At 39.2% G+C, this 72,089-nt stretch overlaps 3 protein-coding genes and 1 non-coding gene across 4 annotated transcripts; 2 read left to right on the top strand and 2 right to left on the bottom strand.

The window, feature by feature from the left end:
• Window positions 1–27,464: 27,464 nt before the first annotated feature.
• On the bottom strand, window positions 27,465–28,204 carry LOC130461644 (uncharacterized). Its single transcript, XM_056829801.1, has 2 exons — window positions 28,018–28,204; window positions 27,465–27,955 (listed from the first exon to the last, which is right to left on the bottom strand). The coding sequence occupies exons 1-2, from the start codon at window positions 28,202–28,204 to the stop codon at window positions 27,465–27,467; spliced, it is 678 nt and encodes a 225-aa protein (XP_056685779.1).
• An 18-nt stretch (window positions 28,205–28,222) lies between these two features.
• LOC130461645 (uncharacterized) lies at window positions 28,223–29,694 on the bottom strand. The gene is made up of 4 exons (XM_056829802.1): window positions 29,635–29,694; window positions 29,326–29,506; window positions 28,958–29,250; window positions 28,223–28,852 (listed from the first exon to the last, which is right to left on the bottom strand). The coding sequence occupies exons 1-4, from the start codon at window positions 29,692–29,694 to the stop codon at window positions 28,223–28,225; spliced, it is 1,164 nt and encodes a 387-aa protein (XP_056685780.1).
• Window positions 29,361–29,466, top strand: LOC130462278 (small nucleolar RNA R71). The gene has a single exon (XR_008922375.1). It is a non-coding gene; the product is annotated as a small nucleolar RNA R71 (small nucleolar RNA).
• Window positions 29,695–61,865: 32,171 nt separating the features above from the next.
• Window positions 61,866–64,900, top strand: LOC110793794 (uncharacterized). The gene is made up of 2 exons (XM_021998695.2): window positions 61,866–62,097; window positions 64,545–64,900. Exons 1-2 carry the CDS (start codon window positions 61,866–61,868, stop codon window positions 64,898–64,900), a joined length of 588 nt encoding a protein of 195 aa, XP_021854387.2.
• Window positions 64,901–72,089: the final 7,189 nt, after the last annotated feature.

A 72,089-nucleotide genomic window follows, 5' to 3' on the forward strand; every position in this document is an offset into this window, starting at 1 on the left:
GGAAATATTATCGGAATCGGAAAATAATTCCGGAAACGGAAATATTAAATATTTGTTCGAAATGGAAATTAATTCCGGAATCGGAAATGTTAAATATTGTTCGTATCGGAAATGAATTCCGGAATCGGAAAATTAATCGGAAGCGCGTCGTACGAATTAGCATCGGACGAGCTTGCTAGACGAAGGCCCAGCACGAAGCCAAGCCCACGTCCAGCAAGGGAAACGCGTGCCACAACACGCCAGCCCAAGGCTGCGCCAGGCCCAACGCGCGCCCAAGGCTGCGGCAGTCGTGGGCTGCGTTGCTCGGGCTGTGCGCTCGCGCGCATGGCGCCCCTCGTGGGCTGCTGTGCGTGCGTGTGTGTTTGTGTTCACATACGAAACCTAAAACGTACAGGATTCGTTTAATGATTAAATTCCTAATCCTAAAAGATAAATTAATTAAATAAGAGTTTCACTAGGATTCTTATTTAATTAATTCGTATCCTAGTAGGATTCCAATTCTCTTTCCATACCCCTATAAATATGTGGCCTGGGTTCACAATTTATAACGAGTTTTCAAGTATTCAAAGTGAGTTTTTGAGAGAAAAATTCAGTCACATATCTTGCCTAAAAGTGCCGAAAATTATTAGTACCTTAAGGGCGATTCTAGTTGGTCAATCTTAAGGCGGATCCGGACGTGCTGTGGACTATCTACGGAGGGACGACACTTGGAGTCCTAAAGACTTGTTCTTGTTCGGTTCGGGCGCAGCTAGGGAAGGCACGCAACAAAGAGTATGCATCTAAACTATGTTATATGATTATGTGTAAATAATATGTATTCCTGGCTAAATGGTTTTTCCGCATGATTTATGAATTGTCATATGTATCATAACTTAACATTTAGTGGAGGTTATAGAACCATATAGCAGCCCAATTTTTTGTAGTATGTGCCACCAACAAAAATCTTGACTTCGAATTGATATTATAGAGAAAAAACGTCATAGGTCAAAATTTTTACTACATAGTAGGATTTTCATATAGTTTAAATACAAAGTGCAAAATAATGGATAAATAAAAATTATTAGTATAATTTTTTCTAACTCCTCCATCCTAAACATTGATGACAAGTCCTTCCTGTCGGGGAAACAAATATTTTCTCTTCAACATTTGATTATTCTGCATAAAACATAACCAAAAAAAAGAAATTTCAGGTCCTTGCAATCAATCAACAACAACTAGTTCTATGCACTTCTTATGAAAGCTGCATAATTCTAGAAATATATGTATAAAAGGACAAAATGAAAAATTAGTATAAAACAAATTGGGAAATTGATGGTTAATCCTTATCCAAACCAAGCACAAGCATGCCAATTAACTTTAGCCATCACTATCTTCAGTTTATTTTGTCTTCTAATATGATTTTGCATTTATCTAGCATACAAATTCATCTCCAAATATTCTTCGTGTTTTAGAGCCATTAGTTTTTGCCTATGTATGAGAAATTTATCCCAACTCAATTGAGAAAACATAGTTCTGGAATTCAAATTAACAATATACTTAACTAATAACATCATTCCCAAAATTCAAAGTAACACATAAGTTAACTAGTATCACCATTTTCCAATCTAATTGGTGAAAAAAAGACAGCGTAATAAAGAAAAACTCACCATTAAGTCTACCAACTTCAAATCTTCATGTAAAGTTAGTGATAATCATGGTTTCTTCAGACCAATTAGAACAACAGATCGACATCAGTGAAATTTTTAAGAGATACGAAGTAGTAAATTAATTAGAAGACAAGATACAAATAAAAAAGGTCATACATATTGATAAACTAAGCTACATACATATCCAGAAAGAAACAACCCCTCAAACTGTGAAAACAATTGTCGCTTCCCTCGTTATAAATCCACCAACTGTGCAAATCTAGGTCATCTAACTATGTTTAGGCTTCTGCAGAATCATCGCCATAGACTTTTATCATACCCAATCTCTTCAAGTAACCTTCTACAATACTCTGTACGGCATGGACCCACTTGTTTTCGATCGGAGCATCATGCCTTTTTATTTTTCCACAACATAAAAGTTTCTGCCCACACAAATATCTGTTGGAAGATTCCAAACCTGAGACACCTACCGAAGGTCACAAAACCATACTTTCCGGTTGACCTATTTAAACAGCCCCCAACCTAGATCTTATTGAGGGTGCATATTTGCATAGTTACCACTTGAAATTCCAAGACAACAACTTAATTCAACTTTTTTCATGTACCCTCGTCAAGCCCACAATACGAACAAAAATTAAAACTTCAATAGATCACATAATTTGAAATGATTAAACTAACTATTTTAATGTGGTTGTAAAAATTAAACTGAAAAATTGCAATTGATAAAAATCAAAATTGTCCACAAGAAAGTAGTTTAGATGATAAATGGAAGTTTACCCGGAACATAAAGAATGTGATTAAACCACATAAATTAAAGATGCGTCCAGGGGGAACATCACGAGGAGTTGTTATTGGCTTCACCACCTATGGTGCTGAAAGAGCAGAGGACAACAACAAACGTGTTGCCACCACCTTCGCTTTCCTTCTTCCATCGCTATTTATGAATCTTGAAATACGAATCGAACAATGTAAACACAAGTTAGAAACACAAATTAAAATAATAAAATCATGTTTAGGAAAACTATCCCAAATAACAAAAGAAGAACAACAAAGAAAATACGAATTAACCAACAAAGCAAATAGGAATTAACCAACAAAGAAAATATGAACTAACTAACAAAGCAAATATGAATTAAAAATTGCAATTAAAACAAAGAAGAACGAACAATGAAAATAAGAAATAATGGAAGAACAACATACTAACCTCCAAAATAAGAATCAAAAGAAAATGAACATAATTAGTGAAAACGGAGACGCAAGATAGAGCACGAAAACGGGCAAAAAAAATGTTATTGTTAATGGCCCAAAAAAGGCAATACTTTAAGAAAAATCTGGGCAAGAACGAACAAAACCTCTAATTTTTATGGACTCAATAATTTCTATTAATTTACATAGATCGGCAAACAAAAAGCACCGAAATTAAAGAAATATGCGATAAGTAAATTGTTATGTGCTAAAACTATTACATAATGATTAGAGAAAAAGAGAGAACAACTTACCCATTTTTGTTGTGGAGATGGTCGCGAATTAGGAATCTAAAACCCTAGATATGAAAGGGTCGTTGAGGACTCTCATATATTGTTGTTTGGTGATTTCTTTCATCGCCAATGTGGTGTTGCTCCATCTCTGCAATGTTTGTGGTGGATTTGTTAAGGGGAGGGAGATGGACGGTAAGGTTCTAGAAGAAGAGAAGTAAGAGAAAAAAGAAAAGGGAAAGGAGGAAGAAAGAAGGAAACTGACATTTTTTTAGACACGCGACATCTTCACAAGACAAGGATAATTTGGTCTTTACACTGTCCTTAAGGAAGAAGAAAAAAAAAACAAAGAAGAAAAATGGGGGTGAAATGGTCTTTCCACTATTATATGAATAGTAAGAAGCAAGTCCTTGCTTTTTAAAGGACTAGTTGTTGGACCGCGCGCTAGCGCGCACGTTCCCCCAAGATATTGGAATCCTTAGCAAAATTAACTGAGTAAATATGTTGAATAATTAGACGAGGAGTAAATTATTTACCAAATGTCAAGTAAATATGTTATGGTTTCTAATAATACATTGCAAATGAAATATTCCTATATTTTATTTGTTATATAAATATATAATCTACTCATACAAAGATAAATAAAGTATTGAAAGAACGTAAGAGGAAAAAGGGACAAAAGGGATAAAGTCATCGGATAGAAGGTGAAAGAAAGAAAAAGAATAAATAAAATGAAATGAAATGTTGATGGTGAGATTTGAACCTTAGATCAAAAGAAACAACCATTTAGAGCTTGCAAGGGGAAGGATTGAAAATTTTGCTCCTTATTAATAGTGAATTTCAAGGAATCCTCACTCATATCACTATTGATAAGCATAGTACTCAAAACACATGCACTTTAATGGTTTGGGATATAGGATCTTCTTTTCCAACTTTTTTTTTTTTTTTTTTACATTGGGGTGTTTTTTTTAATTTATCTTGGGGTGTTTGGTTATCCGAGTTTTGAGAAAAAAGAATTCTCTAAGGTGAATTAGAGGTTTGACTTTTAAAGATTCATAGTAGTGTTTGGTAAAATTACTATTTTGTTCTAATATTGACAAAAATTACAACACTTACCAAACTTAGTTCCCTCCATTATTTACCTCATAAAAACATTGTTCACGCCTCCTTCTTCATTCACCCCTTTTCCTATTTGTTTCATGTTGTAACAAAATTTTATATTAGTATTTTGTAACACCTCAAAACTAATGCAGTCATGCTTGTAATATCATTAAATTAAGAATTTTTTTTATAAAAAAAATGAAGGAAAAATAAATTTGTTTTATTTGTTAACGGTTTATTAAAAAATAAAGAGAAAATCATGAACATAATAAAATAATTGTCTAATGTTAATAAGAAACAAAGTACACAACAATAAAGTATGACATTGTACTTAATGGTCATGTTACAAATTAAACAACTAACAACTAATTACCAAACACTTTTACACAAACAGTTAATTCAACCAGTTAATACAAACTGTTAAGAGCTAATAGCTCCTAACCAAGAAGGGTCATTGTTTAACAAGAGGCAACCCACATCCATCTATAGAAAACATCCCCGACCTTGGGTCTAAGTGAGAAGTGCGACTGCCTAGAACCCAAAATGAAAAGGAGGCCTAAAATTATACTCTTCCGACTATAGTACTAGTGATAAACGAAACATTAAGTTGTACCAAAACATACCCAAGTCTCCGTTCTATTCGACTTATTTTGACTGAACTTATATTATCCGAACTTATCTGAACTTAACTGAACTTATCTTGAACTGAACTGAACTTATCTTGAACCGAACTGAACTTATCTTGAACCGAACTGAACTTATCTGAACTTATTTTATCTAGAAAAATAAACTTATTTTGTCTGAAATAAACTTATATGTGTGTGAAAATTTATGAAAAAAACTTATTTTTTCTGAACTTATATTATCTGAACTTAACTTAACCTAACTTATTTAAACTTAACTGGACTTATCTGAACTTATTCTGTCTGAAATAAGTCAAAACTAGATTAGGTCCCGTGCACGCACGGGTATTCGAAAATTATTATTTGACCATATTTTTTTTATAAAATATTTAACTGAAATATTTATCCCTTAAATATATTGCATAATTACTAAATCTCGAACATACTCATTTTATCATATAGTGTACAATTTTTGCCTAATTACGTACTATGTATTTTATATGTTTAATATGATGATTTGACCAAAATATTTGATATGCTTAATGTGTTAATTTGACAAAAATATTGAGTAAGAATATTTCTTTTATTGATATGATGACTTGACTTATTACCAAAATTGTCTAATAATGTCATATTCCATAATCCTATAATTTCTTCCCTATATAAAAATTTATACAAAGTAGAAAAAAAAAATAGATACATTTTTTAGGAAAGGTTTTTTGGCGGGAAAATTTTGCACCAGGAAATGATATGTGTCATTCCTAGTGTCTGTTTTCATATATTGTAATAGATAAGTCGAACAGAACATAGCCTAAACCCAATGGTAAAGAGGTAAATGAAAGAATTTTTACTTGGATGGAAGATGCGAGATTCAATCCTAATTCCCGCCCTTTATTTATTATGGCTCTTTTTTCTTTCTTTTTTCACGTTCTATTTTAATTTTCTTTCACCTCTATAATAATTTTGTAATTTTGTAATTTGTTATATTCATAAGATCTTTTGTTCTTTGCACTCCTAGCTTCCAAAATCAGTTTAAGAGTTACTTAAGCGTTAAGTGGTTTGCAATAAATATGTGTGGCCATGGGTATTAAAAAATTTAAATAGAACGTGTTACATTACATGGTCCAAAAATAGAAATATTTAATGAGATATAACTAGGGTACCAACATTTTATACTCGTTCCTTTGTTCCTTATAACGTGGTATATACGAAGTAAATCATTAATTAGATGTATAAGTACAACGTACTATTATAATAAATTATTAATTACTTTATTGAAAGGGTCATCATTTCCTACTTCGTATAGGGCCCATCAAAGCACAATCAACCAAATCAATAAACTTCAGGCGAAGTCTAGTATTATGTATTCAGTAAATTCTCTAATCACTCTCCTTTCAAATTTTTCATTCCCTTATTTTCCTCCTACTAATCTCTTCAAACTTATCAATGACTCCTCAATACTAAGCACTTAAATCGATCTGCACCAATAATTCTCGTATTAATATGAATCATGATATAGTTGTTGATAGTTATATTTGAAAAAAATTATGCAAAAAAGGTAAAATTGGAAGAACTTGGTTTCTCTTTTTAGCATTTTAAGTTAATAAATGAAGATTATTACAATCATAATCAATTATCTACGACACTATAAATTATTTTTTCTCTTGGGCTTCTTTATTTAACATTTTGGTTATATTGTGTACGTAATATAGGAGAATGCTATGAAAATTTTGAAACAACAAAGAGAATGTATTAAGAGCTTCATAAAATTTAAAGGAAAATTTGGTAATATTAATCCAATCTTTGGCCGGTTTTCTTTTATTAATCCCACCTACGACATATTTTTTAATAATCCCACCTTTACTACCCAACGACTTTTATTGGACTTAAGTGATTGAATTGATGATGATGACTGAATATATCGAGAGAGAGTACTTCCACATAGGGACATATTACCGCCTACAATAAGTTTATGACGTGTTGGGCCCAATAAAAGTCATTGGGTGGTAAAGGTGGGATTATTAAAAAATATGTCGTAAGTGGGATTAATAAAAGAAAATCAGCCAAAGGTTGGATTAATATTACCAAATTTTCCAAATTTAAATTGGAAAGTGAAATAAATAATTAATTTTTTGAGAAAATTTATATAAAACTAGTGGATGGTCGGCGCGCGATGCATGTCGTCCCTCCATGCTAGAGAAACTAGTTTAGATAATAAAATTTGAGTAGTTTCGCTAAGAGATGTAGTGCGAACGAACTTATGACGTCTCTTTGTGTTGGTACATTAACTTGGTAGAAAATATTATATTTAAAGTGAAGTGGAGTGTAAAATAACGAGATAGAAGCTAAATATGTACTCCAAGTGACATAGTATATAAATTGTCATAACAAATCACAGTCCCCAATAGTTGTTCTCAATAATCCATGACAAATAAAAGTCAGGTTTGTTGTAAACATATTACACATAAAATCCATGAATTCCAAACGACGAGATGCTAAATTACACTCACGTACTTAGAATCCTAGCTACGCTATGCTTCAATCACAACTATCTCCACAGGCGATAGAACATGAAATTCACTTTAAATAGGAACACCTAGACAGCTGACAAAATCTAGGCGTTCATATATTAAGACAACCCTCTGCGGAGACGGTGAGAAGAAACACACTACTATCCTAATGAGGCAAAAGATGAGGCATACTAGTTATCTCAAAGGAGCTAGTATAGTGAGACACTTTTCAGGACCCATTACACGATAATGCTGGTGGACAACCTGGTCGATGGACCAACTTGGAGATATATCTCTGTCTCTTTCAACTCTTCGGAAACTGTGGTGAAATGCTTCACCTCATCCTAGAATGGAATAAAAGGGTAATAGTTTGATCTTGTTGACCATAAATGACCCCAAAGTAAGATGCCCAACCTTCGGTGACGAACACAACAAGTGATAAAAAAACACCATTAAAAGAAGCGACAGTATGAATCCTTACCGAATGTCATATTGCAGTCAAGTGTATGGAGTACAAAGTGTGGCCAAGAATTATTTGTGTTTGATTTACTTAAAGACTGACACTTATGATATTGCACAAGGTAATTCATGATTCACTAATACTATAACAGTCATGTTAAAATCTGTGTTTATCTTATGTATTCATATTGCTTACTACCTTTTTCGTGTCGTAGAGATCTTCAAAAGTGATCCTTATAATCTTCTATGCTTCGTCATAGAAGGTTGTTATAGTTCGGAAGCCAATGCCATCCGTGAAGGAAATAATGCCCTTGGTCCAAGTATGCATTCAATGTTAAGCCTAATAAATGCGGTTCAGTATTAATTAACAAGTTAATAATTCAGTGAGATCAAGTGAGCTGAATGCCTAGCTAGAGGCCGCTTCAGTTCAAGTGGAATTAATGATATTAATCCACAGCTTACTCTTGACTAAACCCGTAGGGTCACACAAATAGTACGTAAACGGATCAAGTATTTAATGGCATTAAATACTCTATCTATGGATATTCGGAATCGACGGATCTTGGTTTCAGTGGGAGCTGAGATCGTCACAAGCAAGAAATGAATACTCCGGAAACGATGATATTGCCGGAAACGGAAATATGGATCGCATCGGAAATATAAATATTATCCAAGTCGTAGATGTTGCCGGAAACGGAAACATGGTACGTATCGGAAAATATTATCGGAAATGGAAATATTGCCGGAATCGGAAATATTGCCGGAAACGGAAATATTGTCAGAATCGGAAATATTATCGGAATCGGAAAATAGTTCCGGAAACGGAAATATTAAATATTTGTTCGAAACGGAAATTAATTCCGGAATCGGAAATATTAAATATTGTTCGTATCGGAAATGAATTCCGGAACCGGGAATTTAATCCGAAGCGTATCGTACGAATAAGCATCGGACGAGGTCTGCCGGACGAAGGCCCAGCACGAAGCCAGGCCATCGCCCAACAAGCAAAGACGCGTGCCAACGCCCAGCCCAAGGCAGCGCCAGGACCATCGCAAGGCAGGCCCAGCGCGCCAAGGCAAGGCTGCCCAGCGTGGGCTGCGTGGGCCGAGCGCACGCGTGCGGGCGCCCTCGTGGCTCCGTGCGTGTGTGTTTGTGTCCATGCACAATTCCTAAATCTATTAGGATTTGGTGTATGATTAAATTCCTATTCCTATTAGGATTATTTAATTAATTAGAGTCCTTGTAGGATTCTAAGTTTAATTAAATCGTATCCTACTAGGATTCCAATTCCCTTTCCAAACCTCTATAAATAAGGGCCTAGGGTCATAATTTATAAACACGATTGAAGTATTCAAAGGGTAAGTTTTTGAAAGAAAATTCAGCCACTCTCTTGCACTAATAGCCGAAAACTCCTAAGCACCTTAAGGGCGATTCTAGTTGGTAAATCTTGAGGCGGATCCGGACGTACTGTGGACTATCTACGGAGGGACGACACTTGGAGTCCTAAAGACTTGTTCTTGTTTGGTTCGGGCGCAGCTAGGGAAGGCACGCTACAGAGTGTATGCATCTATACTATGCTAAATGATTATGTGTAAATAATATGCTTTCCTGGCTTTATGGTTTTTCCGCATGATTTATGTATTGTCATATGTATCATAACCTAACAATCCGAGGTGGTGAACCCATAGTATTTGTGTAGAGACCTTGTGTTAGAGGATAATCTTTAATGAAGGGGAGTGGAAAGTATAAGTATGTGTGTAGAGACCTTGCAATAGAAGCGCATTCCTTGTGGCATTTGGTGCAAGTTTACTTCTTTGCAAGCGACATATCCCTTCACCTGTTACACTTGTCGCAACCAGTGTAAACATTCCACTTCTTGTACTCAACATTACGAATCACAACTTTTAAGAGAATGTTTCTCCTCTTGTAGAGTGTTATGAGCCTGTGTGAGATATAACGTTAATCTTCGTGTTAGATGAAAATTTCTACGACTTTCGCCCCCGCCCTCAAGGCTACTTTGAAGCTAATAAATAAATGAGATCACCTTCTTCAGCTTCAAGTCCCAGATGGTGATGAAGTTCCTAACAGTTTGTGGGAACCTCACCTCCATGATACTCGCCACACGCTCATGCATGGTGCGATAATTTTCCCTCGCCATGTATAGGTGTGAGGGGCCCCGAAAAGACATGTTTAGAATCTCTTCATTCTTTCCCTCGTGGACATGGAAATCAATATTAAGTAAACATGGACTAACTGGGTGGTCGTAGCCTCCTGCTTACTAGACCATGGAGTCACAGTTTAGTTCTCAACAACAATGAGGAAAACTGACAAAACTCGGTTATTGTGATACGAGAGTAACAACCGAAACTCAGGTTCACGTATTTGACCACAACGGCCTTAGGTTCCCTTGTGATCCTTGGTGTGGAGATCGCTCAATGTGAAGGAAATAACGCCCTTGGTCCAAGTATGCATTTAATGATAAGTCTAATAAATGCGGTTCAGTATTAATTGACAAGTTAATAATTCAGTGAGATCAAGTGAGCTGAATGCCTAGCTAGAGGCCACTTCAGTTCAAGTGGAATTAATGATATTAATCCACAGCTTACTCTTGACTGAACCCGTAGGGTCACACAAATAGTACGTAAACGGATCAAGTATTTAATGGCATTAAATACTCCATCTATGGATATTCGGAATCGACGGATCTTGGTTTCAGTGGGAGCTAAGATCGTCAAAGGCAAGTAAATGAATACTCCGGAAACGATGATATTGCCGGAAACGGAAATATGGATCGTATCGGAAATATAAATATTATCCAAGTCGTAGATGTTGCAGGAAACGAAAACATGGTACGTATCGGAAAATATTATCGGAAATGGAAATATTGCCGGAATCGGAAATATTACCGGAAACGGAAAAATTGCCAGAATCGGAAATATTATCGGAATTGGAAAATAATTCCGGAAACAGAAATATTAAATATTTGTTCGAAACGGAAATTTATTCCGGAATCGGAAATATTAAATATTGTTCGTATCGGAAATAAGTTCCGGAATCGGGAATTTAATCGGAAGCGTATCGTACGAATTAGCATCGAACGAGGCCTGCCAGACGAAGGCCCAGCACGAAGCCGGGCCATCGCCCAGCAAACCACACGCATCAATTACACACAGCCAAGCCCCTCCAGGCCCAGCGCAAGGCCAGGCCCAGCAAGGCCTTGGCGGGCGCGGAGCAATATGGGCTGCGACATTTGGGCTGCGAGCGAGTGCAGCTCGCGTGGGCCGCAAGGCTTGCGCGGGTGGTGCTCGTGTTCGTGCTCGTGTACGCTTGTGTGCAATACAAATCCTAAAGCTATTAGAATTTGTTCTATGATTAAATTCTAATCCTAGTAGATAGATTTTATTTAATAAGAGTCCTAACAGGATTCTAATTAAACTAAATTGGTATTCTAATAGGATTCTAAGTCCTTTTCCATAACTCTATAAATATGTGCCTAGGGTCACAAATTTATTGACAAAATATTCAAGTATTCAAAGTGATTTTTGAGAGCAAATATTCAGTCACATCATTGCCTACAATAGCCGAAAATTCTAAGTACCTTAAGGGCGATTCGAGTTGGTCAAGCTTAAGGCGGATCCGGACATGCTGTGGACTATCTACGGAGGGACGACACTTGGAGTCCTAAAGACTTGTTCTTGTTCGGTTCGGGCGCAGCTAGGGAGGGCACGCTACAAAGTGTATGCATCTGAATTATGCTAAATGATTATGTGTTAATAATATGTTTCCTGGCATTAAGGTTTTCCGCATGATTTATGTTTTGTCATATGTATCATAACCTAACAGTGGTATCACGAGCCTCTTATTATTTTCATAATCTAAATTGCATGAACATGGTTAAATTTTACAAATTTGCAAAGAATTATAAGGGGTGATTAATTTTCGTAATTGTTAATTAATTGCAAATTGCGTTTATTTAATTATATGTACACAGTTTTTCGGCAGTTTCTTCGTTACTCATCCAAATCGAGTGATTTTTGTGTCAATTTCGCATGTAAAAGGCATTCTAAAATTTTGACAAAATCAGAATTTTTCGGCCGAACCCAGAATTCCCAAATTCGAAGCCTAACTATGACTTTTCGGAGGTTTTAGTTTTTCGAACACAAAAGTTTGTAAATTTAAGATGTTAAATTGAATATTTGCGATTCTTGTTGATAAATCTTGAGTTTTTGATTGACCTACAGTATATGTTTAACAATTATGAATGTCTAGACTTGTTAATTATACAACCTAATTTGTAATTATGATTAATTTGTTGAAATTCAAATAATTTAGAATTGATTTGTTTTTCATAATTAATTAATAATTTAATTAGGTACCCATGATTAAAAACCACCATAAAAATTGTTAATTTATGTTAAATTTTAAATTTTTATGACCTATATTTGAATCCATGTTAATCGGAAATTAATTGATTAATAAATTTTCAATTTTTCGCCCTAAAATTATGAAATTAATATGATTTATTAATTTGTCATTAATTTTAAAATTAAAAATTTTAAATTTTTATGAAAATGCCCATAAATGTTGCACGCACAAAGCAATGGAAGCTACGTGTTACCCTTAAGGGGTGTTGTATAGTGCGAGCACGCGACGACGAGCAAGGGAGCTGAAAATGCGTCCCTGGCTGGTTCTCGTTTTCTGTTTGCGTCTATTTTTTGTTTATGCGACTTTGATTTTGCGTGCTTGCCTAATAACGTCCTTTACGCGTTACAGCGTTTATGGGATTCGTTACAGGCCATCCCGAGCGTCGCTTATTTTTGTGGCGATCGTTCGGGTTTGCGGAACACGCACTTTGGTATAACTCTTTGGCCAATTGGTTTATGAATGTTTGGGCAATTTTTAAGGTCGTTGGTTTTCTAACGTTGTTTGTCACACACAATCACATATTTCGCTACACATAACTAACATTACATCATGAGGCAATAATAATATGTCATGTAGTTTATGATAGGCTTCTATGGGTAGTATTTGCGCCTGACTTGGTACCGCTTCTATCGCAGATCCAACACATGCCCCAGTCGAGGTAGTGCCTTCAACAGACGAATTTCTCCCAAGAGGCCAATCACGATGTAAGCCAAGGGGGCATGCACCAATGAGAGGGACCTAATGGGCGAGCGATTGGGTTTGGGACGGGTGTACTACTAGCGAAAGTGCCGAGTGGACAACATTCGAAGCGTATGCACCCCCCGGTTGGCGATGGGTATCCTTAGTCCTAACTCCCTGAGGGAGCCAAGATTCGTTATGCGGTTCTGTCCGTTCACATTATGTTTGACCACGACGGCCGTAGGTTCCCTTGTGATCCCTGGTGTGGGGATCTCTCAACATACACCCGCAAGGTAGAGATTGAGGGTTCGGGGGACTGTAACTACCGAGAGGAGTACTCGCTCTTCGATAACTCTAGAGGCAAGATATCCTTACTAGCTCAGCATAAATAATTGAAGGGACATGCGTTAACTATTAAACTAATCTGGGTTGATTTTAACAATATGCAACATATAATACTAGATCTATCGCGATTATCTGATTTAGATTGTTTTAAGGGACCTAGCATGATAATCCGATTTCCCAACATATTATCTTCATTAGGCGTGATAGAACAATCAGATTTAATTAGTTTAACAGTTCATAAAAGGGTGAGGAAAGCAATTAAACCATGGAAGAGGGTCACATTACGACGCACCCTTGAGAGGTGCGTCACGGTTCTCAGAAAACTAACCACTTTGACTTTGCTATTTCTCCTTTTATTTAACGAATCTCAAATTATAGGACAGGATACGTTCTGTTCGATTTTTGGATCGATTGCGACAGAACGCGTGATCAGTTTTGCAGCGTGAGGCTTAGGCTTAGGGGTTTAGAGTCAATACTTAGAATACTAATTGTGTGTTGTCTCTTTTTCACGTCGAACTTAAGGCCCTATTTATAGAAAAGAGTTCGTGGAAAGATAGAATTTTAGAACTCTAATCCACGAGGAATTAGGAAAGAACACGTCCCAGGTGATTTCAGCGCCCAGGGCTGGGCGCCGAAGATTTCGGCGCCCAGAGCCAGGCGTTGAAAATAGGGTCTGGGCCGTTTCTTTGTCAGATTAGGATTCTTAGAATCCGGAGTGTATGAGACTTTAATCGAGTCTTTTAGTGCGTATTAATTTTATGATGGAATGCATCTGGTCCCGTTACGAACTCTAGGCTCGTTAGGATTTTAATTAATACGTAACTCTTATTTTCGAATCGTATTAGGAATAGGATTCTCTCGCAATTTCTATCTCATTTAGGATTTATGTTGGAGTGCAACACCTAATTCTGTCAGGTTTCTATCTTTTATGACTTGCCACTTTTTAACAACTACCCATTACGGCAGTTACTATTTTTAGCAGGTTTCCATAAATAGCAGGTTTCTATAAATAGCAGGTTTCGGGTGAAATGAAAAGGGGAATTGAGATTCGTTATTTTATAGGAGATGCGTTGCCAAGTGGAGATTTATGTTCTCATCATCGAACCTTCCCTTTCGGGAATTGGGACAAAAGTAGGTGTCTACAGTTAGCCCCCACTTTGACTGAGTCTTGGAGTAAGACGATGGTCAAAGTATTAGACGGAGTGCGCCACACAAGTCATGGTGACCTGCTTTTGCGAGGGTCTCACGAGCCCCCGAGTGATAACATTTGACTTAAGGGTCATCACTGGAAGTGTCGACATATCCCTCACGTGTCATTGGGATTTGTCAACGGATAGTATAGAAACTCCTTTACTTTGTCATTGGAAGTATCTAAAGAGGCGTAGAAATTCCCTCACTTTGTCATTGGAAGTATCTACAGATGTTTTCGAAATCAAAGCTATAAAGTGTAATTGGGCCTGGCCAAGCCCAACCACGAGGTAAAAATGTTTTTAAAGATTCTCATTTTCAGGGCTAGCTAAACGAGAAAACCCCCTTGTTTTTATGGGACGTAAAACGAAGGAAAATCCAGCACATCGTTCTTTTTTGGAAAAACGGAAAACCAATCCTTTGATTTTTGGAAAAAGGGAAAACCAGTCCTTTAATTTTTGGAAAAAGGGAAAACCAGAAAAAGTTATCGCTGCAGCGACTAAGGACCTGCGCGGTTAGTGGCGCAGACCCCGCCAGCTAAAGATGGCGAGCCTGTCCGCTAAGGGTGGACACCCCATCCGATAGAAGTGGACGAATCTGTTTTTGAAATTTGAAAATAAGGACCTACGCGGTTTGTGACGTAGACCCCGCCGGCTGAAGATGGCGAACCTGTCCGCTAAGGGTGGACACCCCGTCCGATAGAAGTGGACGAATCTATTTTGAAATTTGTTTGTGCTTTTTGAAAATAAGGACCTACGTGGTTTGTGACGTAGACCCCGCCGGCTGAAGATGGCGAGCCTGTTTGTGTTTTGAAGATCTCATTTTTTGAAAACTGAGGACCTGCGCGGTTAGTGACGCAGACCCCGCCGGCTGAAGATGGCAAGCCTGTTTTTGTTTTGAAGATTTTATTTTCTTTTCATTTTCGAAAACTGAGGACCTGCGTGGTTAGTGACGCAGACCCCGCCCGCTGAAGGTGGGCGAGCCCTGTCCGCTAAGGGTGGACGCCCCGCTCGCTGGAGGTGAGCAAACCTGAATTCGTCTTTTTGATTTGGGATTCGCGTGCCGTGGTCTTGCATGATTGAGGTGGACAAGTCCCTATTTCATTTTTTTCTTGTGATTTCTCTTGAGAATTTCTTTCTATTCATTCTTGTAGGAGCGAATTCTTTCGAGGGATGCTCGGATTCAGTTACAACCTGAATGTGGGTTGACAATGTGTTTAGATGGACCATAGTCTCGTGGTCATCACCTTTTCATGGTTTTGAGCTAGTCTTTACGGCTCAACGGCGACCTTTGTCTTGAGGTCGTAATCCGGTTTTTTTTTTGAGACATCCAAACATGAGACTTCGTACAGCGTAGTCTGGGAATACTGTTTTAACTTTGCATAATATATATTTTCCTTCGAGCCCCCAAGCACTCGTGCTTGACGGTCATTTCTTGTCAAAGAGGTTCCTTGGGGATACGCATTATGTAATGTCCTTGATCGTGTTTGGGATTGTGCTCGTAAGTGCGAGCGATCTTTGTAGTGGTGTGCTACTTTTAACAAAGCCGTTAGGTGCGACTTTCAGTAATGAAATCGGCAATTTTCGAGTCGAGTGGACATGGCAGGGCCCTATAGAAGTCAGAGCTGTTTTTTTGGATCTGGGATCATTTTCGGCGCCCAGGCCTGGGCGTTAGAAATAACTCACGCCCAGGTGGGGCGTTGAAAATGTTGTTTGGGCTGGTCTTTTGATGACACAGTTGGCCTCTTGTTCGTTCGTTTTCTTTTTTTCTTTTCTTCTAGAGATTCTATTTTTGGAACGAACCGTTTATTTGAGATCACCGTTGATTGGTGAATAACAAGTATTTCTCGAGAAACCGTAGCCGATTGGTGGACTACGGTGTTTGTCGTTTTTGGGCGATTATTTGAAGGGACTGTCACTCTTAAGGTGTGCAGTTATTCCAATAGTTGGGCGAGTCTATATGGCCCGAGGAACATACCTTGAGGCGTAAGATTTTGATCGCTCTTGTATATATTTTTTCTTTTGAACGCGTTCGTGAATGTTCGATACTTAGAATGATGATATGTATGTGCGAACGAGCGTTCATAGAATGGCCGTTGTGTGCGGTCCATTAATCAGTTTGCTTGAATCATTTTTTTTGAGCAATGACTGATTTTGAATAGTTTGCGTAGAAGCTTGATAGGGTTCAGGCCCATTCATGAAGTGGGCTCAAATATCGTGCCCTTTCGATTGTTCAAACATTTTCTTCGAGATTTTGCTATGGTCGTTTCGTAGCTTGGAGCCCCCAAGTATGCATGTTGGGGTGCTTCCTTTTGGCGTACGATTTTTGTAGGTTCTTTCGAGAAAGATGCCTTGGGGTTCCGCTCGTGTAGGTGCGAGCTACCCCTTCCGTGGTAGGTAATATTTCGCTACCTTTAATCCTTAATGTAGAAGTCGTGTGGCTTGCATTTTGAATTTGGGCGATAAGTAGTCTTTGCCTCTTTTACACATGCTCTTGGTCGTGCCCGTATCAGTGCAATATGCCTTATTCTTTTTTTAGACTTGTACCGTGGGACGGTTGAACTTATGGTGCGACGTAAGCTTGTGTGGCCTAACGGCGTGTCTTAGAACATTCCTCCAGGTGTTGGGATATCATTATTTATTTTTTGCATTGGAGTACTTCATCACGCCTCGTTCAGGTGCTTGAACAAGTGTAGCACCTTCTGCGTGGGTGTGCACGGCTTATTACTTCGTTCGATGCGAGGATTCATAGATGTTTCTTTCTTGTTTTTATATCTGGGCAAAATTTGACAAGCAGAAAGATTCAGCGCCCAGGCTGGGGCGTTAAAGATATCGGAGCCCAGCTCTGGGCGTTGAAAATGATTTCTGGGCAGAATTTTGACATTTTTTTTTGATTTTTTTTCTTTCGCTTTTGCTTTGGAACGATGTAGACTGTGTAACAGGCGCTTTATAGGGCGAGCGTTATGTGCAGTGGTTTGGTCGGAGTTTTGGTGACTCGCGATTTTCAGTTACCCTTGATAGTGGGGTGACTTTATATATTCTAAGTAGTGCTTTAGAATTTGGGAGGGGTTGTAGCCATTCTAAGGTTCGTTTTACACGATTAAAGCTTAGGATTGTGCCCCTATGACGTGTGTATAGCATTAGCGTCGAGAATTTGCGATAAAATCGTCATTTCGACCATATTTAGAGTGTTTTTATCAGGCCCCCAATAATAGCTACGGGATTGGCTTGTGCTATAATGCTTGGCATACGTTTTTATGCATTCATTGTGACATGGATCATGAATAGTTTGAACCAGACTCGTTTAGTGCGAGGTATGTTTGAGTAGTAATTTTGCTACTTCTCTTGTAAATGTCGTATTGTGCGACATTGCCATGGTCAAGGTAGTCACATGTTGAAGTGTGCCTTGTCCAAAAGCTAGGTGCCTTTCTTTACCCATAACCATATTTGAAAATCTTTTGACTCACTTGCAACATTGAGATAAACGCATACTTAGCTTAAACCAACGACACTTTATTATGTTCGAAGAAGTCTTTGAAAATTATTTGAAGTCTGAGTCCTACTGTGTACAATCCGAGGTGTCCTAAGTAAGTTGACTTATAGAAGGGTTCGTACAGGATTACATGAGTGAATCAAAATACTGTTACGATTATTGGAATGCTGTCTAAGGATTTGCTGGAAACCAGGGTGCAGGCGTCAAGATATACTTGTGCCCGTTTGGCATATGCTTTAGGCTTTTAGGGCCATCTTTTCCAGAATTGCGGGAATATAAACCGTTTTCGAATTGACTTAGATTTACTTTGGTGTATGTCTGCACAAAAGGTCGAGGTATACTTAGTTCTTTCCCTAGCTCTTTGATGAGTTAAAAAGTGATACCGCAAGTGCACGGTGTCTGTTGTTAGCAGATACTTAGCAAATACGGGTCGATCCCACAGGGAGACAAGTTCTATTAGTTTTTGCCCAATTATACGAACTATTTCAATAACGAAAGTTGATTTTGAGTATTAACTAGTAAAGCTAAAGCAATAATAAAAATGCGTAAGTTATCAATGAATTAAAGGTCTAGGGCGTCTGTTCGGTTCACCATGCTTATACCAATCCAATAACACAATTCAATTCGACAACGAATAAACTAGGCCGAGTAATTAAAGTACATGCTAATCCTACGGTCGGGTCTTAACACTTTCAATTCAACATATGCAGTACGATCGCTAACATAATCAGAATTGCCAATTGTACAAAGCCTCTAAAAACACGATCTTTCGATTCTAATTCCTATTAGCTAGATAATTAATCCATGAAATTGGCCGATAACATGAATCAACGATTAAGAACAAATCAATTGGAATTACTCAATCATAATCTATAGATTAACGAACTTTAATGCATAACGATTATGGCATAAACATGGCTTCCCTTACTTAGCCCTAGAAAAAGACTACTCGCTCATAATTAATTTAACAATCATGAAACGAATAATAAAAATGGAATTCATAATTAACGAACGAATTAATCTAAGGAACGAAACATAATAAATTTGAATTAAAGAAAGAGAAATTATGAAATTACCTTAGATTGATGAATGAATGAATGAAATCAGAAAAGCGTTCGACAATGAAAAGAGAAAAGTAAAAAATAAACGTTCAAAGAATTCTAAGGAAAAAAAATAACATAAGAGACCTAGGAATATAATTCCCTTCAATATTTATAGGCTTTCTATTTCTGAATTAATAACAAATAAATAAATGAGAAAATAAAAATAGAAATCGTCAACGATTGGTCGATGGCATGAGAGGCATACACAATATGGATTCGTCGGCCTGGACGCACTGTGGGCGCAGCACTTCGCTGTGGGCAAGCCAGCAACTGCTTAGTGAAGCGTGAGTGAGATGTGGGCGCAGCACTTCTTGCTGTGGGCACAGCACTTTGCTGTGGGCGCAGCACTTCGCTGTGAGCATGGCAGACGATGTTTAGTGAAGCGACGGGGTGCTGCGGGCTGGATGCGGTCACAAAGCTCTAGATATGGGCATAAAGCACTTCGATGTGGCCACATTGCACGATTCAAGTACGATGTTGCGACGATGCTTCCCACATTACCAAGATTTTATGGCGAGCATAAGAAACTAGCCTCATGTCATCCAAAATAACGAATTACCTCGATGGCCGAATAACTCAAGCTAAGTGAACCGGAACTTCCGCAAATCATTTCCGAAAACTTCATTTTCCGATCAAACACGACGTTTTCAATACGAACCATCCGATAGCCATTCGACCCACCTCTAAATCTCCAGAAACATCCAAATGATTGTAAAATCACCTGAAATATCAAAGAAAACACAAACGGAGCGTAATAGAGTACGATAACGACGACTTATGCAATAATGACTCTAAATGCAACAAAAATGAAAGAAATGCCTAGAAATGCAACCTAAATGAGCCTAAAATACCCTATATAAATATGATTCATCAAATTCCCCCAAGCTAAACTGTTGCTTGTCCCCAAGCAACACTAGACCGAACACAGAGAAATGAGACGCACATGACTTTCATTGAACCTGGACAAACCTACTCAACTCTCGGGCAAACAATCAAACAAAGTTATTAAGACAAAAATTTAGCTCGGATACAAATAGAACCACAAAGCATCATGATCCACAGTTGAAACAACCAAGCTTAGCCACAAACCGTTCTCAATCAAGCTAGTCATCGCCGCATACCTTGTAGAATATGAATATATGATGCAACGCGGGGTAAGATGACAATAGCAAGAAACAATTTTCGCTCATCCACAAAACAAACATGCCGATCAAGAGGTCTTAATAATAAGCTTGTAATGGGGCTAGGTGAAAAGGAAGGGTAGGATATAATTTGGGAAAAAGTGAGAGTAAGGTCCAACTTGGGGAGCAAATGTGAACTATATGCGTCGGCGTGATAATGCCGAAAATCCAACTCCATCGAACCATGAAACCCGAACAATCAACCAAGTTATATATAACCAAGGGAAAGAAAAAAAACATAATATAATGTCAATGTTCTTTGTTCAATCCCCTTTCCTTGCCTTCAAACTATATACAAAAAAAATGAAAAACATATTTTTGATTTTTCTTTGCTATTTCTATTTTTTTTTTTTCTTTTCTTCTTTTTCCCTTTTTTTCTTTTTTTTTTTCTTTTTTTTTTCTATTTTTTTTGAAAATGAAACTAAAGAATGAAATCGAAAGTACATAAATAAATCTAATGCTAACTATTACAAGCTTGGGTGCCAACAATAATATACATCATTTCCGAACCACAAATCCAAACATAGCCTCGAACCACGAACTATTGGCTTAGTGTGCCAATCAATCAACATCAATGAAACCATTACGAACACCGAAGCTCCCCCAAGCTAGACTCGGGACAAGTAACCAACGGGGCTAATAGGGCTCAATTAGTGGAGTTAAAACAATAAACGGACAAGGCTACAACATGGGTATGAAAGGCAGGAACTGATGTTTCTCAATTCGTCTGAAGGCTTCCTAAGAGAATGGCCTCTGTCATACGCGGCATGCGTGAGTTGCAACTAAAGTACTAATGAATCTCAAGCCAAAATCATACGATAACAAGTCACATAAATCACACAAACACATAGTAAGGTGACCTACAAGATAATTGGCTAGCTATTCTTGATACGAGACCAACATCTTACCGCATACCATTCAATTGGTTCACACAATGCCAAGCAGTTATCAATGTATAGCACAACCGACTGAATTTCAGAATCATAGCTAAGTTCAAGAGAAGCTCCAAAGAGTCGAAAAGAGTCCGAACATGGTTTGAAAGTCAAATTCACTATGCAGGGTATAAGGAAATATGAATGCAATGCAAGTAAAGAAAAACAACTAAACTAATCAATAATACTAGGAAAGCAGTACATTTTTTTCGTTGCACGTAAACTCCCACCCCTAATGGATGGTACAAAGCGTACAACACCTACAATAAAAAAAACAATAAAGCTATACTAGAAAGCAATAAAGATAGATATCCCTCCCACAAGCTAGAATGAACACAGTGTCCCTACTGTGTACACATAAAACAATGGAAAAGGAGAGGGTTAGCTCACTCAGCATGAGCATCATCTACCGAAGCTGGTCCAGTAGTGGTGTTAACAGGTGCAGCGATGGAGCCAGAAGCTGCAACCTGTTGACGAAGAGTGGAGACCTCCTTATCTAGAGTTGTGAATCTCTGCCCAAGGGTATCAAAACAACGAATAACATCAGAGGCAAAAGTATCAAAGGTGGTGAGAAACTTACGAAACTCCCCAAGTGGCACGGGGGTAGAGTCCGATGGCTGAGGATCGGTGGCGACGGACAATGCTGCAACACTCCTAGGGTGTACCAGAGCCAAAGAAATGGAATGATCGATGGGCACAAGTGGAGTAGTCGGCTCGAGCAAGGGAGCAGAAATAGAAGGCCTTGTTATCCGTGGTGCAACACCCTTCCCGAGGTGCGGGTCAGGACCAAACAACCAAGAGTTAGGTTGATCCAAACGAGCTCGGGGGTGTGGCAAAAAGGCATGTTGAATTCTTTCAGATTTTGGTTCAAGTCCCTTCACAAACCATACATATTTAGAATCATCATGAACTTTCAACCAGTCAAATCTTTTCATAGCAACAAGGTCGATGAGGTTAGTAGAGGGAGACTTCCGCTTCCCTTTCAAGTTGATTTTCAGTTTGGTGGCAAGAACCGTCACAAAAGCACCCAAGGTTATGCTGCCACCGGCTTTAAGCCTCTCGGTAAGGAACGCCTGCATTAGGAATTTGCCAAATTTCAATTGACCCATGGTCTCTACATCCCCACGAAGGAACCACCAAAGCAACTTCAAATCTTGATCTGTGGGTTGACCTTTTTCACCTTTCGGGTGAAGCACTTGTAGTAAAAACCCGTGAAAGAGTCGGATGGCAGGATTCACTATAGATAATGCTCGGCTATGCCCCACTCTCCAATCATCCCGACCTGTTAGTTCCTCCCAAAAGGAGCCTTTGTCAAAATAACCATCTTCCCAGTCCGCATCAAACTTGCCAAATTCATCCGGGCCAATATCACCATCCTTTGGCCACCCGAAAACATTGTTGAACTCGCTCCAAGACATAACTCTTTTCACACCACCTAGATAAAAAACGACATCACCTTCACCCGAACCAACAACAAAGGAGGATAGGAACTCATATGTAAATTCCGGATAAGTATCATATTGCATATTCAACACCTTGGTCCATCCATATTTTCTTGCAATCCCTTGAAGGCAATCATCAACACCAATTAATTTTGCATCTTTCGGTGAGTATAAAAGAGTAGGTTTTACCGGCTTCTTTTGCAAATCAATGCAAAAGGCTTGTTGCCTTTCGCTAAGCCAAGGGAATGTGAATTGATGAGACGATGGAGGAGGGGTGGGGTCATTTGTAGGGGGTGACGGTGGGGGTGTAGTGGAAGTGGATGCACGATGCTTGGATTTGTCATGAGATTTGGGTGCGGGTTTAGGTTTTGATGTGGGCTTCTTTTTTTCAATAGATTTCTTAGGCTCAAGGGCGGTGGAATTCGCCTTAGCCTTTGGTATATTTCTTTTGGTAGGGATCATGATGCGAACTCCAATTCACTAAAGACAACAATGTAGAGGCAACCACAATACAAGTTCACCAAATTCAAGCATAAAATTCACCAATTCTAATCCACAATTGTGACAAGAACAATCAAGTATTCAATCAATTATTATCAATGAACAATTGCCACAATAAACTCACAATAATCAACCAATTAATCTCCAACACCAAGAAAGAGGCAACAAGGTCTCCCAAATATGGCAAAGTAGAGGCAAAAGTGAAATTAATTGAAGAAGAATTTTCACTCACACCAATTCCAAGCAATGAATTCAATTAGATGATTGAAAACCAATTGTAGTATGCTCCAATAATGCCCAAATGTCACCCAATTGCATCAATTAACAGGATAGCAAAAACCCCCAAATTGATTTCAAAAGGTAGGGTTTGAAATTCATGAACCAAATATTATTGAAGGTGGGCTAGGTGTGGGGTGAAAGGGGGGCTGGTGGTGCGAAGGTGCGCCGACCACCGTGATGCAGGCGGCCGGCGACGGGTGTTGGGCGTGGTGACGGCTGGTAGGGAGGGTGGAGGGGTCGCGGGTTCGAAGGTGGAGAGAGAGAGTGGATGGGGTGAAGGTTGGTTATATTTGTTATATGAGAGCGGGAGTATGGGATGCGGGCTAGCTGCGGGCACAGGTGAGGAGGGAGTGAGCTGCGGCCACAGCAAGGGGCTGCAACCACGGCAGATTGGTCGAGGGGAGGGACGAGCTGCGGGCGCAGCTAGCTGCTGCGAGCACGACAGTCACGGGCTAAGGAGAGGGGGTGGGCTAGCTGCGGGTTGGCTGCGGGAGCAGGTGAGAGAGAGTATTTGCGAGAGGGAATGTGGCGAGCTGGCTGCGAGCGCAGCGAGGGACGCAGCATTGGATTCATGCGCGCCTTGCGCTGCGGCCACAACAAAGTGCTGCGACCAGGGCAGTCATGGGCGAGCGATGGAGTTAGCTGGCTGCGAGCTAGCTGCGCCCACAGCGAGGAGGGATGCGCGTACAATGCTTGTTGTCACTTGCTCCTTGCGTGGCTTGTCGATGCATCGAAACTCCCGAATTACCTGAATTGAACACTTAAACCTTGATCTCGTGCCTACAAAACCTTCAAAATAGACCCAAACATCACTAGACACAAATGTTAGTTTCGTTAGTAAAGTTAAACAGACAAAACAAAATAAATAAATAAAAACGATGAACGGAAAATTAAACTAAAAATGAAGTAAACTAAAAATAAATTAAATTAACCAAATAAATGAAAAAAAAATAAAAAAATAATAAAAAATAAAAAAAAGATAATAAAATAGAAATAATTGAAACAAAAAAAAAAAAAAATTAAAATGAGAGAGAGTTAGAGATCGGGTTGCCTCCCGATAAGCGCTCGTTTTAAGTCATTAGCTTGACTCCAAACCTCAAAAATCAAGTGTCGATGGGAGGATCGGAGAGATAGATCGTCTCTAATTTTCCGATAAACGCTCCTTCAGTGTATAGCTTCAAACGTTGACCGTTCACTTTGAATTTGGTGCCATTGTCACTAGCGACCTCAATAGCTCCATGTTCCTTGACGTTGGTGACAATAAAGGGTCCGGACCATCTAGACTTAAGCTTTCCTGGGAAAAGCCGTAATCGTGAATTGTAAAGCAAGACCTTATCCCCGATGTTGAACTCTCGTTTCTGGATCATCTTATCATGAAACTTCTTCGTTTGCTCCTTATAGAGCCTATGATTCTCGTAAGCTTTAAACCGAAGTTCATCTAGCTCATTCAATTGAAGAAGTCTCGCTTCACCGGCCGCTTCTAAATCCATATTGATCTCCTTGACGGCCCATTTGGAGAGATATTCCATTTCAACCGGTAAATGACAAGCTTTTCCATACACCAACCGATACGGAGTTGTCCCTAACGGAGTCTTGTAGGCCGTGCGCAACGCCCACAATGTGTCATCCAACTTCAACGACCAATCCTTTCGAGACTTGTTGACCACTTTTTCAAGAATTCTCTTGATCTGTCGATTAGAAACTTCGACTTGGCCACTCGTTTGAGGATGATAAGCCATGCCAACCTTTTGAGTAACTCCGTGCTTCTTCAGAAGAGCCTTAAAAGTCCGTTGATGAAAATGTGAACCCCCATCACTAATCACGACCCTTGGGACTCCGAAGCGCGGAAAGATGATTTTCTTGAAAAGCTTCTTTACGACGTTAGAGTCGTTGGTTGGCGATGCAATAGCTTCCACCCACTTTGTAACATAATCAACGGCAACCAAGATGTACCGATTCCCACATGAAGAAGGGAACGGTCCCATAAAATCGATGCCCCATACATCAAATGGTTCAACCTCAAGAATTCCAGTCTGTAGTAGCTCTTGCCTTTTCGAAACGTTGCCCGTTCGTTGACATTCGTCACATGCATTGCAAAAGAAACGAGCATCCTTGAATATAGAAGGCCAATAGAAACCACTTTGAAGAGTTCGATGGGCGGTCGGAATAGCACCAAGATGACCACTAGAAGGTAAACTGTGGCAATGCTTAAGAACCCCGTGGGTATCCCAATCCTCTACACACCTACGAAACATACCATCGGAACACTTCCGATACAAATGTGGATCATCCCAAAAATACCGCTTAGCATCATGGTAGAATCTCTTACGTTGTTGATATGTCAACTCCGGAGGATGGGAGCCACCAACACAATAGTTTGCGAAGTCTGCATACCATGGGGATTGAGTAGACACAGAGAATAGATGATCGTCAGGAAACGAATCATTGATAGGCCCTTATGTGCTAGATTGAAATTTCAACCGAGAGAGATGATCTGCAACAACATTCTCTGCACCCTTCTTATCCCGAATCTCCAAATCAAATTCCTGGAGAAGAAGAATCCATCGAATAAGTCTCGGTTTGGCCTCTTTCTTGGCCAACAAATACTTCAGGGCGGCATGATCAGTGTGTACAATGACTTTCGAACCAACAAGATACGTCCGAAATTTGTCAAGAGCATAAACAACCGCAAGGAGCTCTTTCTCAGTAGTAGCATAATTCATCTGAGCTCCATCCAAGGTTTTGCTTGCATAATAGATGGCATGCAACACCTTGTTCTTTCTTTGGCCAAGCACTGCTCCAACAACATAATCACTCGCATCACACATAATTTCGAACGGCAAATCCCAATCCGGAGGCTGAATGATTGGAGCAGTTATCAATGCTTTCTTAATCCTGTCGAAAGACTCCAAACAAGCATCAGTGAACTCAAATGTGGCATCCTTGAGCAATAATTGAGTGAGGGGTTTCGCAATTTTAGAAAAATCTTTTATGAAACGGCGATAGAAACCCGCATGACCGAGAAAACTCCTCACTCCCTTGACATTCACAGGAGGGGGAAGTTTCTCAATCACCTCAATCTTTGCTCGGTCAACTTGGATGCCACGCTCAGAAATAAGATGACCAAGTACCACTCCTTATTGACCATAAAGTGGCACTTTTCCCAGTTCAATACCAAATTCACTTCAGAACAACGTTTAAGCACTTTAGAAAGATTATGCAAACATACATCAAAGTCAGAACCATAAACACTAAAATCATCCATAAATACCTCCATGATATCCTCGATGAAGTCAGAAAAAATGGCCATCATACACCTTTGAAATGTAGCAGGGGCGTTGCACAAACCAAACGGCATTCTGCGGTATGCAAAAGTTCCATAAGGACAAGTGAACCTCGTCTTCTCCTGGTCGTCTGGGTGAATGGGAATCTGAAAGAAACCTGAATATCCATCCAAATAACAGAAAAAGTTGTGTTTTGCTAATCTTTCTAGCATCTGATCAATAAAGGGGACGGGAAAGTGATCCTTCAAGGTGGCCGTATTCAACATTCGATAATCTATACACATACGCCAACCTGTAACAACACGAGTGGGGATAAGCTCATCCTTATCATTCTTAAAAACCGTTGTCCCCCCCTTCTTGGGAACGACTTACACCGGACTCACCCATTTAGAATCTGAAATGGGATAGATGATGCCCGCGTCAAGTAGTTTCACTACCTCTTTTCTCACCACATCTTGCATATTAAGATTCAAACGACGATGTGGCTGGATGCGAGGGCGGTGATCTGCTTCCAAATTAATTCTATGTATACAAAAGTCAGGACTAATGCCCTTGAGATCGTCAATGCTATACCCGATTGCCTTTTCGTGCATACGGAGCACGGTCAGAAGCTTAGAAAGCTGGCTATCATCGAGTGCAGCATTAACGATCACAGGAAGATCCTCATTATCATCAAGAAATGCATATTTAAGGTGAGATGGTAATGGTTTTAGTTCTACTTTCGTTACCTGTGGCTCGGAAATAGAGCAAACAGTTTCTAATACCTCAAAACCATCGACCTTCTCACCTTTACTTCCATCTCAATCCGAGATCAAGGAATCAATCTCACAATCTCCTTCTCCTTTTCGGGCCTCCAAGGTGAGTGTCGCCAGCAATAGATCATCATACAACATCCTAGGGATGTTTTCTAGAGAAATCTCTTCTACAATGTCAATCCTGCAACAAGTATTCTCAAGCATAGGAGACTTCACAGCATTGGTTAGATTAAAAGTAACAGTATCATCACCAACACTCAAAGTAAGAGACCCAGACTTGACATCAATGACAACACCTGCAGTACATAAAAATGGCCTACCCAAAATTATGGGGATTTGACTATCCTCCTCCATATCTAGCACTACAAAATCAACAGGAATGTAGAATTTCCCCACCCGGACAGGAACATCCTCCAAAATACCCAAGGGATACTTTATAGAACGATCTGCCATTTGCAACGTGATTTGTGTGCATTTTAGTTTTCCCATATTCAACCTATTACAGACAGAAAGGGGCATGACAGACACACTTGCACCTAAATCACACAATGCTTTATCAATGAACAATGCACCTACATGACAGGGGATGGAAAACTACCCGGATCCTTAAGTTTGGGTGGAGACTTATTTTGCAATATCGCACTACACTCTTCAGTTAGAGCGACTCTCTCCACACCACCATAATCCCTTTTCTTAGTGATCATCTCTTTCAAAAATTTTGCATAAACAGGAACTTGAGATATTAAATCAGTAAAAGGGACCGTTACCTCAAGATTCTTGACCATTGCCAAGAACTTACCAAGCTATTGATCGACCTTAGTTTTCTGCATCCGGTGAGGGAAAGGAAGCTTAGGCACAATAGGGAGAGAATCAGAGATCTTCTCCTTCCCCTTATTTGCGCGAACGTCATCAGCATTTTCGACTTTCGAGACTTGAGGTTCTACATCAATTGCTTTCTCTGGTCCATCTGTGTTCCCCTTAGCAAGAGTTGCATCATCAGTGGGCATCGGGGGTCCATTATATTTAGTGCCACTTCTAAGAGTGATAGCATTGGCACTTTCTCTGTTCTGGGGCGGGGTAGGTTGCCCTGGTAGTGTACCCGGTTGCCTTTGAGATAGAGTGTCAGCAAGTTGAGCAACTTGATTCTCCAACATTCTATTCTGATTCTTCAACTCTTTGATGCTCTCATCATGGTTCTTTTGGGATATCTCTGCGGTCTTCTGCATATTTGCAATGAGCTTATACAGATCACCCATGTTAGGCTCTGGAGTAGCACTGGTCTGAGGGGCTTGTTGTTGATAGCCTTGGTGCGGGGGCCTATTAAACCCCGGGGGAGCATTATGTGAGGCTCCTTGTGGAAATGGAGGCCTAGCAACATGTGCCTGAGGTGGATGGAACTGTGGTTGCGACCATTGTTGTTGGGGCGGAGGATTCTGAACATTGTTGGCCCGATATGAGAAATTTGGATGATTCCTCCAACCCGAATTAAATGAATTGGAATATGGGTCATTGGGTTGTCTCTGTTGAAAAGAATTCACTTGCTCCAATTGCGTAGTATCCTGTAAACTATAAGAGCACTCATGACCAAAGTGACCTTGGATGCCACATACTTCGCAGTAAGAAGTTGTCACTGGAGCTACACTAGACATAGCATTGATACTCATTGGGGGAGTACTAGACTGAGGAGCCTTCAAAGAATCGATCTTCAGGTTCAAGGCTGCCACTTGTGAGGACAATAGAGCATAAGCATCGACATCTAATTTTCCCTTCTTAGATGTGGATCTGGTGGTGCTGTAATGGTTGGCAGCTAAATTGGCAAGAAAATCATAACCTGCAACCACTTCTTTGTCAAGAAAAACACCCCCAGCAGCAGAATCGACCGTGTTCTTTGTTTCATCTTGCAAACCATGATAGAAAATCTGAACCAAGAACCACTTTTCAATGTTGTGATGCGGACACGACCGTTGCAAAGCCTTGAATCTATCCCAGGCTTCTCGAAGTGATTCACCAGGTTCTTGGGTGAATGTAGTCAGCTTATGCCTTATTTCAGCAGTCTTGGTGGGTGGAAAGAATTCTTCTAGAAAGGCCTGTGAAATAGCACTCCACTCTGTCTCCTTGACATCATTCAACCATTTCTGAGCCTTATCACGAAGGCTAAAACCAAACAACATGACTTTCAATTGGTCTTGAGTGACCCCTTGATGCTTGATAGTACCACACAGTTGGTTGAACCTCTGCAAATGGTTGGTGGGTTCCTCAGATGGATGGCCACCATATTGACTCTGTGAAACCATGGAGATTAGAGCGGGCTTGATCTCAAAGTTGACTGCATCAATAGTTGGCATTGTGAGCCCAGTCGGGACACTATTCGAGGAAGGAACCCCATATGATTTCAGGGATTTAGACATCGTGTGACTCGGTGGAGTCTGTGAGTCTTGGGACCCTGACTGCTTCTTCTTTTTATGTTGCTTTTTTAGTTGACGAAGGGTCTTTCCGAGATCGGGATCGGGAGGAACCAAGGTACCCGTTCTGGCAGACCTGGGCATAAACAACAACGAAAGAAAACGCAGTGAGATTTGCCTCAATTGGAACTGAGAGTTCCAATGAGACAATGGAAACAGTTCAAATAATCAAACTAAAACTAATAGAATCTAGCCGTCTCCCCAGCAACGGCGCCAAAAACTTGATGAGTTAAAAAGTGATACCGCAAGTGCACGGTGTCTGTTGTTAGCAGATACTTAGCAAATACGGGTCGATCCCACAGGGAGACAAGTTCTATTAGTTTTTGCCCAATTATACGAACTATTTCAATAACGAAAGTTGATTTTGAGTATTAACTAGTAAAGCTAAAGAAATAATAAAAATGCGTAATTTATCAATGAATTAAAGGTCTAGGGCGTCTGTTCGGTTCACCATGCTTATACCAATCCAATAACACAATTCAATTCGACAACGAATAAACTAGGCCGAGTAATTAAAGTACATGCTAATCCTACGGTCGGGTCTTAACACTTTCAATTCAACATATGCAGTACGATCGCTAACATAATCAGAATTGCCAATTGTACAAAGCCTCTAAAAACACGATCTTTCGATTCTAATTCCTATTAGCTAGATAATTAATCCATGAAATTGGCCGATAACATGAATCAACGATTAAGAACAAATCAATTGGAATTACTCAATCATAATCTATAAATTAACGAACTTTAATGCATAACGATTATGGTATAAACATGGCTTCCCTTACTTAGCCCTAGAAAAAGACTACTCGCTCATAATTAATTTAACAATCATGAAACGAATAATAAAAATGGAATTCATAATCAACGGACGAATTAATCTAAGGAACGAAAAATAATAAATTTGAATTAAAGAAAGAGAAATTATGAAATTACCTTAGATTGATGAATGAATGAAATCAGAAAAGCGTTCGACAATGAAAAGAGAAAAGTAAAAAATAAACGTTCAAAGAATTCTAAGGAAAAAAATAACATAAGAGACCTAGGAATATAATTCCCTTCAATATTTATAGGCTTCCTATTTCTGAAATAATAATAAATAAATAAATGAGAAAATAAAAATAGAAATCGTCAACGATTGGTTGATGGCATGAGAGGCATACACAATATGGATTCGTCGGCCTGGACGCACTGTGGGCGCAACACTTCGCTGTGGGCAAGCCAGCAACTGCTTAGTGAAGCGTGAGTGAGATGTGGGCGCAGCAACCCTTGCTGTGGGCGCAACACTTCTTGCTGTGGGCGCAGCACTTCGCTGTGAGCATGGCAGACGATGTTTAGTGAAGCGACGGGGTGCTGCGGGCTGGGTGCGGCCACAAAGCTCTAGATATGGGCATAAAGCACTTCGATGTGGCCACATTGCACGATTCAAGTACGATGTTGCGACGATGCTTCCCACATTACCAAGATTTTATGGCGAGCATCAGAAACTAGCCTCATGTCATCCAAAATAACGAATTGCCTCGATGGTTGAATAACCCAAGCTAAGTGAACCGGAACTTCCGCAAATCGTTTCCGAAAACTTCATTTTCCGATTAAACACGACGTTTTCAATACGAACCATCCGATAGCCATTCGACCCACCTCTAAATCTCCAGAAACATCCAAATGATTGTAAAATCACCTGAAATATCAAAGAAAACACAAACGGAGCGTAATAGAGTACGATAACGACGACTTATGCAATAATGACTCTAAATGCAACAAAAATGAGAGAAATGCCTAGAAATGCAACCTAAATGAGCCTAAAATACCCTATATAAATATGATTCATCACTCTTTCATTTCAATTTTTAGCCCCCAGTTGCTGTTATGTCTTCCCATTAATGATGTTTTTAGATTTCGATTTTAGATGCCCGTGTCATATGTCTGAGTAGGGTGAGCCTTGGTTAAGTGCCAAATCCTATTGACAATGTCTGATTTTTTCAAAGGGGATTCGCAAGCATTTGAATTACCATGAATGGGTGCCCTGAGTTCGAAGGAACGATGGGGCGATGCCGTAGAACAATCCTCTTTATTGCAAGCTTACTGCCTTTACTAATTGTTGGCGATTATGACTGTGTCTAGTGGTGAAAGCAGGTCTTTAAGCGAACGACTATGTCTAGTGGTGAAAGAAGGTCTTTAAGTGAGTTAGTTCGCTTTAGGGAGGGTCAAGTCAAGTACTTTAGAGGTCGTGGACGCTTGCGCTAGCCCCCATTCAATTGAGGCGAAGAGATCTTTTGAGTCTTGGCTAAGTGCCTAGGAGTGTGAGTGCTCCTTCTGGGAAGGGTACGTGCCCTTATTATTTTTCGATGTGTGCTCGTTTTGGTATCTTGATGACTTGGATTCTTCTTCGTGCTTTAAATTTTTTCTTTCGACTTGGATTGCAAGTAATTAAATTTCAATAAGGGACTCTATTTCTTATTCTTGTTTGCAAATTGGTTGGACCGAATCATGGATTGCCTACGTATCCGCCTTAAATAGATTTAATTTGGAATCAGGTCTTGCGTAGTTCTTAGCCAGAAAATGGTTTCTTAGAATGCCGAATTCGATAAGTATGTTCTGAGGTGGAAACATATTATTTGAAACGGTAGAATAAGTGAAGTTTATTATTATTTTAATCTGCTGCCTTGCCGTAAGCCAAAAATTTGTTTTATATTTTTTTTGATTGAGTACATGTATTTCTTTGGTGGTACGTATATCTGAATACGTGCTATACCCCCCCCAAGTGTTCGTTATTGTTCCGTGTATGTGCGGATAAAATGACGAGCACTTATGGACAAATTTTAGCAAGCAGAGAGATTCAGCGCCCAAGCTGGGGCGCTAAAGATTTCGGCGCCCAGCTCCAGGCGCTGAAAATGACTTATGGGTGGATCTTTTTTGGTGCGCTAAATGCTTCTTTTTCTTTTTAGACTAACTTTAGAGGCGCTTTGCAAAGTTTCTTTTTTATTATTCACATTTTTTATTTTTTTTTTATTTTTACGTTGAGCGTAGAATGTACTTTTCATTTGTCTCTTTTTTTTTATTTGTGACTCAAGACGGCTTGAAAGATGGGTTGAATGAGATAGGATAACTTGTATAGGTATTAGTCAAGCATGAGGATTACATCTGCTAGGACTCACGATTTGCAGCCTCGTGCTAGTGTCACGAGTTTACATCAACTAAGGCCAATGAGTAGCATGGGGACGGCTCAAGGGTATATCAACAGGATGTATCCACACAAGTTATATGGTCATTATGCTAATGGTGGTGTAAGAATGGGTATGACGCACGTGTCAATGGCCGTACGTGGTCTGCAGTTGATGACAAGTTCAGGACCAAGAGTCGAGGTAATGGTTTCTTGGGTTATGGCAATGAGAACATGGATGGGTTAAATGAGCTGAACAGGGGCCCCAAAGCGAAGGCGTCTAATTAAGAACATAAGGATTGGAAAGGGTAGACATCGTAGAATTTTATGATTTGGATTGGTTGACTCAATTCTTTTCCTTAGTTTACTTGGGCAAACTTCGCACTTTGGGAGGTACGGGCTAAGTATTTCATGGCTCGTTCTTTTCTCTCTCCCTTTTCTCTTTCTATTTTTTTCTTTTTGCTTGGGATTTCTCCCCAACATAAATCCTTCAATCAATTTTTTTATTTGGGCTAAAAGGTAGAGATGGTTGTGGTCTTTGAGTCACGAGGCGAGACTGAGTGAGCCTCGTTTGGTAGGCCTATAGTGGACCTTTAATTTTAGTAGGCCTAGGGTGGACCTTTAATTTTAGTTGGCATAGGGTGGACTTTTAATTTTAGTAGACCTAGGGTGGACCTTTAAATTGTCTTACTTTGCAAGCGTATTTAGTCGTTTCTTAAAATGTGCAAATAGCGTAGATTCAAAATGTTGTTTTTACCTTATTGAAATTTAACGAAAGAATTACATCGAAAATAATTTTTTTGTTTTTTTTTCAGATTCCAGTTTCTGGGCTTTAATTGGAAGTTGTGATTTAGACTCAAACTTTCATTAATCTTTCTGATTATAACCCGTGTATGAATACAAGGAGGTGGCCTAGACTCAAAATAATGACATGGCGTAAGCCTATAATACTTGACCAAGCGACTCTCAGACTTAGGGTAATTGGACCATAACTTTCGTTGGTTGACACTTTAGATTTTAACCCTTGGGTGTTCATTTGTCATGCGCCATTTTGCTTAATGTTGGCAAGGTAGTTAATTGGGGAGATCGAATTTTTATTTTTGCAAGACTAGAATCATTAGTGCGGCTTCTCTCTTAGTGTGTATTGCTTTACCCCAATGGTAGCCTTATGGTATGCCGATTTGGGTATTTTCATGGTTGGTCATGTTGCATTCATGGAAAATCTTTTAGTCCGTACTTAGTAGTATTTCAAGGAGCGAGCGACTCGAGAGGACTATGATAGTCGTGACCCAATGTGATCATAAGCCTTGAGGCCATTAATTTTTTGCCAATGGTATTGATACCTTAGGTTCACTTTGGGGGTTGTGCGACTATGGGGGAATGATTTTCAGAATGTGACTGTTTCCATTTTGCAAATACTATAATATATTCTTTTTGTTGGTGAGAGAGAGTATTGAGGCCGTAGATTCTTAGCAAGGGATGACAATTACATATGGGTGCTTATTGATTTAAATGTTAGGAAGGGAGACTCAATATGGTTTTAACCTTTTAACTTGCAGTACGACACCAAGCATTAGGACCGATTCTATGGATAAGATAACTAAGACTTAGGATTTAGATTGTACTTTGGCATTGCTTAGTCTAGACTCGGATTTATTTATTTTTTATTCGGACATTTATTTTTCCTTGAAAACTTTATTCGAACATCATTTTTTGAATACTTTGCCCATTGCGACATTCAAGGTTTAATTAGCATGCTCGATTTTGGTGCCGAACATCGTCGTCGTAGGAGGCCTAACAACGACACAAAGAGTTATTTATTTTTTTATAAGTCGCTTTTAGAATCGAGTGCTTTTTCATACGCCCTCGTAGCAATTTTTTTTTCACGAAAAGTTTTTTTTTTGCTACGTATTTTCTTCATGCGTGGGCACCGAGGCTGCTGTGCCTGACCAAAAGGCCAGGCAGCAACTTCAGCGCCCAGCGTAGGGCATGAGAAATATAGGCGCCCAGCCAGGGGCGCTGAAAATGCGTCCCTGGCTGGTTCTCGTTTTCTGTTTGCGTCTATTTTTTGTTTATGCGACTTTGATTTTGCGTGCTTGCCTAATAACGTCCTTTACGCGTTACAGCGTTTGTGGGATTCGTTACAGGCCATCCCGAGCGTCGCTTATTTTTGTGGCGATCGTTCGGATTTGCGAAACACGCACTTTGGTATAACTCTTTGGCCAATTGGTTTATGAATGTTTGGGAAATTTTTAAGGTCGTTGGTTTTCTAACGTTGTTTGTCACATACAATCACATATTTCGCTACACATAACTAACATTACATCATGAGGCAATAATAATATGTCATGTAGTTTATGATAGGCTTCTATGGGTAGTATTTGCGCCTGACTTGGTACCGCTTCTATCGCAGATCCAACACATGCCCCGGTCGAGGTAGTGCCTTCAACAGACGAATTTCTCCCAAGAGGCCAATCACGATGTAAGCCAAGGGGGCATGCACCAATGAGAGGGACCTAATGGGCGAGCGATTGGGTTTGGGACGGGTGTACTACTAGCGAAAGTGCCGAGTGGACAACATTCGAAGCTTATGCACCCCCCGGTTGGCGATGGGTATCCTTAGTCCTAACTCCCTGAGGGAGCCAAGATTCGTTATGCGGTTCTGTCCGTTCACATTAATATGCTGATTTTCAGGTCGTCCCAACTTGATGGGGAAATAAACGCGGGGTAGGATCGTTTCACCCTGCGGCTATTTTGATTACCTACAAGCACGAGTATTTTCTTCACTATCCCCAGTGGAGTCGCCACTGTGAGGGGGTCGAAAAAGCACGAGGCTAATGCGTGACCTTGTCCCTCGTGGGTGTGACGTTTCTTTTTGTCAAATCAAGTGTAATTGGATTTCCTGTGAGTTTACACCCAATTGACTAGTAATATAGGAGTCGCCATTCAGTTTTTAACGAAAATGAGAAAAACTGACAAAACCCGGTTATCGTGACATAAAGGGAGTGCAATTATGTTTGACCACGACGGCCGTAGGTTCCCTTGTGATCCCTGGCGTGGGGATCTCTCAACATACACCCGCAAGGTAGAGATTGAGGGTTCGGGGGATTGTAACTACCGAGAGGAGTACTCGCTCTTCGATAACTCCAGAGGCAGGATATCCTTACTAGCTCAGCATAAATAATTGAAGGGACATGCGTTAACTATTAAACTAATCTGGGTTGATTTTAACAATATGCAACATATAATACTAGATCGATCGCGATTATCTGATTTAGATTGTTTTAAGGGACCTAGCATGATAATCCAATTTCCCAACATATTATCTTCATTAGGCGTGATAGAACAATCAGATTTAATTAGTTTAACAGTTCATAAAAGGGTGAGGAAAGCAATTAAACCATGGAAGAGGGACACATTACGACGCACCCTTGAGAGGTGCGTCACGGTTCTCAGAAAACTAACCACTTTGACTTTGCTATTTCTCCTTTTATTTAACGAATCTCAAATTATAGGACAGGATACGTTCTGTTCGATTTTTGGATCGATTGCGACAGAACGCGTGATCAGTTTTGCAGCGTGAGGCTTAGGTTTAGGGGTTTAGAGTCAATACTCAGAATAATAATTGTGTGTTGTCTCTTTTTCACGTCGAACTTAAGGCCCTATTTATAGAAAAGAGTTCGTGGAAAGATAGAATTGTAGAACTCTAATCCACGAGGAATTAGGAAAGAACACGTCCCAGGTGATTTCAGCGCCCAGGGCTGGGCGCCGAAGATTTCGGCGCCTAGAGCCAGGCGTTGAAAATAGGGTCTGGGCCGTTTCTTTGTCAGATTAGGATTCTTAGAATCCGGAGTGTATGAGACTTTAATCGAGTCTTTTAGTGCGTATTAATTTTATGATGGAATGCATCTGGGCCCGTTACGAACTCTAGGCTCGTTAGGATTTTAATTAATACGCAACTCTTATTTTCGAATCGTATTAGGAATAGGATTCTCTCGCAATTTCTATCTCATTTAGGATTTATGTTGGAGTGCAACACCTAATTCTGACAGGTTTCTATCTTTTATGACTTGCCACTTTTTAACAACTACCCATTATGGCAGTTACTATTTTTAGTAGGTTTCCATAAATAGCAGGTTTCTATAAATAGCAGGTTTCGGGTGAAATGAAAAGGGGAATTGAGATTCGTTATTTTATAGGAGATTCGTTGCCAAGTGGAGATTTATGTTCTCATCATCGAACCTTCCCTTTCGGGAATGGGGACAAAAGTAGGTGTCTACAACTAGTATGGCCCAATTAGGATAGAAAATATGGTCTGTGTACCATTAATTTGAATGTAATTGGTCTAAAGCACCAAATTTGTTTTTCAATTCAAATATGGTCTGCGTACCATCAAATAGTTGTAATTAGTTTAATTATAGCTTATCCTATTTGAAGAAAATGGCGCCTCCCACGGTGAAATTCAAGACGGAGTTTCCAATCCATTTTCAAGACGGACTTTGAAGTTGAAGCTTCAAGATGAAGTCGGGCCATACTAGATCACAATTATCTTATGCATGCTTTAAGTTACTTATTGCTTTTAAATATGTCTTAAATATGCATGAGATTGTGGCTTGATTATGTTGCATGATTAAGGATTTTAGTTCACTTAAAATCTAACCAACATAGTAAGAGCCTTAAGTTCCAAACTTAAAAATTGAGTTAAAAGGTGCCATGCCAAAATAACACTTACTTGGATATCCTTTACCTCGATCTTAGTAATAGGTTTCCGCCATAGCGAGGTGTTACTTATCGATACTAAAGGGGTAAGGTACACAAATAATTGTGAGTACATGTTAGTTTTGGTGAAACTCAATGATATAAGTAAGGAGTCCTTTTATGTCGTGGCAAAATCGATAGGTTTACCTAATAAGTTCTTAGACGTACCTATCAACCAAGAGTAGTTTCTAGACTATTAGCGAAAGGCTTTTGCTTACCTAAAAGATTTTAGAATTGAGTCTAAATACATAATGTGCTTAATTCTTCAATGGTTTTTAGGATCTTGGAATCATTTTATTCACACCTGCCGGAACAATAAAATCGAATAAAATGCTAATAACTTGTTTGAATTGCATGATTGCTTTAATTTCAAGTTATTATTCATGATAAATGTTTAGACTTTGCATGCTTCAATGTATGTTTTAATTATTGTTTATAATTAAATATCTTGCACTGCAATAAATCCTTTTAGAAAGGTAACAATAAATTTCCTCGATTGGTAGTGAATCCAAGAACGATTCACGGAAATGAGAGAAAATGAGCAATTTAAAATGTACGTTTCTTTTAGCGACTTTTATGGTTGTTTTCGAATATCAAAGTCAAATGGCAAACCGATTGGTGCTTGTGAATTCAAAATACAATGTAGTTTTGAGATCATAAAGCATTGAGTTTAAACGCTCAGCTTTACCAATGGTTTACAACCTAAAATCTTTTTTCCATTTAATTCTCGAATGAGTCTAGTCCCTAGACATTCGAATAGATCGATGCTTAGAGAACTTTAGAAGCTTCTGGTAAGATCATCTAGTTGAAACAGAATATTCAACATAAATAAAATGGTAAGAACTTTGTTGAAGTGACATTGGACATGTCTAAACAAAGTATAAAAGTCAACATTAGAGAATTCAATTCTTAAGGCTATAAGAAAGGGTACAAGAAATAGGAAGGGAACAAATGAAAGGAATTTACAATTCCGTTTCTACCTATAAGTTAATGTTTAAAGAGCAGTGACCTAGAAATCAAACTTCCTTGGTATCATATACCGCTTGAGGTTCTTACTTCGGTAATAACTCAAACAATGGAAGCTAGGATACACTAATGACCTACAAGTGGGAAATGAAGCATGACAATGCTACATTAGTTGTAGGGTCATGTAGTTTGTTTTAAGTCCTTTCAAAGGCTAGAACTTAATGGCTATTTTGTTCCATAATCAGCATACCAAAATTTCTGCTTCAAACACAGAAAGACTCACATTCAGAAGAACGAAAACAATGTTTGTTTGTTTTTTTGTTTGTTTGTTTGTTTATTTGAATGAAATGGTCATTTACGGTTTGAGTCAATATGCTTGATTAAAACAAACAACTCTTTAACAATAAAAACTTTACTAGGTTCAAATCAACCCCTTGATTTGAGTTCCACTAATCTTTGGCATTGTTGCTTAGACCATATCAACAAGTTAACATTCATAAGCTCTATTTCGATAGACTTTTGAAAGTTGGTTGATTTCTAGGTCAATTCAAGATAAGCTAGTCTTACTTGTTGAAAGTAACAAAAGATATGAACTATTGTTAGAACACCTAGACAATAGAGTTCATAGCTAAAGAAAGATTTTATGACTTTATTATTTCACACAGATTTGAGTGAATATAGGTTTATTTACTCAAAGTGATATAAGTTTGAATCTGTTTGGCTAGTTCAAAGATTCAGAAGTATAAAATCCACTTGGCAAGAATCATAAAGATCTAGGTTAGATCATATTGTTGATTACTTATACCAAGAATGATCATCAATGATTGTGTGTTGTAATTTCACGATCTAGCTCCATAAGATATGGCATATCTAAGTTGGAATGATCGAAGTCAATTAGTACTTGATTCGATCAATGATGAATCATAAAGACTTTTCCTATAATTTCTAAAACAAAATGCTCAACAACCACCAAACTAAACCAAATTCGTCAAAGCTATTGAAAAGTAATTTCAGAATATCTTTTCATAATATATATCTAAAGAGTTCCTAAACTCAGTTGGAGCTTAGCGTTTGTTATTCAAACAAACTAAAGCCCAAGAATAGATATATGTTTCATTGTGATTTATTCAAATGAGACACAAGGGTATTGTGTCTACCACGAATTTTTGAGAACATAATGTTTGTTTGCTCAAAATAATGTCCTTTTGGAGATTCGTTTCCAAAATGACAAGTGGGAGAAAATAGACCTCGAAAGTCTTCGAGGCGAACAACAAACATAAACGGACATTCCGGAGGCTTTTCGAAGTTCTTCAGAAAATCCGAACACTTATTCTTTAAGGACTTTAGAAGTGGCTTTAAAGAATAGACATCTCTTAGAAGACTTTACAAGTGCTTCAACGGGAACAGAATATTCAAAGGACTTTCAAGTGGCTATTGATATTCTATTGTTTGATGTTCTATACCCAAGTAGGCATAGAGTTCAAGTCACTGAAACTATGAGATTCTTCTATTAGATAGTGAAGAAACATATAGTTCAGGTCATTGAAGCTATGAGATTCTTCTATTAGATAGTTAAGAAACCTACAACTTGCAGTCAAACTATTATCAAGATGATATTGAGTTTGTGACTTGTAAGAAAGCTATGACGAAATATAAATTCCCTAAAATGGTTAGAGGCCATATATAGACTCAAATGTTTTAAATGGTTAGAGGCCATAAAACATACTCAATGTTTTGATGACAAAATTGAAATTTTGTTGATTTGCAAGAATAGTTTCACACCTATTGGTTGCAAGTTTGTTTTAAGGATAAAAACCATCAAAGATGAAATTGTGTTCACACACAAAGCTAGATTAGTTGCTAAAGGTTACAAGCGAATTCACGGCGTGGATTGTGTTGAAACCTCATGCATAATCGTAATGCTTAAGTCTATAATTCAAGTAATGATTGCATATTGGTACATATGACAATTGGATGACAAAACGTATTCCTCAATCAAATGTTGGAAGAAAACTATGTACATAGCATGTCATAGGATTTGTGGATCCAAATAATGCTTGAAATGAATGCTAGCTTATGAAATCTAAGTACAAATTTAAGCAAGCAATTGAGAATGGGAATTGTATTTTAGTGAAGCTAATAAGTATTTTAGTTTCATAAAATGTACATGATTCTTATAGATATATAAGAAGTTTAGTGGGAGTACATAAAAACTTAATTGGTCCTATGTGTATCACACACATATCTCTCTATTGTGAAATAACATTCAAATGCTAATGACTTAGATTTGAAATTATTCATCAATGACGGACCATGGCGAAACTTAGTACATACTGGGTATTAAGATCTATTTACAAAGATCTTATTATATTGTTTTGGATTAAGTAATGACATTTACTAAATCAAACACGAAAGACTCCATTGGAGACATTTGACCCATATGAATAAATCTAAGTAAAGGATGTTTGAACTATGTATAAGCATTTACTAAGTTAAACATCAAAGAATCTAAGTAAGATTCTTAACCTATATTATATGTCAAAGAATTTAGCTGGATTCCGTATCTACTGAAATTGAATGAGCTAAAGTTACATGAATATAATTCAATTGGGAATTATTCTGCAAAAGAATTTATCATGTATGATATAATATGAGGATCGCCAAGAATGTATCGTATGGCTTTAGGCATAACGAACATATACCAATCTCTATTGATCTAAGTGAAGATCAACTAGATTGAGATCAAGAAAAAATTATGGTACTTGAAAAGGTACATAAGAGTAGTTATTGATTCAAGGAAATAAAGATATGCTAAATATTGATGCTACACGCATAAACACTGGCAAAGGATCAAGCAAGATCTCTTTGGAGTTAACCATTGGCAAGGACGAGCTATAGAGCATCGTGTTTTGAAATAGCAACATGGATTGGAGACCATGAGTTGTTGCGTGGGAAATTAAATATTAATTTCTATGTTCTAAGATACAGCTGGAAAGTCTTCCACATATCTGTGAACTGCTTGGATAAGTAAATCCAACCAAAGCATCACTAGCAACCTAAATAGTTGAAGTAGAAGTACTTATTGCCTAAGAAGCAATAAAACAGAGTTGTTTGTATTAATGAGTTCTTCATTGAACTTAGGTAGATCACATGTCTGCTGACTTGATGATTCTTCATTGAAAAATGCGTAGAATCACTCTTGTAGCTGGACATACTAGATCACAAAATAAACATACTCAAAAGATCTTATCATCATATCTCGAAGAACATTCGAGAAAAGGATATCAAGATTGGCAAAGCATGATAACTAAACCTATGCAACAAGTGAGAAGCAACACTCACATTGTAGCACTGGAAATCAAGCATAGCTTTGAATTCCATGAATTATTTTAAAGATGGGTTCGAGGCCCATGGTTGTAAAACATTGGGGTTGAACATTTATCATATATGAAATAAATTTTCATATTCCATTTAATCTTGGTTTAGTATTAAATGACGAGTCCCTTCAATTTGACGATATATTCAAGATAGACTGTCAGGACCAGTCCTGTGACTTAGAAATGTCTATCAAGTGAACTTGAATGTCAAAAGTTGAAAAAGGTCCCTGGTCGGAGTTTTCTATAAAGATGGACGCATAGAAAACGTTAGACGACTAGAATGCAAGATGACTAGTAGTTCTGTTTCTTGAACTATGTGGACATGGCAATGTCGTAATCATTTGCATAGATACTTACTTTGGGAAAACTAGTATCGGACAGACCTATGAAACTTTACTGTAAGAGATGAAAATCTGTCATAAGTAAATTTCATTAAAATTATTAGACACTAATACTCAATACCTGAGTGATTTGAGATTACTTGTTTGAGAACTGCTTACTTTGACGTTGACCAACCGTCGCACCGTAAAAGGAGGCTATAAAGGCAACGCTCAGGTAATCACCTATCAAACGAAGTCTAATCTCAAGATCGCTAGATTGAGATTGTCCTCCCATAAATCGGGATGAGATGCTTAAAAGTTGTACAAGGCCACTCGGAGAGCTAGAAACTGTAAAATGCATGGCCGTGCTCAGATGAATCATAGGCTATGATTATCTATTTATTTGATCAGTTGAACTCTGAAACCGAGAAACACCTCTGGACATAATAAGGATGACAACTCTTACCTTATGTTCAAGAGCAAGCATCGAGCGACAAAGGAATTAGGAAATGCACACTTGTCCCTAAGGACAAGTGGGAGACTGAAGGAAATAATGCCCTTGGTCCAAGTATGCATTTAATGATAAGTCTAATAAATGCGGTTCAGTATTAATTGACAAGTTAATAATTCAGTGAGATCAAGTGAGCTGAATGCCTAGCTAGAGGCCGCTTCAGTTCAAGTGGAATTAATGATATTAATCCACAGTTTACTCTTGACTGAACCCGTAGGGTCACACAAATAGTACGTAAACGGATCAAGTATTTAATGGCATTAAATACTCCATCTATGGATATTCGGAATCGACGGATCTTGGTTTCAGTGGGAGCTAAGATCGTCAAAGGCAAGTAAATTAATACTCCGGAAACGATGATATTGCCGGAAACGGAAATATGGATCGTATCGGAAATATAAATATTATCCAAGTCGTAGATGTTGCCGGAAACGGAAACATGGTAGGTATCGGAAAATATTATCGGAAATGGAAATATTGCCGGAATCGGAAATATTACCGGAAACGGAAATATTGTCAGAATCGGAAATATTATCGGAATCGGAAAATAATTCCGGAAACGGAAATATTAAATGTTTGTTCGAAACGGAAATTTATTCCGGGATCGGAAATATTAAATATTGTTCGTATCGGAAATGAATTCCGGAATCGGGAATTTAATCGGAAGCGTATCGTACGAATTAGCATCGGACGAGGCCTGCCAGACGAAGGCCCAGCACGAAGCTGGGCCATCGCCCAGCAAACCACACGCATCAATTACACACAGCCAAGCCCCGCCAGGCCCAGCGCAAGGCCAGGCCCAGCAAGGCCTTGGCGCGAGCGGAGCAATATGGGCTGCGACATTTGGGCTGCGAGCGAGTGCAGCTCGCATGGGCCGCAAGGCTTGCACGGGTGGGGCTCGTGTTCGTGCTCGTGTACGGTTGTGTGCAATACAAATCCTAAAGCTATTAGAATTTGTTCTATGATTAAATTCTAATCCTAGTAGATAGATTTTATTTAATATGAGTCCTAACAGGATTCTAATTAAACTAAATTGGTATTCTAATAGGATTCTAAGTCCTTTTCCATAACTCTATAAATATGTGCCTAGGGTCACAAATTTATTGACAAAAGATTCAAGTATTCAAAGTGATTTTTGAGAGCAAAAATCCAGTCACATCATTGCCTACAATAGCCGAAAATTCTAAGTACCTTAAGGGCGATTCTAGTTGATCAAGCTTAAGGCGGATCCGGACATGCTGTGGACTATCTACGGAGGGACGACACTTGGAGTCTTAAAGACTTGTTCTTGTTCGGTTCGGGCGCAGGTAGGGAGGGCACGCTACAAAGTGTATGCATCTTAATTATGCTAAATGATTATGTGTTAATAATATGTTTCCTGGCATTAAGGTTTTCCGCATGATTTATGTTTTGTCATATGTATCATAACCTAACACAATGAACATCCGCAGGGTAAAGATTGAGGGTTCGGGGGACATTTACTAATACGGGGAGTGCCCAACATTAGTCCATGTGACGGTCCTTACTAGTTCAATGTAACAATGATGAAACATGCGTTAGACTACGTTACTATCTGAATTGATTTTAATTCACACATATTAACTAACAAACATCAATAGGATGTTTTAAATTAATTTAAGGAATCTAGCAATAATGCGGATTGTCCAAAGACTATCTTTGGTCGAACTGTAGGGGAACACAGTTAAACATATAACATGTGCGTACTTACATTCGAAGCGTGTTTTCCCGAGTTTAGTATCAACGAACACGAACAAAGAACTCCAATAGTCGTTCCTCTATTTGGTTCACCGACACGTTCAGATCCGTCTTGATAATCGTAGCTTAGACAATATTCAAGAGTGTTTGCTTTTTCGGGAAGAACAGTTTGAGTAGAGAGCAAAACTGAAAACAACGTAATTTCAGAATTAGGTTTAGGGTTATGGAAAAACTGATTAGTGTGTGGAATATAACCCTAGAGTTATATTTAGTGTAACCGGCCAAGACACAAGGACTTGACCGGCCACAGACACACACACCGCAAGCCTCACATGCACGCAGCCCACTGCAGTCCAAAGCCCATAGCGCAGCCGAGCAGCAGCGATGGGCCGCGGGCCTCGCTTGCTGCTTGCTGTTGTCCTTGTGCGCGCACATTTGTGCCGCGGGCCGGCTTGCTTGCTGCATTTTGAGCTCGCTGGCTCTTTGTGAAGGAAATATATCCTTCACCCAAGGTGCATTAAGTCTAATACCAAGGTTCAGATTAATTGCGAACAATTAATTCAGTAAGATCAAGTGATCGGAACAGCTAGCTGGAGCAATGCTTCCGATCAGTGAGTTCTAATCTATATTAGACTCACAACTTACTCTTGACTGAACCTATGAGGTCACACCAATGACATGTAACAGATCACCGGATTAAATGAATCGGAAATTCATTTAATAGCTTTTCGGGAATTAGTATTGGAAAACATAAATATACGATATGACGTTGGATCCGAATCGTATATCGTATTGCGTATATTCGTAATCTAGGCGAAACGAATAATCGTATAGTTCGACATTGGATCGTTAAGTACTACTCCCTCCGTCCCGGAATACTTGACATGTTTTCCTTATCGGGCTGTCCCTTAATACTTGACCTGTTTCTAAAAATGGAAATATTTTAACAATATTATATTATTTCTCACTCCACCCCTATTAACCCACCTACCCCCTACTCAATACAAAAAATAATTAAAAATTCAACCCCTACTCTCCCCCAACCCCACCTCTTAACCCACCTCCCACTAACTACATTAAAATAATACCCCACTATCAACTACTACCTATTAAATTAAATAAGTCAATTCAAGTCCCTTAAACTCTGTGCCGGTCAAACCGGGTCGAGTATTCCGGGACGGACGGAGTATACGATAAATAATTGCCGCAAGGCATTGAACGCAAATACGAGAAGGCAATGCTGCCGGTCCAATGAGCCAAGGCGCGCAAGCGCGCAAGGCCCACTAGGCGCAGCAGCGAGCCAGCCCGCACAAGGTCCATGCCTTGGCTGGGCGCGCGCGCATGCAAGGAACAGCAGCAGCAGCGCACACAGCGCGGCCCAAGGCCCGACGCTTGTGTGGCTGTGCGCGTGTGGACTTGCGCGGGTAATGCTGGTTGGACTTTGGCCTTTGTGCCTTGGCCGGTTAGTATTATAACCTAAGGGTTAAAATATCATTCCATACAAGTTGTTTTCCTAACCTAATACAATTCAGTCGACACACATCAAACCCTAAGTGATGTGGCCTAAACTAAAGAGCACCACATGGCTGTACTATAATGGCCCAGAAAGAAGGCCAAAGGCCCACTTGCAGGCATACCTCGAAATATCACATAGCTCATACCTGCATCCAAGATCCAAGACCCATCACTAGGTCATGTGACCTATTTGCCCAGGAGGATCCTGATCCACTATGCCTAAAAAGCCAAACGCTCAAGAGGCCCACCAGGTCTAATCAAGTCTCCTACTATCGGACATGTGTCCCGATCTTTCCAAGCATCCAATCATGCAACCAGGAATGAGTGACCAATTCCCAAGAAACCCTAGCACTATAAATAGTGCAGATCCCTAGGTAGAAGGGCAATCAATTCATTCCCACCTACCTTAAAACTATCTTGCTCTGCCTTCTCTCTTAAATTACTTCTCTCTCTAGCCTATACTTACTTAGGCATCAGAGGGAATATTTCTACGGAAATATTCTTGTTTTGCAGGTTGCCAGAGGTTCGTGCTAGCTCATACTTGATACCTTCGAGGAACGCGTGACACGTCATCACCGTAAAAGATCCCACAACATTTGGCGCCGTCTTTGGGGAGGTATAGTATCATGGCCGAACCGCAGTCTGAAGGAGAGTATAATGGTGAAGGAGAAGAGGGAAGGCCTCGCGAAAGGAGTCAACGTCATATAGAAGAAGCCAATCGAGTCGCAAATGCCGGAAACACACCACGTCGGGTGCAGGAAGCTGAGGTGGTCGTAGAGGAAGAACCAATCATGGAAGCATCTCCGCAGGGTGGCCACCTAAGCCCCGGCGTCCGAGATGCCGTGCTGGATGAGAATTTGGACTTGCCAGTCTCAGTGGGATCGCTGCGCGAGATTTTAGCAGGATTCCAACAGCAAATGAATCAAACCTTTCGACAGCAGATGACTACCACATTGCAGGATGAAATACGAAAGAACATGTTGATCTACAACACTGAAAGGACGGCCCCGCAGAGGCCCCTCAGTCTAGGCGTAAATCGGATAAACAGAATGCCACTTAGATCCAATGTGTGGAGAGCCGGATAAAGCTCCCGTCCACAAGCCAGCCATGGAGTCAGTCCTGTGGCAGAACGCTCGGAGATTGACCGCGGCCATCAAGCCTTTCTGCCTCGGAGGGACCAAGCCACGCGACCACCATCTAGGGGAAACCCACCGGCCATCTTGCGGTCCTCCTCGAGACGTCAAGAATACTATGAAGCTGAATTTGAACTATCAGACACTGGGTCCACCCTAGTGATGGAAGATCCTCCATTTTACCCCTCTGCTCGAGGGCAGACCCAGATGACGCCTAGCAGAGTAAGCCTGCATCCCCGCATGGTCTCCAGCCGCCGTGAACCAACTTACCACATCCAACAAGGGTTTAATAATCTGACGCTAAGGCACATGAGTACTCCCTCCTCTGCGGACATACTGAACGCCCCGAAAGAACCCAAGGTTAAAACTCCTACCATTGAAACCTATGACGTTACCACCGACCCAGATATGCACCTAGTTGCATACCGTCACCACATGTATGTTCAAGGAACCAATGAAGCCACTTGGTGCAAATACTTCCCTGCCACCCTTAAAGGAGTAGCGTCCAAATGGTTTGAACGACTAACCCCAGGATCAATTGCCTCTTTCAACGAACTGCAAACCCTGTTCTCCACCAGGTTCATGGCCCACAAGGAAGAAAGGAAAACAAGCATGCATTTGGGACGCATTCAACAAGGGAAAGATGAATCACTAAGAAACTATGTGAAACGTTTCAATCTAGAGGCCGGGAAGATCCCAGACCTACCCGACGTCATCTCTTTCGATAATTTTATCAGGGGATTGAAGAAAGGATCCTTCAAGTTTGACTTAGTCAAGAAGAGTGTACGGACTATGGCCGAAGTTTTGGATGAGGCTGAAGCATTCATCCATGCAACAGAAATATGCAGCGTGTCCAAAGATGGAAAGACTGGTGAAGCAACAGATTCCTCGGGAAAGAAAGACAAAATAGACCGTAAGGCCCCACGAGTAAATGGTACTTGGGCTCTTTCGTAAGAGCATGATACCAATTCTCCTAGACACAAGAGATAACGGATAAGGTGTTTTTCCGTCGTTGAATAGAAATACACCTCACCAAACAAAATTTATAAAACACCTAAACTACCGGCTATATTGACTATAGCGGCAAGTATAGGAATCGTCCCATAGGAATGGATATGTTTGACTTATCAATCTATGCGTTCACAAGCTAGTTCGGAAGGAATTTGAGTTTTTGAATTAAACTAATCAAAGCTAGAAATGCAAACAAATAAAGAAACTCTAGAGGATTCGGGAATCGGCTATGGAAATCGAATCAAAGGAAGCACAAGGTCAAGACAATCATGAATATGCAACGACATAGCAAATAGGGGAATGAAAACTAATGACGAACCCGCCACCTCTCGGATAGGGAGCGCTAAGCGTCTAATCCACGGAAGAGCTTTCGCCTAATCCTAGATTAAACTAACTAGCATATATAATAGGAACTATCATTCACTTGCACAATTAGGCTCACAATGTCTTGCCAAACCTAATCATACATTCCAATCTAATCCAATCGAATAGCATTCGCGACTACTACTCAACTAGTCATGGAAATCCTATCACTAAATCACATTTAATCACAACATCAATCATGAATTTCCCCAAAACTTCTCCAAATTCAATCCCAAAGCTTCATCCCTAACCTCTAGACTAAACTACTCAATTAGCATGATTAACATCAACATTAAACTAATATCAATCCTAATCATGAATCTAGTTGCAACAATGAAGCTAATTGAAACAATAAAATTCAGAAAATTCAAACCACAAAAATTGGGGAAAAATCAAGCAAATTCAAAATATCAAACTAATTCTAGAATTCAAGCATAAAATCAAAGCATAAACGAAATTAACATAGCAATTAAAGTATTGAAGAACAAAATCAAAAGAAGAATTAGAATTATACCTTGGAATGAAGAAATTGCATCAAACTTGAAGCACAAAATTGAAGAACAAAACTCAAAGCAAAGAGAAAAGAAATCTGAAGATGATGATTTGAATTTAGAATCAAGAATTTGAGGCTAAGAATCCTTAATCCTAATCTCTAATCTAAGCCCTAAACTCATTCTAGAGAGAAAATTCTAAGCTAAGCCTAAGAGAAATGAAAATTACGTAATGAAAGCCTAATGAAACAATGCTGCGATTTTCGTATTTAAAGCTCTCCGCGTAGCCGTGTGTTCGCACGAAAGAAGCCGTGCGTTCGCACCAAATACCACTGAGTTCCTGATCCATTTTTGCAGATTTGTGTGGTCGCACGGAACTGCAGTGTGCTCGCACAGAACTGCATGCTGTTCTTGCTCGATGTATGGCTGCTGTTTTGCGTGCAGTGCTGCAGTGTGCTCGCACAGAACTGCAGTGTGCTCGCACAGAACTGCAGTGTGCTCGCACTGACTGGTTGCTGTTCTTGCTCGATGTATGGCTGCTGTTTTGCGTGCAGTGCTGCAGTGTTGTGGCAGCTAATCCAAGCTCACGTACAGCCACAATCAAGGGGCTGCAAGGTGATGAAAACGAGCCCCAAGGGCTGCTGCAAGGACACGAATACAGCAGCTATAGACACAAGTACAAGGCTGCTGTTTTGCGTGTTACTTCTGCTGTTTGTAGTTGCTGTTCTTGTGTGAAATACTGCAGTTCTGGAGCTGCTATTCCTTGCTCGTGTACAGCCACTATCAAGGGGCTGTTTGGTGATGAAAAAGAGCTCAAAAGGGGCTGCTGCGAAGCCTTGAACAGCAGCTAACGGTGGCTGTTTGTGTGCTGTTTGTGTTGCTGTTTGTGTGCTGTTTGTGTGCTGTTTGTGTGCACTTGTGGCTGGACTTTGGGGCTGCTGTAACCTTGTGCATAGCTGCTATTCTTGCCTTGCTAATCCCCTTTGTTGCTGCTGCTATTCGTGCACTTGGTAGGCAGCCAAGTAGATTGCTTCACCTAGCACAATCAATACAAATCGTAGAGCATTTTATTAAAAATCGAAAATCAAATTATTAATTCGTTTAACACTTTTACAAATCGTAAAACATATAACTCGTCTACAAGCATAATGACACAATATTAACACGTTAATACTCAAAACGAACCTTACGCAATGAGAATGCGCGCAAAAGGCATATTTAGAGCAAAAACGACTAAAATATGCGCAAGACGAGTAAATGTTACGATAAATGCAAAAATGCGATAAACGAACTAAAAACGATAAAACTAAGCGAAAATAATAATAATAAAAAGCTAATAAAATGAACTAAAATCCTAAGCTAAGAGCGACATAAATGTCGCTCATCAAACTCCCCCAAGCTAACCCTTTGCTTGTCCTCAAGCAAAGCTAGAATAAGAAACGGGGAGGAGAATGAGCTTATTTATTAAAAATCAAAATTACGAAAATAAGAACTACAAGAATGCACACTAACTCACTTTCGTAGGAATCACGGTTGCATTTAAGCGCATGCAACAAGCTCTTTGAACCCCACAATCGCTCATGAGGGCGAGTGGGATCTCGCAAGGGTTTCCAAAGAGAAACACCCATAACTCTTCCAAAAATTTGAATGAAGGCAAGAACTAAAAATGAAAAAAACAAACAAGAAAAAGAAAAGAAAAGAAAAAGAAAAGGAAGGAAAAGAAAATGAAAAACGAAACTACAAAAATCAAGATTAGGGCCTTTATTATGGAACAAACACAAAAGAATCCTAATATTACTAACTAAATAGACGAATGCATGCTAACCAATGTCCTAGATCGAGTGAAAGATTCAAATGCCAAGCAAAGTGAACTAAGGGTAAGCACTAATCAATTCCCCTACAACCGAGCATACCACGTCAAATATCTAGATCCTATCCACCCTTGAGAATAGCGTCTCGAGACACCGCGAAGGCGCCGGAAAACAAGATTAGGCTACCCGACATCTTAGCATGACAATCCCATTCCATAAACTTGACCAAATCCTCCCTCCACCGACAATGACTCAACTCAAAAGGGTCAAGAGGACTTTTTAGGGTGTAACGTAGGCTAGGGGTAAAGGTGTGGAACAAATTTGGGATTTGGTGCTCATTCCTAAAGTGAAGCGCAATGATAGAACTCAACTCAAGCAAATCGAACCAAAAACAAACTCGTACCACTTATTTGGGATACCCCCAAGTTTATTCAACAACAACACTAAACTAAAACTCTTTTTGAACTTTTCTTGATTTGATTTTCTCTTTTTTTGTGTGTTTCAATTGAAACTTTTCTTATTGCCTTGTTTTTCTCTACTTTTGGCTTTTTCAAAACTTTTGCTTTTGCTTATTTATTCACTATATACAACATACTTTCCAAACTTTTCCATTCATACCAATCAACATTCATTCCTCAACTTTGCATATTCAATCAAAACCAACAAGCATCATATCTCAAAGCTTCACTATCACTTCTAAGGGTGAAAACAAAACAAAGGCTATTAAGCTTGTAATGTGCTCATAAGAAATGAAGGGTCAAGGCTCAAATGGCTAGCAAAGGGGGCAAATGCAAACAAAAACATATGAGAAAATGGAAAATAAAGTCCTAAACTAAAAAGAAAAATAGTCACCGAAAGAAATGTCTCTATCGTCCCCTAAAGTAGCTCGGTCGCGGTCTCGGGAAGGAAATAATCAAATTCGGGAAGTAGGTAAGTCAATGCCAAAGATCCATGCCACTCAAAAATATATGAATATGTGTTTGGGCTAATTTGAACATGAACCTCACATGGGAGCAAAAACCACTCTCTCCGGTTTCAAGTCACTAGAGAGATCGACACCATCTTACCACAAGCCAAGGGTTCAAGACGCATGCTACCCAAAGTCCAACCAACTTTCTTAACACCAAATCCTAGATTCGACCCAAGACATTGAAAACCGTGCAAACATCTACCAATTAGGAATAAAAGCATTCTAGTCTACAAGTTCCAATTTTATTTGCCCAAATCAAGAATAATGCCTAAAAAGCTAGAAAAGCTTGCCTTGACAAAGGGAAAGGAAAACAAAGAAAGAAAAGAAATGAAAAAGAAAGAAAGGAAAAGAAAAAGAAAGAAAAGGAAATTAAGAAAATCAATGGAACTAAACAAGAAATATGCACAAAATCCAAAATATTCACAAAATCAAGCAATCCATCACATGGAGATCAAAGTAGCAAACAATAGAATCTCCCCCCAAGCTCGAATTAGGCCATGTCCTCAGGGCCTAAAACGAAACTAGGAGGGGCACAACTACCCATCCAACCAATGCCCCACATGAATGATGCCCGGCCCAAAGAATGCATGAGAGTTAGAAGGATGTTACCGGAATTGTCGTGGGAGCAAATCCCGCAAAGAACCGTAAAAACCCGAACTCACCAATAGGAATAGCGGACATAGAAAAGATGGATGCAAAGATTTCCACATCAAGAAAGCTTGAGCCACAAAAAAAACTTCAAAAGTCAAGAAAAATTAGTATACATGGGCCAAGTGGCCAACACCCACGGGTTGCCTCCCGAGAAGCGCTCTTTTTACGTCATTAGCTTGACGCCTGTTACCTCTAGTAAATACCCCGACAACGATCGCAATAGTTTGTCATATGCAATGGCAAACATATTCAAGTGTAACAAGTAGGCAAGAGTCAAAAGAGAAGCAAGCACAAAGTAAAATGCAACTCTATGCCTACTAGGGGTAGGGAAACAAAAATAAGAAAAATCAAAATGAAAAACAAAAGAAATACTCCCTTCTTCATGCTCCTTTAGTGAAGGAGAATCATTAGGATCAATGGAGGAAAAAGAATCCTCAAGCGGTGGGAGTTTTGACAAAAAGGGAAAAGAAATGGGAAATGAAGGATAAATGTTGACTTTTCTCTTTCGGAATGGGGAATGAGGGAAGGAAGTGGGAACAAGAGATTCACAAACAAATTCACTCACATCACATAAAGCACAAGAAATCTCAACATAAGATCCTTCATTCACTTTAAAATCTTTTTGGTTGGCACATTTACTCTTTTCCTCAATTTGAATCGACTTAAGCACTTCAAGGCAAAATGGAGCAAATAGATTTTCATCACCATCATCAATGCACTCACTCAAAGAGGAACGAGTAGGAACAAACTCTCCGATACTCAATTCCTCAATGTCATGCATCATAGGTGGCAATATCTCTTCTCCATGAAACTTCCTTAATAGACTCTTGCAATAGGTAAGAAATTCCCAAAAAACCTTTGACAATTTGTTGGGACATGCCTTCAAATGAATGCAAACAAGAGTCTATTCTTTGCTCTTCTTGAATTTCGAGATATTTTATGAAAAGGAGCCTCTCAAACAATGATTTTGGAGACTCAAAATTCAAAGAGCTTAGGAAATTATCATGGAGAAAAAGAAGATCATCAAGCGTAATCGATTCATCATCTTGAGAAACAAAGGAATTTGCCATTTTTTTTTTGGTTTTCAAAGAAAAAGAAAAAGAAAAATGAACTAGACTAGCGAACTAGAATGAAAAATCAAACAATGATGCCATTCCCCGGCAACGGCGCCATTTTGATAGGGTGTTTTTCCGTCGTTGAATAGAAATACACCTCACCAAACAAAATTTATAAAACACCTAAACTACCGGCTATATTGACTATAGCGGCAAGTATAGGGATCGTCCCATAGGAATGGATATGTTTGACTTATCAATCTATGCGTTCACAAGCTAGTTCGGAAGGAATTTGAGTTTTTGAATTAAACTAATCAAAGCTAGAAATGCAAACAAATAAAGAAACTCTAGAGGATTCGGGAATCGGCTATGGAAATCGAATCAAAGGAAGCACAAGGTCAAGACAATCATGAATATGCAACGACATAGCAAATAGGGGAATGAAAACTAATGACGAACCCACCACCTCTCGGATAGTGAACGCTAAGCGTCTAATCCACGGAAGAGCTTTCGCCTAATCCTAGATTAAACTAACTAGCATATAATAGGAACTATCATTCACTTGCACAATTAGGCTCACAATGTCTTGCCAAACCTAATCATACATTCCAATCTAATCCAATCGAATAGCATTCGCGACTACTACTCAACTAGTCATGGAAATCCTATCACTAAATCACATTTAATCACAACATCAATCATGAATTTCCCCAAAACTTCTCCAAATTCAATCCCAAAGCTTCATCCCTAACCTCTAGACTAAACTACTCAATTAGCATGATTAACATCAACATTAAACTAATATCAATCCTAATCATGAATCTAGTTGCAACAATGAAGCTAATTGAAACAATAAAATTCAGAAAATTCAAACCACAAAAATTGGGGAAAAATCAAGCAAATTCAAAATATCAAACTAATTCTAGAATTCAAGCATAAAATCAAAGCATAAACGAAATTAACATAGCAATTAAAGAATTGAAGAACAAAATCAAAAGAAGAATTAGAATTAGAATTATACCTTGGAATGAAGAAATTGCATCAAACTTGAAGCACAAAATTGAAGAACAAAACTAAAAGCAAAGAGAAAAGAAATCTGAAAATGCTGATTTGAATTTAGAATCAAGAATTTGAGGCTAAGAATCCTTAATCCTAATCTCTAATCTAAGCCCTAAACTCATTCTAGAGAGAAAATTCTAAGCTAAGCCTAAGAGAAATGAAAATTACGTAATGAAAGCCTAATGAAACAATGCTGCGATTTTCGTATTTAAAGCTCTCCTCGTAGCCGTGTGTTCGCACGAAAGAAGCCGTGCGTTCGCACCAAATACCACTGAGTTCCTGATCCATTTTTGCAGATTTGTGTGGTCGCACGGAACTGCAGTGTGCTCGCACAGAACTGCAGTGTGCTCGCACAGAACTGCATGCTGTTCTTGCTCGATGTATGGCTGCTGTTTTGCGTGCAGTGCTGCAGTGTGCTCGCACAGAACTGCAGTGTGCTCGCACAGAACTGCAGTGTGCTCGCACTGACTGGTTGCTGTTCTTGCTCGATGTATGGCTGCTGTTTTGCGTGCAGTGCTGCAGTGTTGTGGCAGCTAATCCAAGCTCACGTACAGCCACAATCAAGGGGCTGCAAGGTGATGAAAACGAGCCCCAAGGGCTGCTGCAAGGACACGAATACAGCAGCTATAGACACAAGTACAAGGCTGCTGTTTTGCGTGTTACTTCTGCTGTTTGTAGTTGCTGTTCTTGTGTGAAATACTGCAGTTCTGGAGCTGCTATTCCTTGCTCGTGTACAGCCACTATCAAGGGGCTGTTTGGTGATGAAAAAGAGCTCAAAAGGGGCTGCTGCGAAGCCTTGAACAGCAGCTAACGGTGGCTGTTTGTGTGCTGTTTGTGTTGCTGTTTGTGTGCTGTTTGTGTGCTGTTTGTGTGCACTTGTGGCTGGACTTTGGGGCTGCTGTAACCTTGTGCATAGCTGCTATTCTTGCCTTGCTAATCCCCTTTGTTGCTGCTGCTATTCGTGCACTTGGTAGGCAGCCAAGTAGATTGCTTCACCTAGCACAATCAATACAAATCGTAGAGCATTTTATTAAAAATCGAAAATCAAATTATTAATTCGTTTAACACTTTTACAAATCGTAAAACATATAACTCGTCTACAAGCATAATGACACAATATTAACACGTTAATACTCAAAACGAACCTTACGCAATGAGAATGCGCGCAAAAGGCATATTTAGAGCAAAAACGACTAAAATATGCGCAAGACGAGTAAATGTTACGATAAATGCAAAAATGCGATAAACGAACTAAAAACGATAAAACTAAGCGAAAATAATAATAAAAAGCTAATAAAATGAACTAAAATCCTAAGCTAAGAGCGACATAAATGTCGCTCATCAAACTCCCCCAAGCTAACCCTTTGCTTGTCCTCAAGCAAAGCTAGAATAAGAAACGGGGAGGAGAATGAGCTTATTTATTAAAAATCAAAATTACGAAAATAAGAACTACAAGAATGCACACTAACTCACTTTCGTAGGAATCACGGTTGCATTTAAGCGCATGCAACAAGCTCTTTGAACCCCACAATCGCTCATGAGGGCGAGTGGGATCTCGCAAGGGTTTCCAAAGAGAAACACTCATAACTCTTCCAAAAATTTGAATGAAGGCAAGAACTAAAAATGAAAAAAACAAACAAGAAAAAGAAAAGAAAAGAAAAAGAAAAGGAAGGAAAAGAAAATGAAAAACGAAACTACAAAAATCAAGATTAGGGCCTTTATTATGGAACAAACACAAAAGAATCCTAATATTACTAACTAAATAGACGAATGCATGCTAACCAATGTCCTAGATCGAGTGAAAGATTCAAATGCCAAGCAAAGTGAACTAAGGGTAAGCACTAATCAATTCCCCTACAACCGAGCAGACCACGTCAAATATCTAGATCCTATCCACCCTTGAGAATAGCGTCTCGAGACACCGCGAAGGCGCCGGAAAACAAGATTAGGCTACCCGACATCTTAGCATGACAATCCCATTCCATAAACTTGACCAAATCCTCCCTCCACCGACAATGACTCAACTCAAAAGGGTCAAGAGGACTTTTTAGGGTGTAACGTAGGCTAGGGGTAAAGGTGTGGAACAAATTTGGGATTTGGTGCTCATTCCTAAAGTGAAGCGCAATGATAGAACTCAACTCAAGCAAATCGAACCAAAAACAAACTCGTACCACTTATTTGGGATACCCCCAAGCTTATTCAACAACAACACTAAACTAAAACTCTTTTTGAACTTTTCTTGATTTGATTTTCTCTTTTTTTGTGTGTTTCAATTGAAACTTTTCTTATTGCCTTGTTTTTCTCTACTTTTGGCTTTTTCAAAACTTTTGCTTTTGCTTATTTATTCACTATATACAACATACTTCCCAAACTTTTCCATTCATACCAATCAACATTCATTCCTCAACTTTGCATATTCAATCAAAACCAACAAGCATCATATCTCAAAGCTTCACTATCACTTCTAAGGGTGAAAACAAAACAAAGGCTATTAAGCTTGTAATGTGCTCATAAGAAATGAAGGGTCAAGGCTCAAATGGCTAGCAAAGGGGGCAAATGCAAACAAAAACATATGAGAAAAATGGAAAATAAAGTCCTAAACTAAAAAGAAAAATTGTCACCGAAAGAAATGCCTCTATCGTCCCCTAAAGTAGCTCGGTCGCGGTCTCGGGAAGGAAATAATCAAATTCGGGAAGTAGGTAAGTCAATGCCAAGGACCCATGCCACTCAAAAATATATGAATATGTGTTAGGCTAATTTGAACATGAACCTCACATGGGAGCAAAAACCACTCTCTCCGGTTTCACGTCACTAGAGAGATCGACACCATCTTACCACAAGCCAAGGGTTCAAGACGCATGCTACCCAAAGTCCAACCAACTTTCTTAACACCAAATCCTAGATTCGACCCAAGACATTGAAAACCGTGCAAACATCTACCAATTAGGAATAAAAGCATTCTAGTCTACAAGTTCCAATTTTATTTGCCCAAATCAAGAATAATGCCTAAAAAGCTAGAAAAGCTTGCCTTGACAAAGGGAAAGGAAAACAAAGAAAGAAAAGAAATGAAAAAGAAAGAAAGGAAAAGAAAAAGAAAGAAAAGGAAATTAAGAAAATCAATGGAACTAAACAAGAAATATGCACAAAATCCAAAATATTCACAAAATCAAGCAATCCATCACATGAAGATCAAAGTAGCAAACAATAGAATCTCCCCCCAAGCTCGAATTAGGCCATGTCCTCAGGGCCTAAAACGAAACTAGGAGGGGCACAGCTACCCATCCAACCAATGCCCCACATGAATGATGCCCGACCCAAAGAATGCATGAGAGTTAGAAGGATGTTACCGGAATTGTCTTGGGAGCAAATCCCGTAAAGAACCGTTAAAACCCGAACTCACCAATAGGAATAGCGGACATAGAAAAAATGGATGCAAAGATTTCCACATCAAGAAAGCTTGAGCCACAAAAAAAACTTCAAAAGTCAAGAAAAAATAGTATACATGGGCCAAGTGGCCAACACCCACGGGTTGCCTCCCGAGAAGCGCTCTTTTTACGTCATTAGTTTGACGCCTCTTACCTCTAGTAAATACCCCGACAACGATCGCAATAGTTTGTCATATGCAATGGCAAACATATTCAAGTGTAACAAGTAGGCAAGAGTCAAAAGAGAAGCAAGCACAAAGTAAAATGCAACTCTATGCCTACTAGGGGTAGGGAAACAAAAATAAGAAAAATCAAAATGAAAAACAAAAGAAATACTCCCTTCTTCATGCTCCTTTAGTGAAGGAGAATCATTAGGATCAATGGAGGAAAAAGAATCCTCAAGCGGTGGGAGTTTTGACAAAAAGGGAAAAGAAATGGGAAATGAAGGATAAATGTTGACTTTTCTCTTTCGGAATGGGGAATGAGGGAAGGGAGTGGGAACAAGAGATTCACAAATAACTTCACTCACATCACATAAAGCACAAGAAATCTCAACATAAGATCCTTCATTCACTTTAAAATCTTTTTGGTTGGCACATTTACTCTTTTCCTCAATTTGAATCGACTTAAGCACTTCAAGGCAAAATGGAGCAAATAGATTTTCATCACCATCATCGATGCACTCACTCAAAGAGGAACGAGTAGGAACAAACTCTCCGATACTCAATTCCTCAATGTCATGCATCATAGGTGGCAATGTAGCCTCAAACTCATCTCTTCTCCATGAAACTTCCTTAATAGACTCTTGCAATAGGTAAGAAATTCCCAAAAAACCTTTGACAATTTGTTGGGACATGCCTTCAAATGAATGCAAACAAGAGTCTATTCTTTGCTCTTCTTGAATTTCGAGATATTTTATGAAAAGGAGCCTCTCAAACAATGATTTTGGAGACTCAAAATTCAAAGAGCTTAGGAAATTATCATGGAGAAAAAGAAGATAATCAAGCGTAATCGATTCATCATCTTGAGAAACAAAGGAATTTGCCATTTTTTTTTTGGTTTTCAAAGAAAAAGAAAAAGAAAAATGAACTAGACTAGCGAACTAGAATGAAAAATCAAACAATGATGCCATTCCCCGGCAACGGCGCCATTTTGATAGGGTGTTTTTCCGTCGTTGAATAGAAATACACCTCACCAAACAAAATTTATAAAACACCTAAACTACCGGCTATATTGACTATAGCGGCAAGTATAGGGATCGTCCCATAGGAATGGATATGTTTGACTTATCAATCTATGCGTTCACAAGCTAGTTCGGAAGGAATTTGAGTTTTTGAATTAAACTAATCAAAGCTAGAAATGCAAACAAATAAAGAAACTCTAGAGGATTCGGGAATCGGCTATGGAAATCGAATCAAAGGAAGCACAAGGTCAAGACAATCATGAATATGCAACGACATAGCAAATAGGGGAATGAAAACTAATGACGAACCCACCACCTCTCGGATAGTGAACGCTAAGCGTCTAATCCACGGAAGAGCTTTCGCCTAATCCTAGATTAAACTAACTAGCATATAATAGGAACTATCATTCACTTGCACAATTAGGCTCACAATGTCTTGCCAAACCTAATCATACATTCCAATCTAATCCAATCGAATAGCATTCGCGACTACTACTCAACTAGTCATGGAAATCCTATCACTAAATCACATTTAATCACAACATCAATCATGAATTTCCCCAAAACTTCTCCAAATTCAATCCCAAAGCTTCATCCCTAACCTCTAGACTAAACTACTCAATTAGCATGATTAACATCAACATTAAACTAATATCAATCCTAATCATGAATCTAGTTGCAACAATGAAGCTAATTGAAACAATAAAATTCAGAAAATTCAAACCACAAAAATTGGGGAAAAATCAAGCAAATTCAAAATATCAAACTAATTCTAGAATTCAAGCATAAAATCAAAGCATAAACGAAATTAACATAGCAATTAAAGAATTGAAGAACAAAATCAAAAGAAGAATTAGAATTAGAATTATACCTTGGAATGAAGAAATTGCATCAAACTTGAAGCACAAAATTGAAGAACAAAACTAAAAGCAAAGAGAAAAGAAATCTGAAAATGCTGATTTGAATTTAGAATCAAGAATTTGAGGCTAAGAATCTTTAATCCTAATCTCTAATCTAAGCCCTAAACTCATTCTAGAGAGAAAATTCTAAGCTAAGCCTAAGAGAAATGAAAATTACGTAATGAAAGCCTAATGAAACAATGCTGCGATTTTCGTATTTAAAGCTCTCCGCGTAGCCGTGTGTTCGCACGAAAGAAGCCGTGCGTTCGCACCAAATACCACTGAGTTCCTGATCCATTTTTGCAGATTTGTGTGGTCGCACGGAACTGCTGTGTGCTCGCACAGAACTGCAGTGTGCTCGCACTGACTGGTTGCTGTTCTTGCTCGATGTATGGCTGCTGTTTTGCGTGCAGTGCTGCAGTGTTGTGGCAGCTAATCCAAGCTCACGTACAGCCACAATCAAGGGGCTGCAAGGTGATGAAAACGAGCCCCAAGGGCTGCTGCAAGGACACGAATACAGCAGCTATAGACACAAGTACAAGGCTGCTGTTTTGCGTGTTACTTCTGCTGTTTGTAGTTGCTGTTCTTGTGTGAAATACTGCAGTTCTGGAGCTGCTATTCCTTGCTCGTGTACAGCCAATATCAAGGGGCTGTTTGGTGATGAAAAAGAGCTCAAAAGGGGCTGCTGCGAAGCCTTGAACAGCAGCTAACGGTGGCTGTTTGTGTGCTGTTTGTGTTGCTGTTTGTGTGCTGTTTGTGTGCACTTGTGGCTGGACTTTGGGGCTGCTGTAACCTTGTGCATAGCTGCTATTCTTGCCTTGCTAATCCCCTTTGTTGCTGCTGCTATTCGTGCACTTGGTAGGCAGCCAAGTAGATTGCTTCACCTAGCACAATCAATACAAATCGTAGAGCATTTTATTAAAAATCGAAAATCAAATTATTAATTCGTTTAACACTTTTACAAATCGTAAAACATATAACTCGTCTACAAGCATAATGACACAATATTAACACGTTAATACTCAAAACGAACCTTACGCAATGAGAATGCGCGCAAAAGGCATATTTAGAGCAAAAACGACTAAAATATGCGCAAGACGAGTAAATGTTACGATAAATGCAAAAATGCGATAAACGAACTAAAAACGATAAAACTAAGCGAAAATAATAATAAAAAGCTAATAAAATGAACTAAAATCCTAAGCTAAGAGCGACATAAATGTCGCTCATCAAGAACGCCCACAAGAAAGAGAGTATTTCGAGTACAACACAGATCTCCTCACGATACTGAAAGACGTCGGGACCAGGTTTGACCTTGAACGACCTTTTCCCATGAAGTCTCCTCCTAAGAGTCGAGACCCTAAGCTGTATTGCCAGTTCCACGAGGATATAGGACATGACACCAAGAACTGTAGAAGCTTGAAGAGAGCCCTAGACGGCCTAGCCTCCAAAGGATACCTCAAAAACTACTTACAGAGGAGTGCTCACGGCTCGGGAAAGAACCAGTACAAAAAGAACAAGTCACACGTCTAACCTACAGAGGGAAACCACAGCGAAGGGGGATTTGTAGCCAACATATCTGGGGGCCTGCCGCTGGAGGACCCACCATGAGGGGACAGAAAGACTATGCCCGCCGCCTAGGGCAAGTGATGCTGTCAGGACAGTCACCTATGGACCCATTCCCTCGGATAGAGATATGTGAGTCGGATGGTGGACGAGTAGCCACTCCGCATGATGATCCTCTGGTGGTCGAGATCAAAATCTCCAATATGAGAGTGAAGCGTATCCTGATAGACACTGGGAGCTCGTCCGACATAATGAGCATGGAGTGCCTCAGCTGTAATACCCCATATTTTTAGGCATTTCATTAATCATTTTATGCATTTTTTAATATATATTTGATATTAAATTATTTTGGAGGGAAAAATATTCAAATATTTTGGAGGGAAGATATTAAAATGTCTTAGAGGGAATATTATTTTCAAAACTGAATTTAAATTATTTTTTCGGATTTTATTAATTTCTAATTCTATTAGGAATCAATTTTGGAGAAAAAAAGTTTTAATCAACTTAAAATTATTTTATAAATCCGATAATTATGTTTAGTATTATATAAAATCAGTTTTATAAAATAAGATATTGAATATATTTCGGATTTATTTTGGAAAAATAAGATAATTCTATTTAAAATTGGATTTAAAGAGTTTTACCAATTCAAAATTCCCTAAAATTCCGAATTCTTTGAGATAAATTCGGAAAATTTCAGGATAAATCTTAATTAAGTATTCAAGCCTCTGTTTAAAATTTCGTGATTTTATCTTTTATATTTCTATTTTAAACAATTTTACTCTAAACCGAATATCACCAAAATCATGACTAGATTCAGAATCCTATCATAGCTTCAACACCAACCACGGCTATACCTCTTAGGCTTCCATTCTAACCCTAACCCTAATCCTACACCTATAAATACCCCTACTTCATTCATCATTCCTCACACCAAAAGTTGAGAGCTTTCCCAAGCCCGCTCTTAAACTTCTTCTCCCTCTTTGGCTCTAAACCTTCTTACCTAAAACCCTTATACAACCACCACGAAACCCCCATCGTGCACTCCTTGCCGCCGACTTCTACCTTTTGGTGTCGTGACTTCAACACCCAAATTGTTTTCAAGGCCTTTTTTTTTTTTTTACGGTCAGTTTTTACCATTTAAACTCTTCTAAATTAATGCCGTAATTTTTATAAGAGTATTTTTAAACCATGAGTTCGAAATTTTGATTTATATTACTGTTATTATGAATGCATAACTCATGAATTAAATTTAAGTCCATTAAATTTATTTTTATTAATTTAATTGTTTAATCATGAATTAATTAGGGTTTTATTTATTAATTGTTAGAAACTCGTGAGTGATCCGTAGCAGGATCAAACTAATCTTTGTGTGAGGTGTTATTTAATCAAGGTACGTGTATATGGCTAGATTATTATATGAATGAAATATATGTATGGTTTGATTATTGATTTGAAATTATTAATTGTTTTCAAATTGAAAATTGTGAATTAGTGATTTTGAATTGTTTCTTGATTTGTGAAAATTGTTTGAGGATTTTTGAAAGGTTAAATATTTTTCTTGATTTTAATATGATGATCAAGTGGTGTTTGAAATAGTTTGTTTGGTTTTGATGAGTTATAAATCTTTATTTCAAAATATGTTGTTTTCTTTAAAAATAAATTTGATTAAATAAAAGGAGGATTGTTGGTTTATCATATGGTTGGAACTGGATGGTCTTTCATGACATTATTGTACTTTTATAAAGTCTGAAGGTGGAATGGATTTCATGGAACTTTTATGTTCATACGCATCACTTGTTGTGTAAGTCGAGGGTCACTTGTTGACTATTATTTGGTTAGTACCATAATGTATAGATTTGTGATGGAATACTAGCTTGGGGGTGTGCACATTTAGGAAGGAAGGGGAGATAAGAAGAGGTGTTTGATTTTCATATTCTAATTGGAATCTATTTTTGGAAAGTTTCTACTTTTGGAATATTGTTATATTTGGAAAGTTTATATATTTGGAATATTTCTTTTCATGGAATATTTCTACTTTTGGAAAGTTTCTATTTTGGAAATCTTAATTCTTGAAATGTTTATACTTTTGAAAAGTTACTATTTATGAAAAGTTGCTATTTATGGAAAATGAATCTTCTATGATTTCAATTAAGCAAGTTTGAATTAAATGGTTTGTGAAAGTATGTTCAACTATATATAAATGTTTTACATGTCTTGTATATATTCGTACTTAGCTTTTGCTAACCAGTATTTCCTATTTGTTTTGGCTTGGCCCTGTTCACCTTTTGGTGAGCAGTTTTCAGGAACTTGATGTGATGATGTGACATGCTTGCATACGGGATTAATGGAGAGTTCATTAGTTAGGATTTATTTTTCTAAGTTGGTTTCATTTGTGAGTTCAGATTTTAGTATTTAAATTTCAAGGGTTTATCGAATATACACTATTATTATTTCGACTATTATTATTCAATAAAGAAAAGTATTTGAGTTATTCCGCTGCATTAGTTGAGTTAATTAGCCTTTAACGTAATCACGTGGCGGTAATACTCCTAAGTTTCTCTCCATGTTGGTTTTATTCAAATAAATGTTAAATGTTGGTTTTAAAAAGAGAGAAATTTTGGGGTGTTACATCAGCCGCCTAGCCCACGACCCCAAAACCATAGAGAGCATACACTATCCCATCATTGGTTTTGGAGGAAGCATTATACATCCTGTAGGCGTCATCAACTTGCCGGATCGGATCGGGGATCGAAAAGATGGACGGAAGATGGGAGTGAACTTCTTAATCGTCAAGGACTTGACAGCATACAATTTCATCTTGAGACGTCCCACCCTGAACAAGATTAAAGCGGTAGTCGTCACCCATCTCATGCTCCTGAAGTTTGTATATGATGATGGGGCGATAGGGACTATACATGGAGACCAACATCAGGCAAGAGACTGCTACCTCACAACCCTCAACCCGTCAGCATGGAAGAAAGATTTGGCCGAAGCAAAAAGCAAGAGAAAGCATGAGGAGGAACTACCTGCCGCCAATGAGAGTATACCAGCCAAGATAGAAAAAAGTGGCTAAAAATAGAATGTCATCAAATTCGGATAACTTATGTAACTCGAGCCTACTAAACGGCCTAACAATTGTGACAGAGCCCACAAAACGGCCTGTAATGCCTGCCTACAAAGCAGCCAATTTAGTTTTGCTACTTAGTAAAATGATAATCTCTATGATAATATTTCCGTACCTGATGAACTCATGGCTCAATAAAGCCGCTCAAAAAAACTAAGGGGTGAAATACCCCCACATTAAACAAGCCCTAAGAGGCGGCGTCACTAGTGACTAACTAAATGACGACCTGAAAAGTGGCCTGAATTAATAAAGACGTAAAAAGCACAAAGCAAGACTCAACAAGAGCAGTTACTTAAGATGACACCTTCTCCTATGAAGGCGTCTCAAAAAGACTAATCGGTTGACGGCCTGAGAAGTGGCCTAGATTAGCGCCCCAAATTAGGCTGATCGCCTAAAACACTGGGGTAACCGTCCACAAATGGACCAAAAAGCGTGTTCTTAAGAAATCAGTAATAAACTGAAATGGAATAAAAACAAGTGCACAGGAGGCAAAAAATATTCATACATGCGCACAAGGCGCAACAAACCCAAATAAATAATGCCAAAAGGCATCAATCTTATTACAAGCGCTCGCGGCGCCACCCAAACCAACTAACAAGAAACCACCTATGAATGAGGGGTTGTGGAGCTCCCGTCTTGGACATCCTGGTCTTCAGGGGAATTCACCTCCTCTTCCTCCGCATCCTCATCCTCCCCCTCGCTAAACTCAGGAGGATCCAGGCCAAGTCGTCGAGCTGTCGAGACGACCATCTGGTATGAGATACGACGTTTAAACCAGGAGAAGTCTTTCCCATCCATTGACTGATCCCATGCCCGTCGAGCATTCTCCAAAATGGACTCTTCCCCAAGTTTGAAAGAGCTGGCGGCTGTTAGGTTATGATACATATGACAAAACATAAATCATGCGGAAAAACCATAAAGCCAAGAAACATATTATTTACACATAATCATTTAGCATAGTTTAGATGCATACACTTTGTTGCGTGCCCTCCCTAGCTGTGCCCGAACCGAACAAGAACAAGTCTTTAGGAATCCAATTGTCGTCCCTCCGTAGATAGTCCACAGCACGTCCGGATCCGCCTTAAGCTTGACCAACTAGAATCGCCCTTAAGGTTGCTTAGGAATTTCGGCTATTATGGTGCAAGTGTTTGGCTGATTTTGCTTAAAAACCTTACCTTTGAATACTTCAATTGTGTCTATAAATTATGACCCTAGGCACCTATTTATAGAGATATGGAAAAGGAATTATAATCCTACTAGGATGTGGATTTATTAATTAGAATCCTATTTGAACTCTAAATAATAAATTTAATCTATTAGGATTAGGATTTAATCAATACACGAATTCCGATAGGATTAGGATTCGTTACGAACACGAGCGTCGTATGGCCAAGAGCATCGCACCACCCGCGCAGGCCTTGCGGCCCACACGAGCAGTCGCACAAATATTTAATATTTCCGTTTCCGGAATTAATTTCCGTTTCGAACAAATATTTAATATTTCCGTTTCCGGAATTATTTTCCGATTCTGATAATATTTCCGATTCCGACAATATTTCCGTTTCCGGCAATATTTCTGATTCCGGTAATATTTCCATTTCCAATAATATTTTCCGATACGTACCATGTTTCCGTTTCCGGCAACATCTACGACTTGGATAATATTTATATTTCCGATACGATCCATATTTCCGTTTCCGGTAATATCATCGTTTCCGGAGTATTCATTTCTTGTTTGTGACGATCTTAGATCCCACTGAAACCAAGATCCGTCGATTCCGAATATCCATAGATGGAGTATTTAATGCCATTAAATACTTGATCCGTTTACGTACTATTTGTGTGACCCTACGGGTTCAGTCAAGAGTACACTGTGGATTAATATCATTAATTCCACTTGAACTGAAGCAGCCTCTAGCTAGGCATTCAGCTCACTTGATCTCACTGAATTATTAACTTGTCAATTAATATTGAACCGCATTTATTAGACTTATCATTAAATGCATACTTGGACCAAGGGCATTATTTCCTTCAGTCTCCCACTTGTCCTTAGGGACAAGTGTGCATTTCCTAATTCCTTTGTCGCTCGATGCTTGCTCTTGAACATAAGGTAAGAGTTGTCATCCTTATTATGTCCAGAGGTGTTTCTCGGTTTCAGAGTTCAACTGATCAAATAAACAGATAATCATAGCCTATGATTCATCCGAGCACGGCCATGCATTTTACAGTTTCTAGCTCTCCGAGTGGCCTTGTACAACTTTTAAGCATCTCATCCCGATTTATGGGAGGACAATCCCAATCTTGTGATCTTGAGATTAGACTTCGTTTGATAGGTGATTACCTGAGTGTTGCCTTTATAGCCTCCTTTTATGGTGCGACGGTTGGTCAGCGTCAAAGCAACCAGTTCTCAAACAAGTAATCTCAAATCACTCAGGTATTGAGGATTTAGTGTCTAATAATTTTAATGAAATTTACTTATGACAGATTTTCATCTCTTACAGTAAAGTTTTATAGGTCTGTCCGATACTAGTCTTCCCAAAGTGAGTATCTATGCAAATGATTACGACATTGCCATGTCCACATAGTTCAAGAAACAGAACTACTAGTCATCTTGCATTCCAGTCGCCTAACGTTTTCTATGCGTCCAATTTTATAGAAAACTCCGACCTGGGACCATTTTTAAACTTTTGACATTCAAGTTCACTTGATAGACATTTCTTAGTCACAGGACTGGTCCTGACAGTCTATCTTGAATATATCGTCAAATTGAAGGGACTCATCATTTAACAAACCACAAATTAAATGGAAAAATGAATTCTATTCATTTATTGTGAATGATTAACCAATAATGTTTTACAAAGAATTAAACTCTAAAACTTTAAAACATTCAATAAGGACATCAAAGCCATTCTCCAATATGCTTGATTCCCATAGCTGCAGTGTGCGAGTTGTGCTTCGCCTGCGGCAGAGGTTTAGTCAATGGATCTGATATGTTGTTATCAGTTCCAATCTTGCTTATCTCGACTTCTTTTCTTTCAACGAACTCTCGTAGAAGGTGAAATCTACGAAGTACATGCTTGACTCTTTGGTGGTATCTAGGCTCCTTTGCCTGTGCAATAGCTCCGTTATTATCACAATACAGGGCTATTGGTCCTTTAATGGAGGGGACTACACCAAGTTCACCTATGAACTTCCTTAGCCATATAGCTTCCTTTGCTGCTTCATGTGCAGCAATGTACTCCGCTTCAGTTGTAGAATCCGCAATGGTGCTTTGCTTAGCACTTTTCCAGCTTACTGCACCTCCGTTGAGGCAGAAGACAAACCCAGACTGTGATCTGAAATCATCTTTGTCGGTTTGGAAACTTGCGTCCGTATAGCCTTTAACAATTAATTCATCATCTCTACCATAGACCAGGAAGTCATCTTTGTGCCTTTTCAGGTACTTCAGAATATTCTTGGCAGCAGTCCAATGTGCCTCTCCTGGGTCTGACTGGTATCTTCTCGTAGCACTGAGTGCGTACGCAACATCCGGGCGTGTACATATCATAGCATACATTATTGAACCAATCAATGATGCATACGGAATCCCATTCATTCGTCTACGCTCATCAAGTGTTTTTGGGCACTGAGTCTTGCTTAGAGTCATTCCATAAGACATGGGTAGGTAGCCTCGCTTGGAGTCTGCCATCTTAAACCTATCAAGTACTTTATTGATATAAGTTCTTTGACTAAGTCCAATCATCCTTTTAGATCTATCTCTGTAAATCTTGATGCCCAATATGTATTGTGCTTCTCCTAGATCCTTCATCGAAAAACATTTCCCAAGCCAAATCTTGACAGAGTTCAACATAGGAATGTCATTTCCGATAAGTAGTATGTCGTCGACATATAATACAAGAAAAGCAATTTTGCTCCCACTGACCTTCTTGTATACACAAGATTCGTCTGCGTTCTTGATAAAACCAAAGTCACTAACTGCTTCATCAAAACGAATATTCCAGCTCCTGGATGCCTGCTTCAATCCGTAGATTTATTTCTTTAGCTTGCATACCTTTTTAGCATTCTTTGGATCCTCAAAACCCTCAGGCTGTGTCATAAACACAATTTATGTTAAAACGCCGTTTAAGAAAGCGGTTTTGACATCCATCTGCCATATTTCGTAATCGTAATATGCAGCGATTGCTAACATTATCCGAATAGACTTTAGCATTGCAACTGGTGAAAAGGTTTCATCGTAATCCACACCGTGGACTTGCCTGTAACCTTTTGCAACCAATCTAGCTTTGAAAACTTCAAGTTTCCCATCCTTGTCCTTTTTCAGTTTGAAAACCCATTTGCTTCCAATGGCTTGGTAGCCATCTGGCAAATCGACCAAATCCCATACTTGGTTTTCAGACATGGAGTCTAATTCAGATTGCATGGCCTCTTACCATTGCTTGGAGCTAGGGCTCGTCATAGCTTGTTTGTAAGTCGCAGGTTCATCACTTTCAAGTAATAGAACGTCATAGCTCTCGTTCGTCAAAATACCTTAGTACCTTTCCGGTTGAGATCTATATCTCTGCGATCTACGCGGGGTTACATTTCTAGATTGACCATGATTCTCACCAGATACTTCTAAAGATCTCTGAGTTTCATCCTGAATGTCATCTTGAGCATTCTCTAGAGTTTGTTGTTCGACTCGAATTTCTACGAGGTCTACTTTTCTCCCACTTGTCATTTTGGAAATATTATTCTTTTCCAAAAAGATACCATCTCGAGTAACAAACACCTTGTTCTCAGATGTATTGTAGAAGTAATACCCCTTTGTTTCCTTTGGATAGCCCACAAGGATACATTTGTCAGATTTTGGATGAAGTTTGTCTGAAATTAATCGCTTGACGTATACTTCACATCCCCAAATCTTAAGAAAAGACACATTTGGAGGTTTTCCAAACCATAACTCATATGGAGTCTTTTCAACAGCTTTAGACGGAGCTCTATTTATAATGAGTGCAACTGTATTTAGTGCATGTCCCCAAAATTCTATTGGAAGTTCGGCCTGACCCATCATTGACCTAACCATGTCTAGCAAGGTTCTGTTCCTCCGTTCCGACACACCGTTCCATTGTGGTGTTCCAGGAGGAGTCAATTCTGATAGAATTCCACATTCTTTCAGATGGTCATCAAATTCATAGCTCAGATATTCACCGCCTCTATCAGACCGCAGTGCTTTAATCTTCTTGCCTAATTGATTCTCTACTTCACTATGAAATTCCTTGAATTTGTCAACGGATTCAGACTTATGCTTCATTGGGTAGACATAACCATATCTACTGAATTCATCAGTGAAAGTGATAAAGTAGCTGAAACCACCTCTAGCATTTGTACTCTTTGGTCCACATACATCTGTATGGATTAAACCCAATAGTTCATTTGCTCTTTCTCCAACTTTAGAAAAAGGTTGCTTTGTCATTTTGCCAAGTAAACATGATTCGCACTTACCATAATCCTCTATGTCAAATGGTTCTAGAATTCCTTCTTTTTGAAGTCTTTCCATGCGTTTCAAGTTAATATGGCCTAATCGACAATGCCACAGATATGTGAGATTTGAATCATCCTTTTTGGTATTTATGTTATAAACTTGTTTGTCGTGATCTAATAAATAAAGTCCATTGACTAATCTAGCAGATCCATAAAACATCTCTTTAAAATAAAACGAACAACTATTGTCTTTTATTAAAAAGGAAAATCCCTTAGCATCTAAGCAAGAAACATAAATGATGTTTTTAGTAAGACTTGGAACATGGAAACACTCTTCCAGTTCCAAAACTAGCCCAGAGGGCAACGACAAATAATAAGTTCCTACAGCTAATGCAGCAATCCGTGCTCCATTTCCCACTCGTAGGTCGACTTCACCCTTGCTTAACTTTCTACTTCTTCTTAGTCCCTGTGGATTGGAACATAAGTGTGAGCCACAACCTGTATCTAATACCCAAGAAGTTGAATTAGCAAGTATATAGTCTATAACGAAAATACCTGAAGATGGAACGACTGTTCCGTTCTTCTGATCTTCCTTTAGCTTCAAGCAATCTCTCTTCCAATGCCCCTTCTTCTTGCAGTAGAAGCATTCAGATTCAGAAGTGGGTTGACTGACCTTCCTCTTTTCAGATTTGGCGCCAGCTGGTTGCTTAGTTTGGCTGGCCTTGTTGCCACCTTTCTTAGCATTCCTCTTCTTTCCAGATTTCTTGAACTTGCCCCCACGCACCATAAGTGAAGGAAATAATGCCCTTGGTCCAAGTATGCATTCTATGTTAAGTCTAATAAATGCGGTTCAGTATTAATTAACAAGTTAATAATTCAGTGAGATCAAGTGAGCTGAATGCCTCGCTAGAGGCCGCTTCAGTTCAAGTGGAATTAATGATATTAATCCACAGCTTACTCTTGACTGAACCCGTAGGGTCACACAAATAGTACGTAAACGGATCAAGTATTTAATTGCATTAAATACTCCATCTATGAATATTCGGGACCGAAGGATCTTGGTTTCAGTGGGAGCTAAGATCGTCACAGGAAAGAAATGAATACTCCGGAAACGATGATATTGCCGGAAACGGAAATATGGATCGTATCGGAAATATAAATATTATCCAAGTCGTAGATGTTGCCGGAAACGGAAACATGGTACGTATCGGAAAATATTATCGGAAATGGAAATATTGCCAGAATCGGAAATATTGCCGGAAACGGAAATATTGTCAGAATCGGAAATATTACCGGAATCGGAAAATAATTCCGGAAACGGAAATATTAAATATTTGTTCGAAACGGAAATTAATTCCGGAATCGGAAATATTAAATATTGTTCGTATCGGAAATGAATTCCGGAATCGGAAAATTTAATCGGAAGCGCATCGTACGAATAAGCATCGGACGAGGCCTGCCGGACGAGGCCCAGCACGAAGCCAGGCCATCGCCCAGCAAGCCAAGCGCGCCGCACAAACAGCCACGCCAGGCCCAGCGCAAGGCCAGGCCCAGCAGGCTGCGCAGCGCGCACAGCGCGCACAGCACGCGCGGGCGCTGTGTGGGCTGCTGCTCGCGCGCACGCATGGGGGCCCATCGTGGCTGCCGTGCGTGTGTGTGCAAGTGTTTGTGTTCGTGC

Source organism: Spinacia oleracea, chromosome 5 (assembly GCF_020520425.1).
Source record: "Spinacia oleracea cultivar Varoflay chromosome 5, BTI_SOV_V1, whole genome shotgun sequence".
NCBI classification, from domain to species: Eukaryota; Viridiplantae; Streptophyta; class Magnoliopsida; order Caryophyllales; family Amaranthaceae; genus Spinacia; species Spinacia oleracea.

What these genes read in the sequence shown, in the direction of transcription:
- LOC130461644 (XM_056829801.1), bottom strand. Translation starts at nt 28,204, where the DNA reads ATGGTCAAGAATCTTGAGGTAACGGTCCCTTTTACTGATTTAATATCT. An exon ending in ACCCAAACTTAAGGATCCGG is followed by an intron (nt 27,956 to 28,017) that starts GTAGTTTTCCAT and finishes TGTGTGATTTAG; the next exon opens with GTGCAAGTGTGTCTGTCATG.
- LOC130461645 (XM_056829802.1), bottom strand. Translation starts at nt 29,694, where the DNA reads ATGGTGGCCATCCATCTGAGGAACCCACCAACCATTTGCAGAGGTTCA. An exon ending in GGTTCAGATTTTCTATCATG is followed by an intron (nt 29,251 to 29,325) that starts GTTTGCAAGATG and finishes AAGTGGTTGCAG; the next exon opens with GTTATGATTTTCTTGCCAAT. An exon ending in ATACTACGCAATTGGAGCAA is followed by an intron (nt 28,853 to 28,957) that starts GTGAATTCTTTT and finishes AACAATGTTCAG; the next exon opens with AATCCTCCGCCCCAACAACA.
- LOC110793794 (XM_021998695.2), top strand. Translation starts at nt 61,866, where the DNA reads ATGAGGGGACAGAAAGACTATGCCCGCCGCCTAGGGCAAGTGATGCTG. An exon ending in GAGCATGGAGTGCCTCAGCT is followed by an intron (nt 62,098 to 64,544) that starts GTAATACCCCAT and finishes TACATCCTGTAG; the next exon opens with GCGTCATCAACTTGCCGGAT.